This window comes from Pollachius pollachius, assembly GCF_949987615.1.
Source record: "Pollachius pollachius genome assembly, chromosome: 13".
NCBI lineage: Eukaryota > Metazoa > Chordata > Actinopteri > Gadiformes > Gadidae > Pollachius > Pollachius pollachius.
In genome coordinates this window covers 10,622,347-10,694,435 of record NC_136946.1, presented here as the reverse complement: position 1 = coordinate 10,694,435, position 72,089 = coordinate 10,622,347, and the positions used below count along the sequence as shown (strand labels likewise).

At 45.2% G+C, this 72,089-nt stretch overlaps 4 protein-coding genes across 5 annotated transcripts in view; 2 read left to right on the top strand and 2 right to left on the bottom strand.

The window, feature by feature from the left end:
* chrna11 (cholinergic receptor, nicotinic, alpha 11) overlaps nt 1-1,954 on the top strand; it is a gene marked incomplete at both ends in the record, with an annotated part of 18,818 nt that extends 16,864 nt beyond the window's left edge. Inside the window, one exon of the mRNA XM_079749037.1 lies at nt 1,127-1,954. Coding sequence (XP_079605163.1) covers nt 1,127-1,954 — 828 coding nt within the window. The remainder of the gene's footprint in view (nt 1-1,126) is intronic.
* An 11,371-nt stretch (nt 1,955-13,325) lies between these two features.
* snx27a (sorting nexin 27a) lies at nt 13,326-26,000 on the bottom strand. Its single transcript, XM_079749695.1, has 13 exons — nt 25,485-26,000; nt 22,611-22,842; nt 22,164-22,356; nt 21,286-21,350; nt 20,947-21,051; nt 20,652-20,730; nt 19,359-19,522; nt 18,400-18,489; nt 17,664-17,813; nt 17,381-17,509; nt 16,689-16,748; nt 16,473-16,521; nt 13,326-15,200 (listed from the first exon to the last, which is right to left on the bottom strand). Exons 1-13 carry the CDS (start codon nt 25,781-25,783, stop codon nt 15,130-15,132), a joined length of 1,686 nt encoding a protein of 561 aa, XP_079605821.1. The 5' UTR covers nt 25,784-26,000; the 3' UTR covers nt 13,326-15,129.
* Nucleotides 26,001-45,426: 19,426 nt separating this feature from the next.
* On the bottom strand, nt 45,427-47,171 carry s100a10a (S100 calcium binding protein A10a). Of its 2 annotated transcripts, none has more exons than XM_079749941.1 (3): nt 47,039-47,171; nt 45,932-46,085; nt 45,427-45,717 (listed from the first exon to the last, which is right to left on the bottom strand). In XM_079749941.1, exons 2-3 carry the CDS (start codon nt 46,070-46,072, stop codon nt 45,553-45,555), a joined length of 306 nt encoding a protein of 101 aa, XP_079606067.1. In that variant the 5' UTR covers nt 46,073-46,085; nt 47,039-47,171; the 3' UTR covers nt 45,427-45,552. The 2 variants fall into 2 exon arrangements, with proteins under 2 accessions (XP_079606067.1, XP_079606066.1); XM_079749940.1 differs by having other exon boundaries at nt 45,932-46,088; nt 47,039-47,169.
* Nucleotides 47,172-55,393: 8,222 nt separating this feature from the next.
* trim46b (tripartite motif containing 46b) lies at nt 55,394-65,922 on the top strand (the record flags this gene model as incomplete). Its single annotated transcript, XM_079749015.1, has 12 exons — nt 55,394-55,417; nt 57,375-57,636; nt 58,315-58,465; nt 59,380-59,578; nt 60,079-60,225; nt 60,815-60,910; nt 61,280-61,533; nt 62,822-62,943; nt 63,200-63,538; nt 64,882-65,111; nt 65,192-65,259; nt 65,362-65,922. 12 exons carry the CDS (start codon nt 55,394-55,396, stop codon nt 65,807-65,809), a joined length of 2,340 nt encoding a protein of 779 aa, XP_079605141.1. The 3' UTR covers nt 65,810-65,922.
* Nucleotides 65,923-72,089: the final 6,167 nt, after the last annotated feature.

The following is a 72,089-nucleotide window of genomic DNA, read 5'->3' as shown; positions in this document are numbered from 1 at the left end:
AACCCAGACGCTACGTGTCACGTTTGGGACCTGGGTCACGTGACTTCAGTGGGCAATGAGTACTTCCAACCGCTCGGTTTGGAAATGGTGTTTTCCTGTACTGATGCTCTCTGAATGTGCAGTTGGTGTCTCTCTGTATAACACTTTGAGCATGAATCGCTGAGGCTTTATAAGGGTGAGGTGTGACGATTGATGAACAAACCCAACATGTCAACAAGCATCCATTATAATAATAATCATTAAACAACGATAAAAGTAATGCATCACATTTGTATTGCACTTTTCGAGGCCCCCCAAAGCACTTCACAAATTGAGTGTCAAAGGAAGTGAGTGTCACTGGAAGTAAGTGTCACAGGAAGTCAGTGTCCTCCACTACCAGTGTGTAGCACCCACCTGGGCGCCACACACAGCGTGCGTCAGAACACTCGCCGCACTCCGGGCTATCACCGCGGACGGGGTGAGACCCTCAACCATCCAATTAGAGACCTTTTATAAATGTTGCCAAATGAGAGGAGACTGCGCTGCCATGCCAACCGGTTCAAATGGGAGGTTAAACGGTTGCTTCAGTTCGTCATTTAATGACCCATTATTATATTAGACACAGTATTATATTCCGTCGGTGGGTTTTGAATGCAAGTGATTATTTCTCCCGAGTGGTCCCTGTATGCGCGTGGCTCGCAAACACCTCGTAACTCTAGGACTACTGGGGAGGATCTCCAGGACATTCACCCGTTTGTGAACGCACGTTGTGCGACGGTGGAGCAGTCAGCGGCTTATAATTCTGCTAGTGAGGCCATGAGCCCCCGCCCCACCCTAACAGGGACACGACAGGAAGGCCAACCGGACGCTTTTACATTCCGGGATGTGTCTGCCACTTCACGCTTCTCTTCTTTATATTCTTGGTTATTTCGCTCCTATTTCAAACACATCTCATCTCCATCCCCTCTCCCTTCGCTTTCCTCCCTCTCCGTCTCGCTCCATCGTTGTTGTTGTCCTTTTTGCTTACTTGGTTACCCGACTCACGACTCCTCTGTCTAACCAGCCCACACCTCTCTCTCTCTCTCTCTCTCTCTCTCTCTCTCTCTCTCCCTCCCTCCCTCCCTCCCTCCCTCCCTCCTCCCCCCAGATGCAGCTGGTGCTGCTGCAGTGGGTGGCGTGGTTCCTGCGGATGAAGCGCCCGGGCGAGAGCGAGGACCCCGAGAGGCCCCCCTGCGCCCCCCACCTGCGGCGCTGCTCCTCGGGCTCCCAGACCAACAGCCTGCCCAACGCCCCGGAGCCCGCCCTCCACCCGCTGCACCCGGGCAGCCTGGCGCCGCTCCAGACGGGCTCCCTGCACGCCGGCGGCGGCCACCCCCACCACCTGCAGCACCTGCACCACGCCCAGTCCAGCGCCAACAACAACGGCGGCCTGCTGTACATGGGCTTCCAGAGCCTGGACGACGCCTCGCTGCTGGCCGACGCCGTGCAGAGGAGCAACAACATCGCCGGCGGCGGGGGCGGTGGCGTCTCAGGCCTCTCTGCCGCCTCGGTGGCGGGCAGCCTGCGGGTGGTGGCGGGCGGGGCCAGCCCGCCACCACACTCCCAGGCCCAGTTCTGCGTCTCCCCGCCGCCGCTCCCGCCCACGGCCGGCTCGACCCACGGCGACACGCTGGGCTGTCCCAGCACCGTCTCCAGCGGCGGGGGCTTCGGGGGAGCGGGGGGCTGCCCGGCGATGGGCGTGGGCGGCATGGGGGACCCCCAGCTGCAGGCCCTGCTGGAGGAGGTGCGCTACCTGGCGGACCGCTTCCGGGAGCAGGACGAGGCGGCGGGCACGGCCGACCAGTGGAAGTTTGCGGGCGCGGTGATCGACCGGCTGTGCCTGGTGGCGTTCAGCGTGTTCAACATCATCTGCACCATCTCCATCCTCATGTCGGCGCCCAACTTTGTGGAGGCCATCTCGAAGGACTTCATCTGAGGCAAGGACCCGGGAGTGTAACGAAAAAGAGGCGAAACGCAGGAAAAACCGAAACAGAAGAGCGGGGAAAGGAGAACCGGGGTTGACGAGGAAGAAGGGGGACGGTGAGCCTTGTGTTACGTACCACCCTGGGCTCGGGGTCCGGCGAGATGTAGACCGCTTTTTGAAGGACGGGAAAAAAAGCACTTTAAGGAAGTAGTCAATAGGAAGTCTTTGGGGAAAGGCGGCAGGAGAGAAGCTCTTGACGGTGTATCGGATAAACTACACACACGGAGAGGAGCGAGGAAAAGCATCAAATAACAGAAGGGATTACAACAGGAGCTCGAGGGCTGAACGCCGCTCACCAAGACCCCCCCGGCGAGACCGGCAGGATCGACGGATCGGGTTTGTGATCAGTAGAACCGCTCCAGAGGACGGGAGGCACGGAGACGGGACCCAGCGGAACGCAAAGCCGCCTCGCGATGGGATGTGAGATGAGGAGGAGGGAAGAGCCCGAGGCCAAGAGGCAGAGATGGAGAGAGCATCAGGGACAGGGGGAGATAGGTAGGCCAGACAGAAGCCAGATAAATAAGACAGACGAGCAGGAAGGGGGAGTTGTGCTTTATTTCCTGGCAGAGGAAATGACAGTCTCTTCACTCCCACATCCCTAAAACCTGAGCTGAGAGGAGAACTGCATTGTTTCAAGGGACGGGAAGGATGGGGCTGATGGGGGAGAGAGGGGGCTGGGGGCTGGAGCAGGGAAAAGAAAGCTGTATTGAGATAAAGGATCAAAGTGACTTCCCCCCCCCACTCCCCTCCCTCCTCTCTCCCTCCTGGTGACATTCGGAGTAAAACGACAGAAAACGACAGAAAACCTTTTCAAGGCGGCGAATACGACTTGGCCACAACGGGGAGAGCGATGCTGCACAGATAAAGCCAACAGACGAGACCGGAGCCACCCCCCCTACACAAGCGTCCAATCACAATGCCCTGAATAAGATTGAATTAGGCCGGTTCAGCTCTTTAAAAGATGATGTCCATTTTTATCTCCTAATGGACCGTTTTACCTATCCCAGTCCTTACCCGACGGAGTGAATGCCAATCAGGAATGGCAGAACGATGTTTATCGTCCCTGGAAAAGTGCATTAGCCTGCTTTCGGCTGTACAATGGCCCCCGGCAGCTGGGGGTGCAGGGTGGCCCCTCACCTCTCAGGGCTGGTTATTAATAGAAGCAGGAGGGCCCTCACAAACAGACAGGATCGAGGTGGTTCATTCAATCTATATTTGCTAGCGAAGAGATCGAGGGGCGATATGAATGAATGAATTGCTAGAGCAAATAATCCTATCAATAATGGATATCAACACTGGCATTGCATTAACTCTGAGTCACATCCACTCTATGCCGTCTGAGACTCACTAGAGACTGCAGAATGATCCCCTCTATGTGGCCAGAGAGACAAGTGATCAGTGGATGAATTGGTTTTTTGCTCCTTCTCATTATGGCGTCCTCATGTGTGATTCTTCTTCCCTGGGGCTTATAACCCTACCTGTACCTCCACATCGGCCTCTCCCTGTCGATCACCAACCATATTTCCCTCTGTGTGTGGGTCTCTTTGTCTGTCTGTCTGTCTGTCTGTCTGTCTGTCTGTGTATTCATCTCTATTTGTCTCTCTCTCTGTCTTTCTCTGTGTCTGTCTGTCTGTCTGTCTGTCTGTCTGTCTGTCTGTCTGTCTGTCTGTCTGTCTGTCTGTCTGTCTGTTTGTCTCGCTCACCCTGTCTGTCTGTCTCTTGCTGTTTTTCTGACTCGTTCGAGGTGAAAATGTAAAGCTCTGTGCGGGTTGTGTTCCCCAACGCACGCCATCGCAGACACACACGCACACACACACACACACACACACACACACACATACACACACACGTCTCTGTAACCTCGCATTTCAGGCGCTGAAAATAAACGAGTCTCGCTCTGTTTTTATATCACTCTTTTTCTTTTTGCCTTCACCTGTGTGCTCCACATATTTCATTTTCTTTGGACGACAACCGAAAATTGGAGACAAATGACAAGAGCAAGATGAGGAAACAGGGAGAGCAAGCGGGGACGAGAGAGGAGGAAGAAGAGAGAGACAGAGAGGAGGGGGGAAAGTGCTGACTCGCAGTGTGTGCTGGACAAGGCCTTAATTGATCACTCGTTCAGGAAGAGAGGGAAGGGTGGGGCGCAGATGAGGAGGGGGGAGGCGGATTAATGGAGGAGAGACTGGAGGGGGGCATGCTGGGTAATTCAACAGATTTATGAGGGATAGAGGCAAGGAGATGGGCTCTCACACAAGCATAATTCAGTCACAGACATCATACAAAAAAATAAGGCCTTGCACTCCATCAAGGCATATTGGAAAATGTATTGCGTGGAAATAAACTGAATTTAGAGATACATTTCTCCCACCAATACGTCTAAATGGTACACGCTGAATTCAGAGGCTGTGAACTTGTGTTTTGCTATTTATTTCCATGTGTGTATAACGGCATATGTTTGTGCACACTACAGATCAAGGCTTGTATTTGTAGAATTTGGTCTCATACAAGGGCATTGTCTTTGTTTGACTGTCTTCCTCTTTACCCTCCCTCTCTTTCTCTCTCTCTCTCTCTTTCTCGCTCTTTCTCTATGAGCTTGAGAAACGTGCAGTGCTGGCAATCTAGCCACATCCAGATTTACTGGGTTCACCCAGATGGAATAAAGTGTGTGTGTGTGTGTGTGTGTGTGTCTGTCTGTCTGTCTGTCTGTCTGTCTGTCTGTCTGTCTGTCTGTCTGTCTGTCTGTCTGTCTGTCTGTCTGTCTGTCTGTGTGTGTGTGTGTGTGTGTGTGTGTGTGTGTGTGTGTGTGTGTGTGTGTGTGTGTGTGTGTGTGTGTGTGTGTGTGTGAATGTGCATGCATGCGTGTGTGTGAGTGCGTGTGTGTGTGTGTAATTTGCGTGTGCATGCATGTGTGTGTGTGCGTGAGTGTGTGTCTTTTTATGGGGGTAAATGAGCTGCTTCTAGGCATTGTGTATGCATAGAATCAATCAGTTGCGTTTTTTTCCCCTCCTCTAAACCCAGACTTTAATAAGCGGAGGGGGATGTTTAAGGGCTCTTTCGGGGCCCTAGATCATTCACCAGAGGGGTCATTTAAAGCAGAGTGGAGGCACATTAGTCGTCATTGGGCTGAAGTATTGGTGTGAATTGGTTTCAACTCTCAGGGATGGGGATGCCAGAGCACCCGTACACTGGTAAATAATGAAGTGTATGCACAGCCAAGGCATGCACATACACACAGACACACAAATACGCACACACAAACAAACAGAATAACACAGAAGGCCTAACCACACAAAAATTATCCATAATATGTCCATCCATTTAGCACACTGCTCAGGTGAATATAGAGTTTCAAAGGAATGGAATGTTTTCGTTAAATTTCCAGGAACTTTTCAATGATAAGTTGAGCTTTGGATTTTGTGGAATGTTCAATATTCATGTTAATTTTCAAAGCAAAATTCTGAACCATCCAGGGATTGAAGGAAGATGCAAGATACACTCTTAATGTACTCCTAGATCTTGGAGCTGTCTTTTGGTTCAAACGATCAAATTCCACTTATATGAGCACTGCAGACTTTCACTATGTCTCGATAATAATTCAATCGACACAGCGCCTCTTTTTCTGTGTGTATGTCTTTCTCTCCAAGGTTCCTATTAAGGGAATGTTTCATACCAGCCCTTCCCTTTCACGTCTTTGGTGTCCTGGACTACGTTACCCGAAATTCCCTAATTGTTAAGATTCATCACACACCTTGCTATCCTTGAATGCATTATTTAAAAGCACATATTTGCTAAGATTCATAACAATTCTTGTTCTCCTGGACTACATTACCCAGAAGCCCCCGTTTGTTAAGATTCTAACACTCCTTGTTGTCGTCAAATATAAAACCCGAAAGCCCCTAATTGTCAAGATCATCGCGCTCCTTCGTGTCCTTGGCTACCTCACCCTAAAGCCCCTATTTGTTAAGATCATCATTCTCCTTACTTTCCTCGACTACATTACTCTATTTGTTACGATTAACCAGCTCCTTGGTGTCCTCCACAAAATAACCCCAAAACCCCCATCTGTTAAGATTCCTCAAGGTTCTAATTGTCCTTGACTACGTTACCCCCCCCCCCCCCCCCCCCGGTACTATTTGTTGTACTTCCAAAGACACTTCTGTGTGGTTTGATCTTTGCTACGCCTCTCTACGGATGATGTGTTCTCCATTTAATTATTAATCCCAGACAGGAGACAAGGGAATGTTCAACAGAAGTTCCTCTACAGGAACTCATGAAGATCTGAACATGTGTCAGATCCATGACGCTTGAACAACACATCAAATGAAACGAACAATTAAAGATGACATTTAACTACAACAATATCCATCTTTATCGAAATGTTACCACAGGCCAATTGCCACTGTATTGATTAGCATGTGTTATGAGGACAAGGGTACAGGATAAAGATGGAGAACTAAGAGGAGTACCTGTGAAGGAACAAGAGCTGAATAAAGTAGAGTGGCTCTACTGACCACATAACCACTGAGCTTAACTCCCCCTGTAAAGATAAACCTTAGCTCTAAGCAAGACTCATAATCTCCAGGATGAATAGTTCATATGAGCATCTATAAGGTAGTACTGACATAATATTTGTATTTACATGTTTACAACCAATTATGGTCTTATAATGGTTTTTGCATAATTGGTTATAAAGGTGTGGCCGCTCACACAAAACACACGTACACAAACACAACACACACGCACACACACGTGGACACCCACGTGCTACTGCATGGCCTCCCCTGTGCTTGATATCAGTCGACAGGGTTATCGGGGGGAAAAGACTCGGGAAGTGCCTCTGACTTTAGTGGCGGTGGATTGGTCAGACTTACAATGGAATTCATAAACTGCTTGTCACCCTTGACCGGCCTGGGGATGACTTAATAGGGGCCCGAAAGGACCATAGCCTCAGAGGCTTATGTACCTTCTCTGACCAATCACAGTCTTGATAGGCAGACAATTGGAACGCAGCCATATTGTCTCAAACGCTGCAACATTTGACAAAAGTGAGTTTCATAATGTGTTTGTGACCCTGGAAGTTTGACCCTTTCCCGTATTTACCCTCCATTTGCTTTATAGACAAAACTATGACTTTACATTAAAATTCATATTCTGTTATTTTCTGACAGAACTGTGGGATAGTGAGCCCTACATGCTGGAGGCAGTGCACCTGATTACATTCCAGACAGTGCCCATTATTGGTGAATGTCGTAAACCCTTATCCCAGCGTTACTACTGGAGGAGGCCGACTGTGATTTGGTTCATGTCATTTATGAGACCATTACTCTGGACGTAGTATTGTTTCCACTGGTATTCAGTTCCAAACAGTTTTTCAGAGCAGATTGCTGGAGGCAGCTCCAAGCCCTTTACAGACACCTGTACCGATGCTGGCTCAGTGCTAATTGCACTTATAGTTTGGGATATATAGAAAACAAATGCATCCATGTGACACATTTAACAGTCCATTTAAATGGATCGTCCCATTAGTGAATGATACGGAAGAAATGTGTATATGAGCATGGAACGAATGATTGAGTTGCAATAATAACAGTACAATTTCCCTTTACCACTTAAAATATCAAACACAGGTATAAATGCTTTTAAACAATCTTCTACACAACATGGTATAAATAAATGAGAGGTCCTCTAAAATGCTAAACAAGGAAAAAAGGAAAAACAAACAAAATGAATTATAGAACTATATTTTGTGCAGTTCTTTCTCCCAATACCAACATCTCATGCACCTCTCAGCCGTTCCCTTCTCCCTCGATACAGAGGGCCCCTGGGTCCTATAGAGGCTCCCGGAGGGAACAGGCAGCCCTCCTCCAACAACAGACAGGAGGTGTGGGGGAACAGAGGACACACCCTGAATATGACAAGGCCAGCTACTAACAACAGAATAGGATCCATCAGTGAGGCCTGAAAGAGTACAGCAGTACAGGAAATTGTTTGTGTGTATGGAGTTATCCTGTGGGACGTCAAGGGGAGGAGCATGCCTTGATGGAAGATTCTTCCATGCTGCATTTTTCCACCCTGTTTCAATATTCTCTCTCTTACCCTCCCTCTCCCTCTCCCTCACTGCCCCCCCCTTTCCCTCTGAAGCACTTCTTGATGTGCAGCAGCGGGATGGTGTGCCACTGGTCCAGGCAGGAGATGGAGTTCAACTCCTTCACCTGGACTATGGACAAGATTGTCAGCTTTGAGAGAGCATTAACAAAAAAACCTCTCAAAGCATTGATAAAGAACTTCTAACGAAACAATAAAGCAGGGATTGGTTGGGTTGGAGTAGGAAATGGCTCAAGTTAAGGAATTGACAGAAAATAAATCTAACAAACTACAATGTCAGTCAATTGTTACTGAATGATTAACCACATCTAGTGCATACGAACTACTTCCCTGTGGAAGTTTCCAACTTTGAAAAAAATCCCCAGGGTATGGCTAGATGTATGGCAGGCTTAAACGCACACACACGCATATGCAGACACTGTCATACTCTTCTGAGCTGCTGCAGCCGCAGACGATCAATGCCTTTTAATTACCAGGGGCTCTGAGCCTGGGAGCCTTGGTCGATTCAGCTGATGAGAAGCAGAGGGGGGCAGTGCGTGTGTTTCTCTGTGTGTGTGTGTGTGTGTGTGTGTGTGTGTGTGTGTGTGTGTGTGTGTGTGTGTGTGTGTGTGTGTGTGTGTGTGTGTGTGTGAAAAGAGAAAGAGATTGGGATTGAGGATGATAGATGTCCAGCCCTGTAAACGAGTCTACCTTGGCTGGCGTTGGGGGGGGGGTTAGTCTTGGTCAGGCTTGATTAAGCCCGCCAAGTCACCACGCTGGTCATACACCCCCGCCTCGCGGAGGTCGCTGGGTTAAGTGGCCGGGAGGCGTTGGGTCTGGGCGCTACACCCCAAACCTCATAAATCATGGTGGGGGTGGGGTGAGGCCGGGGGGGCGTGGCCCCACAGAGCACCCTGCTTCAGAATTTGGCTGAATCCGGCCAATGGGGTCGGTCTCTGAAGGTTCTTTTTATTTGGGCCGGCGCCCAAACTCTTGGTTTGCGGATGAAGCCGAGCCAGAGGTTTAATGGAGACTTCAGTGACTCCCCTAATTTATGCCCTCCTCTTGGTGGAACAGGAATATGCTTTTTCACCACATTAACTCATGCCTCGCCTTACAACCCCGTCTTTATACTGTGGATCTAAAAGCTGTGATTTTTTACCTCCATAACCGCATTAGGATCATTACGTGTGTTTTTGTGCTCCTAGTATTAAAGCACTGTTACAACTGGGTGGATCTGAACTCACCATATTAGAGATATTCACCACACTATAATAGAACAGCACAACATTAAAAGAAATCCCTGATTAGCATCACAGGAGGCATTGTGAAGAGTGCTTTTGTGTTAATGAGTAAATGCCCATTTGATTACGCAATAGACTGCAATGTTGGATAAAAAAACAAACACATAAGCAGGTAATTCAAACGTTAAGGATGTTGTGTTGAATCAATACACATGTCTAATACTGCCACCACCATTAGCTTCCCCATGCTTTCATCATGATAAACTTATTGAATATCAATACAGTGTAAGTAGAGAAAACAGTCCTTGGCACCAAATGTATTATGGAAATCAGGAGGCATCCCAAGTTTATTTATTACACGATATGATACCTGACTCAGTTCATTAGAGTAAATCACTACGTTAAGAAGCATGTTGATGACTGAAGAGAGAAATCCATTTGAATTTCTTTAATCTTGTTGCCTTGATGGTGAAATAATATGCTGCTTGCATGAAAAATGGATGAGGCAAAGGAATAAGTAGATGAATGTTGGTAACGAAGGAGGTAATTAGCATTTAATCTGTAAACTGTTTCTTAATATTGCTCTAATTCATAAAACAGATTCAGTACCACACAAAAATGTACAGGTGTTTGAAACAGTATCTTTGAACAACCCCTGGCAGCTAAGGTCGACTCCTGATTATAATTATAATAATTTGGGCTCCACTCTCCACTCAAACTGCTTACCAAGAAAAATAGCTTCAGTCCAATAAGAAGAGTAGATCTTCTCGTTCCAACTACGCTGGTGCCAACACACAAACAGTCCTGTGGGCGCGGCTCCAAAGGCTGCATTAAGGGGCTCTGGTTTCCAAGATGGTGTGGTTGGCTTGCGTCCCCTGACCAACCAAATCCTCATTCTATGAATGTGTTTAGTAGGAGATGACCTATAAACTCATACATGAGGGGGAGGACTATCGCACTAAATGCTTAGCAATTAGATAAACACTGGATTCATTTTCAAACATCTTCAAAGAGTAAAGGGGGGGTTGTAAGGCAGGGATGTTGTCTGCAAGTCGATAAAAGAGATCTTTCCAGCACGTGCCAATCCTGAAAGCTGGGGTCATTCACCCCATTTTTCTGCATCACATTAATACATACAGTAGTCTGTTTCCTGCTATGGGACATTTTACACACTCAGTAATTCCATAATTATGTAGGTTAGTGTGTGTGTGTGTGTGTGTATGTGTGTGACTTTTTATTAAGTCATAAAATCAATTTGTGTGAAAAGCAGGATATAGAAACTGGAGGATGTTGTTTTTTCCCCAATGCCATGCAACGATATCCTGCCCCAGTAAATATCTGATGGGAATTCATAATCATCTTTAGTTTAGTGGACTAATTGGCTTGGCTAGAGAATCCATAAATAGGCCAAGTAACGATTCACAAGACGATCTCATGCAATTAACATTTAATCTTCTGACTCAATTCTGTCCCCAAATATTTCTCAAAATTTTTAACGAGAACTACCAGCGAGACATTTTAATGGTAGGCCTATGAAGGAAAGTCTTCTCTAGAAGCACATTAGCTGCCCCTGCGGTCCCATTTGATTCATATTGGCCTTCCCTTCACTGTCCCTCACAATCAATACCAATGCCTTATACATAAACAAATCCATTAATGTGGAAGGGCATTGTTGCTCTTGCCAAGTTGTAGATATGTCCTTTTGTATGAAATAATCATTCCTCTTCTGCATGATGAATACCCTGCATGTCCACAAATGACACTAAAAATAAATAGGATAAAAGTATGTTTTAAGCCCCTTCATCAGTAGAGGGGGGCTAAGGGTTAAAGCATTCTATCGACAAACACTTGACCCAAATCTACTATCAAAGGGGCTCTCATATTACATCCTTCAAGAGTATTTTGTTCAGCTGCCTTTTCCGCTATCCTGAGATTAGCAGTAGCATCTAGAACCACCCAAACGCCAAGAGTGGGCTTTTCATACCCCCTAGAGAGCAGAAGATGGATCCATACATTGATGGGCCCCATCTGTGGGCCTCATCAATATGACAGAGGCTTAACAAGCCATTGAAAACCAACCGTAAATGGCAATGTTAAAAAAGTTCACGTGTTCAAACGGTGTGTGTTTGTGTCTGTGTGTGTGTATGAACGATTCCAAAGATTTTCTTCAATATATAACTTTATTTAAAATAATGTTACAATTTATTAGTCTACATGACATTTTTTAGACAATTTCTTCTTCTTTTTTCATAGATTGGTTAGTAAACCTTCATTCATTTTTGACCGATATAAAACTCTGTTTCTGCATCAGCTTTTAATTCACGTCTTTAGACCGTTGACTAACTATGATACTTGATTTTCCTCACATAGCTTGTCTCCATGTAACCAACCCAACAACCACCTTCCACACACACACACACACACACACACACACACAGATGATTGACCCCCACCCCCACCCAAACAACCTACACTAGGATTTCTGCCTATCCCTAAAACTCTGCTGAAATAAATTAACATTTTGAGACAGAGAACCAGGAGTGCATTTTTTTTACCCAAATAATATATTCAAATCTTTAACAATAATTTACAAGTTATGCTAAACACAAAGTCATACAGCTTTTTTTTTCTTCAGTTCTGTTAACTTTTTTTGTTAACTAATGTCGCTGCCTACTTGCCATGGACAAAGCCTTGTGTGCTGCTGAAAGCAAATTACTTAGAGCGAGGCGAACCACTGGAAAAGCCCCACCTGGCTACGTCCTCCGTGTTAGTCAGCGGCACCACGCTTCAGCTCAGAACACGGGCGAGAAGCCTGTTGCTCGAATGCCCTTGAAGCGAAAACAGTGTGCGTTTGCAAGGTCAACGCAGAAGCTAACCTAAACCCACAGTGGCTGCTGGTGGACTATATACTGTCGTGGGGGGGGGGGGGGGGGGGGGGGGGGGCAGATGGTGATGCCAAAAAGGAGAGATGAGTTAAAATTTATAAAAAAGGAATTCTCAGACGCACATTGCCGCAGTCGAGGGTTGAGTGTTGAGCGCACACAGGGGTGATGCCACGGTGACGCGTGTGCCGACGCTGTTGGCTTCTCGTTCTGGCTACCCCGTTACTAGGACAATAACACCCCCAAAAAGGAAATCCCCTAAACGATTGGCGACAGAACCGTGTGCGTCTGCATGAGCACACGCTGCGACATTGTGTGTGCAAACCAATGTTGCAGAAAAATCTAGGCTTTGATGTGGATGGCAGAGGATGATGCCAGGAGATGACAACAAGAGCCGCATGGACGTGTATTGGACCGACAACGAAAGCGGAAAAAAATGAAAAAGCAACCGAGATGCATAATCTCAACCGACAGCTTTTTTTACGCAGACTCCTTCATTCATCCTCTGGCCGTCAGCAAGAGTGCGAGCGAGCTTAATCTCAGCAAGGTGGAGGCCACTTCTGGCATGCGGCGTGACAAACATCCAACAGGAGACTTTGACATAGTTTGTATTGCTATATCATTTACCCCTCCCAGCCCCTGCTCCCCCTAAAGACCCTGGGTTCCAGAAGGGACGGAGACAGAGCGAGGGGGATGCACAGGCATTGTAGAAAATGCTGCCTCGGCATCCCCCTCAAAGCAGAGGCCAAAGACAGAAGTATGAAGGAGAGACACACACAGACAGAGATCAGGAGCGCGCACACGCACGCGCGCGCGCACACACGCACGCACGCGCGCGCACACACGCACGCGCGCGCGCGCGCGCACGCACACACACACACACACACACACACACACACACACACACACACACACACACACACACACACACACACACACACACACACACACACACACACACACACACACACACACACACACACACCTCGGCTGGCTTTTACAGACTCGTCAGGGCCACAAAGCAGGGTGCAATGCTGGTACAGAAATAAAAGGAAATAAAATAAACAAAGTACATATATATAGAACATTAAGAAAATAAAACAATTTAAATACAAAATTATACCATATTTATTTTTTATAGAATGTATATGTTTACCATAACGTGTTGATTAACTCATTCTGAAATGTGACATTCAAAACAAAAACAAAAAGACGCAAACCAAGACGAGTTGAACCTGAATTATTCATTCGTTATTTTCGGAGAGACTAAGTGCGAGTTGTTTATTTCCGTTTTTGATTATGACTGCGCGACGCTGGATAAATAAAGCACTATGGAATTAAATAGAACACTTAATATATTAAAAAGACACTACATCCATCCGTCCTCCCACAACTATTAATACTCTCAACGCAAACGCGGCATACAGTGCTCTCCGGATCTACGAGAGAGCGAGGATGTCCAAATTAATGTAAAGATAAAATGTATGCCGTCTTTCAAAATTGTCGAAATACACTTACAATGTACTAACATTCAAACAAAACGAACAAACACTAAAAAACGACATGCGTTGACTGAAGGTAAAACAAGAATCGCTCCTGGCCTCCCCCTGGAGACACGCGGAAACACACGCACACACCTAATACTGCAACATGTGAGGGGAGGACCCCCATAGCGGTCTGCTGTCGGGCCTCAATGCCGTGTTGGCCTTTTCCCTGCTCTCACGTTTAAACAGTTGGGAGAGAAGACTGGCTCCAATGGAGCGCTACTACTGTGAGGGGCCGGGGGGGCTTAGACGGTAATGGCATGTTGGAAAATGACCTCACCATAAGTCCACTGTGTGGGTTGACAGCCGGCACTACCGGGCAACCGTTTGCGTTCACACACTGCCCTCTGCTGGCGCGTTGAGGTAACCGCAGCCGAATCTACATTGATCAACAGCCTCTGAGCTCTTCTTAGGACTACAACGGTCACTTGAAAGAATAAGTACAGGAAGCTCCTGGCCCCTCCCCTGCACCACTAAATGAAAAGTAAAACACTTTACTCAACTGACGACGTTGACTCAAACTTCAACCTAAGCATATTCTTCTACATTGTGTGTACGCCAGTCGACCGCAGACAGACACCCAACGGGACAGGGGGGACAGACACGGTGGATGGGTGGGTAGGGCGGGCTGTAGGAGACAAAGCGGCCACCTTTACGGCTCAGTTTCCGCTTGCCTTTGGTTCCGTTCGATTCTGTTATTCGTTAATTTGTGGGAATTTAAATCTAAAAAATATTAAAAACAAAAAACGTTTTTCTGGCGAAGCAACCGTTGTGGACGTGTTCCTGGTGGAACCGGGCACCAGTCAGCCTGGGGCGATGGCTCCTCTGCAGCGGCCAGCGGCGCTGTGCTGGGACACTGCCTTGGGCACGTCTCTCTGAAGTGTAGAGTAGGTAAACTGTGTGCTGCTTGCATAATTCTCGTCCGTCCCATCATGTTATTGGATGCATAAATGGAAATAGTGGAGAAGATATGGGTCGGGGGTGGAGCGGGGGGGTCCTCCATTTTTTTTCAAAATGAGAAAGCCAGTATTATTCCCCTTCTGCCTCGGCTTAGGCTTCCTTCTGATGCGTTTCCTGCTTGCATGCCTGCTTCACGGCCGCGGGCTGGGGGTGGCCGCGGGCAGAAATAGATCATACAAAGGGTGTCCTCACGGTTGTCCTCCCTTCTGGTTGTTTTTCATTCAATTGCCGTCTCTGCAAAACCCATCGTGACGTCCTTTGTGTCTGACGATGCAGATGAGGAGGAGGAAGGGGGGTGGGGGGTTGTAAAAGCAGTAATAGCTTGAATGGAGAGGTTCTAGTTCCCATGGCGATTAAGTTCAGGGGTTTGTCGTTTTCTTTTCTTATGTTGTTGGGTTTGTTTCGTTTTTTTAGGAGGTGGCGATCTCGCCCCCTAGGTGGCGCCATCCCTTCTGCTGCGTCTTGAGGGGAGGCAGGTACTCTGTGGATGGGAGGAAGAGAGAACCACTGAGAGAGTTGGAAGGGAACCACGATCATCCGCTCAATAACTCATGTCATGTGCCTTATGTAACCTAGCAACAGCAGACGGTCCTAAGTACTGCAATGCTGGGGGAAATAAACATTCAAATCTAATCAAATTGTGGACTGTGACCAGAAACCTCTCCCAGTATGGACATACTTGGGTTTACTTGAAAACCATTTTGAACGTTTCCTTTAAATAATGCCCTATTCATCTTCATTTCAACAATTATGTTACCTTAATTTTCTCAAAATTTTGATGGGAATGCTAACCAATACATTATACTTCCATTTTTACCCGTGTCGGGAGTTTTAGTACATAAATACGTATTAGGATACATATACCAATATGATCAACATTTCTCTAAGATTGTCCTGATGAAACATTTTCCCAGAAGCCCTGCGTTTTCCATGGGCCACTGCTGTACTTAAACACAGACTATAGACCGTCTCTGCTGCAGTAGGTTGATATGCCCGAGTTATTACATAACTATAGTCTTATGCATTACAGTACGAAGAGCGAGGAAGTGATACCAGTAGTACGTTCTACATCACACGGCATTGTGATCCTATCAGCAGGGACTTTTGCATGTTAAGTATTTGGTGGTTTTTGAGTCCGTCCCATGCTCTAAAGCATTATTAATATTATTAACATACCATCCTCCCTGGCCAGGTCTCCTGGGTCATTTGTAAGGGGGAAGTAGCCCCACAGCCCTATGCTTGCGCTAACATTACAACGTACCAACAGGGTACCGTAGCACAGCCTGCAGTCTTCTGCATGCAGTGGCTGCAGTTGTATGCTAATATTGCCATTCCCCCAATGTCCTTCCATGCTGACCTTTGAAAACAATTAACTGTTGTGTGGTGGGCAGTAAAAAGGGATTTAATATCAAGTCGAACATTTGACTAAATATTTTCAAAAGCAGATGTTTTACTGACAATGATGTTGGTTGTCAATTTTTCCAATGAGTCTCAGTCGACACACTAAAGGGCGATTTTAGATTCACAGTGTGTGTGTGTGTTGTTCCAATGTCAGTCAAACTCCACAGGCTATTTTTTCAGACTGATCAGTTGACTTAATTACACACATTAAGAACCGTTTCAACAGGACAAACGGAAGCTAGATGGTGCGTGTTGCTGGTTGAGTATAATAAATAACCAGGACTGACGGTGTTGTGACATTCATTTTTTTAAATAAAGATTCAAGTACTCCTGCATGACGGCGTGTTCTCACCACTGTCCGTGCAGTTCTTGTTGTCTTTGTCCGACTCCTCCTCCTCCACCTGACAACAGATCATCACGCAATGAGAAATACGTCAGAACAAACAAAAGAGTCTCCTGATTAGGCCTTGCAAGAGCCGCTTATCTCGCTTCTATTCTGAGGGGGCCAAGTTTAGCCGTGCATTGTTGGAGTTCTGAGAATGCGAGAGGAAAGAGGCGTGGCCCCTACCTGCTTCCTCCTCTTCAGCTCACAGAAGACTCGCTCAAAGCACTCATGCATGTAGTTGAACTGAATTGGGGGAGAAAGGGAGAGAGAGGGAGAGAGACAGAGAGAGAAAGATCAAATAAGTAAATAAATACATGAATAAAACAATACCTTTACAACAAGCGGATACTAAGTATGAACCAGCGGAGAAATGTGAAAGGAAACAAGCGTCCATTCCACAGATTACGGCTGCTTTGTTGCTTGTGACACACACACACACACACACACACACACACACACACACACACACACACACACACACACACACACACAGTTTAGTCTCTAAATGTGGTTGGAAAGGAGTTTAGTGTCATGTGACACACAACCAGGGGAAACAATGCACGCGATCATGTGAGACGCATGCCTAACATCACAGAGCAAGCATGTACCCTGAGTGGAGAGGCATTTGTTTGGGGAAGTGATTGATGATGACATTATCATGAGCTATGGAATGGTGCACAATGGATATACAATGGTATACAATGGAATCGAAGACATTCCATTGTACACCATGGCAAATCAAGAATGAAGTAACAGAGATTATTTAAAAAGGGCCAGTAGAAATTGCCTCAGAGCCAGTATGTTTCAAAACACTGAAGAACATACTGGCGCGCAAGGCCGCTTGTGTCCACCTTTAACCCTGGCCGGTGACTCACATAGGGCGTAAAGATTTTGACCCAGCGCGGCTTCTTCTCTCCCCGGGCGTACTCGAAGCAGAAGGCCACGCCCTCCTCGTCCGTGTCCCACCGCTGCATCTCGGCCCACTCGAACGCGATCACCTGGTTCTGGAGAGGAAGACCACCGAGTGAGTCAGTCCATGTAGTCAGCCAGTCACTCAGTCCCTGCAGTCAGCCAGTCACTCAGTCCCTGCAGTCAGCCAGTCACTCAGTCCCTGCGGTCAGGTGAACCCACGTCTGTCTGTCTGTCTGTCACACACACCTCCAGCGTGCCGTCCTCGGTGCAGGCGTGCAGCTTGAAGTGCTGGATGCTGATGGCCGTGATGACATGGCCCTTCCTCCGGGAGTCACAGGAGCAGTGGGGAAAAAGCAGCTCGTTGTAGCCCTCGCAGGATCGCAGCAGGCTCAGGTACTGAAACGCAACACAGCCCAGTTCAGCTACCGCACCGCTGGGCCAACATACGCCCCCATTACAACACTACCTTTGGGGCATGCTTGGCATATTCCCGTTCGGTTCTGAAATGGAATATGCTACATTCAGGAATCTAAATGCTTTGTTTGTGTTTGGGTTGTACTGTTGTTTGTATGTATTAGTTGTTTGGGTGGTCGAGTTGAATTGCCTGTGTTTGTATGGTTAAGTTGATTGTGTTTAGGGGTGGGTCTGTTGTGTGTGTTTGTGCGGTTCTGTTGTCTGAGTTTGGGCGGTTCTGTTGTGTGTGTTTGGGCGGTTCTGTTGTCTGGGTTTGGGCGGTTCTGTTGTCTGGGTTTGGGCGGTTCTGTTGTCCATGTTTGGGCGGTTCTGTTGTGTGTGTTTGGGCGGTTCTGTTGTCTGGGTTTGGGCGGTTCTGTTGTCTGGGTTTGGGCGGTTCTGTTGTCTGGGTTTGGGCGGTTCTGTTGTCCATGTTTGGGCGGTGTATTTGTGCTGGTAGTGGGAAGGGGAAGGCCAATGCTCCCCCACACCCTCAACCACCCAACAAAGACAGGCCTGTGGGACTGACCGCAGTCATCTTGCGCTGCTCTGCCAGCTTCTGCAGCTGGTAGGAGTTGTCCTCCATCTTGATGAATCCCTTCTTCACATCGTCCAGCGCCTGCAGGCCGAGAGAGGAGGGGGACAGAGGGCATGTAGGGATCAAACACTGCCACCGTTTCTGACCATCACCAAGAGTGTATTTTAAGACATACGGTAGAAAACCCAAATGTATAGGTGACCGAATGACAGAGTTGCCATTGGGCTAACAGTAAATATATTAAAAGGAGGAGCTTGATATCCTTAACCTGCAAATGGATATATAGATTCCTAACCAATGCAGAGCTCAAAAATATATTTACAAATAGATAGCAGTCTAGCCAAGTGGCCCCTCATCCCATGAAGAGGTGTTCCGTGTGGAACACAGGCAACTAAACATAATAACCACAGTCTTGGTAAGGGTGGATAATAACCACAGTCTTGGTAAGGGTGGATAATAACCACAGTCTTGGTAAGGGTGGATAATAACCACAGTCTTGGTAAGGGTGGATAATAACCACAGTCTTGGTAAGGGTGGATAATAACCACAGTCTTGGTAAGGGTGGATAATAACCACAGTCTTGGTAAGGGTGTATAATAACCACAGTCTTGGTAAGGGTGGATAATAACAGCAGTCTTGGTAAGGGTGGATAATAACCACAGTCTCGGTAATAATAAATAACAACCAGTTTTGGTAATAATTAATAACGCCCAGTCTTGGTAATAATTAATAATAACCGGTCTTGGTAATAATAAATAATACACAGTCTCAGTAAGGATGATAATAACAAGAGTCTTACGAATGATGGATATCAACATAGTAAGATAATGAGTCAGTCAGTGGCAATGATGGACTATCAACATGGTACGGGTAATGGCAGACGGCCACTAGAGGCTTTCTAATGATGGATCCACATAGTAAGGTAGTCTGATGATGATATGGATCCTCACCTGGTAGAAGCAGTAGTGCAGGGCCAGCAGGTTGTCCCGCAGCAGCTCCTCCTCCTCCGTGCTGAACAGCCACTTGCGCAGCGCGAGGCACGTGCCCGGCACTGCCGAGGTGTAGTTCTGCACATACAGCTTGTGGGGGAACTCGTTGGGCGCCAGCTTACGCACTGCTCAACCAGAGCAGGCGAGAGACAGAGACAGACAGAGACAGAGACAGAGAGAGAGACAGACAGACAGACAGACAGACAGACAGAGACAGAGAGAGACAGAGAGACATAGAGACAGAGACAGAGAGAGAGACAGACAGACAGAGACAGAGACAGAGACAGACGGAGACAGAGAGAGACAGACAGAGAGAGAGACAGAGAGAGACAGACAGACAGAGGATAAGAAAACAGGAATTGAAAAAAGGGGAGAATGGGCAACAGAGAGGTGCCGACCCATTGGAGGAAGGTCATTTGCTATGAAAACCATCCATCTAGAAACTCAACTCTTTGTTAGCTGGTTGGCAGGCTTGCAAATGGTATGCACCAACTGACTGCAACAACACTGTAATAAGAGCCGTACCAATGTTCCTTTCTTATATGGCAGATGTCGCATCTAGCAACAGTAGGTGTCACATCACACTACAGTGGGGGACACATCACACTACTGTAGGTGCCGCATCTACCCACAATCTGTGTAGAATCAAGCTACAATAGAGTTAGCATCTGGCTACTGTAGGTGTAGCAACTAGCTACAGTAGATGTAGACTCTAGGTACTGTAGGTGTAGCATCTAGTTACTGTAGGTGTAGCATCTAGGTAAACTTACAGCAGCTAGATGCTAAACCTATGTACCATTTGTATATTTGCATTACATCTGGATACAGCCATATTTCTCTTCCAGCAGCATCCTTGATTTCCATACGATTGGACTAAATTACCTGTTTGCATCAGACCCCCATCAGCTTATTTGACTGCCTTTTGACGTATAGCTGTATATATATTGCCCTTCAATAATTGTTTGACCGTAACCGAAGTTGCTGCAGCGAAACTATGCCAGCATCTGCTGGCACAGTCACAGCCTTAATGATATGGTGCAGCACTGCACCTATAGCAGAACTATCCAGCAAGCATGAAACGGTATACACAATATGCATTGCACTCAATCTTCAATGCTGAAAATAGAAGCAATACTACTTGAAGGAAAACAAACTTTACATCTTTACTTAGTGAAAGGCGCACAGTAACCTTCTTTGAAGCTAAGGCTGCAGTATAAGCCCATGACCAGCCTCGATAAAATAGAGTTATTTTACCAAACGACTGGTTGATGACCTCAAAGAGGGCGAAGTAGCTGGCCATGATACTGTCCATCCCCACCTTCATCATCAACGCCTGAAAGGAGAGGAGAGAGGAGATGAAACCACAAACACGCAATCCCTGCATCACTTGGGATTTGCAAGCAATTATGTCTATTAGTACAAGGTGGTGTATTTCACCATTTTGTGTTTTTGTCAGAGTGAGTGAGTGAGTGAGTGAGTGAGTGAGTGAGTGAGTGAGTGAGTGAGTGCGTGCTTGCGTGAGTGCGTGAGTGAGTGAGAGAGACTCTACCTGGTAGACCTGGTCTGTGGTGCTGTTCTTGCGTATTCGGACAGAGATTGTAGTCTTGTCTGGAAGCGCTATTCGTAGCTCCACGTCTGACACGCCGTTGTAATTCTGCACCCAAACAGTGGGTCAGTCAATCAATTATAAGTAACAAGCCCAAGGGTATGAATTGGAAAAGTTGGCACATTAAGGAAAAATTATCTAAAGAAACAAACCTCAAATCAATAATTGCAAAATTGAAAATGTGAAATACTGCTCTTTGGTTAATAAGAGGGAGAAAGGGCTGTCAGATTGGTGGTACACTATTTTTTTTTACCTACATAGTAATGAAAACACCAAGCGTACCTCATCCGATTCAGAGAGGAACTCTTGCATTATGTCGCTCTCCCCGATCACCCGCACTGAACAGACTGGTGCGAGAGACACAAAGAGAGAAAGAAATGAAGAGAGAGGAAAAGGAGAGAGGAGGGGCAAACAATTACGAAAACTAAGTTCGAAAATGAACGAGGAAAGGTGGGTACACATGTCATGCAGTGTGTACCCTGTGACCATATATCCAGCGCTCACACCACCAGCATACATGAAAGCCGCGGTTAATTCGGAAGCAGTTTATTTTTGATAAGAGATGGATGACAGTGACAGACAACTGGAGGGCAGATGGGATTTTGCGTCAGCTGTAAACGAGTCATACAATGAAGGAGCTTATTTGAACTGGCTGTCCTGTGTGATAAATGTGTAAGAAACAGCCACAATAGTGGTAAGATTCCTCGGCCTCGCCCACATCACCCACTGTATTTTTTAACAACGGGAGAGTATAGAGTGGTTTATGATGGTTAGAGCAAAGTCACAAACAATGATGGTTACTTTCATCGATAACATTACTGTTTTTTTTCGCTATTCAAAGCGCATTGATTGGGAACTGTTAAAAGGCAGAGGATGTCCCGTTTTAAAAAATGTACCAATGAACATCAGCATCATAAGTTGTTTTTTTTCATTCATAAAAGAAATTCCGTATCCACAGTGGCGGCGCAAGCCAACCCTACTGGCCTCTTTCTTATGGATCGGGTTCACTCACTCACACACACACACACACACACACACACACACACACACACACACACACACACACACACACACACACACACACACACACACACACACACACACACACACACACACACACACACACACACACACACACACACACACACACACACACACACCTCTCTCCAGGTACTCCTCCAGGCCCCGGCGCCGTGCGTCCAGCTGCTGCTCCGAGAGGGAGAAGGGCCACTTCCCGGGCAGCTTGGGGAAGGTGTAGGTGGCAAACTCCCTCTTCAGGTTCTGGTGGAGGATGGAAAACTCTCGGTAGCGCTTGGAGCACAACTGCCTGCCGGACATGAACACGTTGTACACCTGCGTGGACGGACAGCGGTGATGGAAGGATGGAGAGAGGGAGTGCGAGAGGGAGAGAAAGAAAGGGAGGAACGAATAAAAAGATTATTATACCTACATATATTAAACATCTTTTTTTCCTTTTTTACTAAATAGTCCATTTATTTTTTAATATAATATCACTGTATATTCAAAGGCGCCCCGCCGGCCACATTGTTTTCGCAGTGCATGAAAAAGTATAAGCAGGCAGGTCAGCCTGGCGGGAGTTTACTCACCACAAACCTCTCGGCGTGCTGCTCCACCTGCTTGTAGCTCGGCACCGAGATGGGCACCGCCTGCTTGTCCCCGTAGTCGTAGGTGGGGTTGATGGCGCCCTCGTCGCCGGCCTCCAGCCCCTCTGCCTCCTGGGCCGGCACCGACAGTACGGCCAGCACCAGCTCCTTCTCCCCCGCCCGGATCAGGTCCACCACCTGCTTGTGCGTGGCCCCCTCAACGCTCACGCTGTTGCTGTTGAAAGACGCGGGCAGTGAACAGAAAGGACAGGGGCCATGGAAGGTCGATGGCTTCATTTGTGTATTTTTGTTTTTTATACCCTGAACCCATTTCCTTGTTTTTTTCCTTCAAGGCGATAGTATTTGTATGACAGTTTCTCGCTTTTACCTGGTGTTTTGTGAACACAACCCCTGTCATTTGGGAGATTGTTTTGGCATCTGTACGGCAGTGAACGACTTCAAATGCTAGTGCCAAACTGTATATAATGAGAGTGTTGACAATACCACATTGGTGGCTCTACATTCAGAGATCCATCCAATTCACATGAAACTAAAATGCTAATAAATACTTGTAACAGATCCCATCGTGAAAAGCTTGACTTCTGCATGGGTTTAGTGCAACAAAGCCAGCTGGGGAGCCTCTACGATAGCCTGTGTGGCTGTGAGCTACCTAAATCCTTAGGGCACTTGCTGAGGCCAGATGGAAGCAGCATCAGGTGTCCTTGCTGATGGTCGAAAGAGGACCACGAGACAGAGGGAGGGAAAGTGAGAGAGGGAGGGAAAGCCCATGCAAGGATCCGTTTGCCCTACGGAATACGTCTCACCGTTCATTCACTCAAACCAGTGAGGCCCAACAAAACGCGTTCTTCTTTTTGCATGGAGATGTAAACGGACCAAATGTGTCAGTTGATTGTAGGAAGAATGTTTCAGCATTGCTCTGTTGATTTCTTCCTATCCCCTAAAAACACTGTACTTCATGCCCACCTCACAGTTGCAACTGCATTTAACACAAAGTCATTTATTATTCGATCATGATTATTATTATTTCGTTAATTTCATTCCAATCACATTCAAGTTGTTTCCAATTGTCTCCCCATCACCAAGTACAGTAAAAATCCAAGACAAATCAATAACTGATTAAATGCAACAAACAATGACGAGTCAGCAGAATCCAGTTTCATCAATGATTATACTAGATAACAAATGCCCTTGCTGTACAAATTGACAGCAGCAAACCTGCTGACACATCTGAAAGACGACACCTGATGACTGCACTTAACCCTCTCTTGTTTCTTGTCTTAAGTCTCTGTGAGACGATCAGGTTGGTAAATGAGTCACATGGAAACTACGGAGCAGGTCCTGTGACTGGAGAAGCTCAGCAGAAAACACTTTATGCCATCTCAGCAAATCAGTGTTCCTTGTTCCTTTTTCACTTCTTCTTTAAAAAGGTTATGCTTTGGCGTCCTATATAGAAACATAATAAACATGAATGGGATGCCACTCCCAATTAAATTATTTAAATGAGAAAACCTTGGTCTGCTACTCTACGCTGGACAGCGGGTGTGATGTCAATAGTGTCACCATCACAGGAATTAAATATCTCTGATATTCATTGTGCAAGTACAGTATATTGTGAGAATCTAGAAGGTCCTATGGCCTTCCATTGATGATGATGTGAACTTCAACTTCATTCATGAGCAACTCAAGATTGCAGGGCCCAAGCAGCCATTACCTGGCAGTGAGAATCAGCTTCCCACTTAAATGTAATCATAATTGGGTTGAAATTTGCTTCACAAAGAGCTTGATGCCAAACAAGCCTCTCGCAGCCACATGACATATTGCAGAGGGACAGGATTGAGAGGATTCTCATACGAATGATACTGATATTTGGGCATGGAGTAGAGGGATACAAACCAAAAGCTTGGGAGTGGGGCATCCACCACAAACGACAAATAAAACCAAAGATCTGACCATTTGATGTACTGACGTTAATTCTCCTGATTTGGACATAATTGCTACATACATTGCTGTTTATCAAACAGGAAAATGTTAAGCGCTTGAAAAGCACATAACATGTATTGGGTGCTTATAACATAGTAACAAACACCGTTACGTGGAAACTGAACATAAACAATAATGGCTTAAAGTAGGACATGACACAGGCTATTGTTGTCTGGTCCATTAAAATTAGATCCCAAAACAGAGCCAAATATGAATTTAATCGGGATTTAAAAGTTATAACAAGCGACTGCGCCAGTCAGGCTAAACAAAACATTAGCTGCCAGGCTAGCTGCAAGAAGCTAAAGCTAATCAACATGCACAGTCCGCCCTCAACTTATGCAAGCACATTCGCTTGCTTCTCACAATGACACTACAACGAACTGACACAGTAATAGGGTTGGGAACACAAACACCATGTCATTACCCTGTATTTCAACTATACATTTTGTGGTTAAACGTTGAGATAGCTTTGTATTATCCTGATACCCAGGCATCTCCCGTCTTTCGATGGAATGCCTGGGAACGGGATGCTCCAAATGAGCGATACTGGCACCAGTGGCAAGAGAGGGCGGGACTTCGATACATAGGTATAGCGACAAAAGGCAAATATCCGTTTCTGTCCAATCTTTCAGGTAATGCTTTGTCATAATTTATTTATTCTGTGAGTCATCGTTATAACAGTAATATTATTGCTCAGGGGACTTAACGGTCCTACATTGATCATAGGAAGTCAGAGACCGGAAAATGCGTTGAGGTCGACCGGGAAAACGCTCAAATTCAGGCTCCTCTCTCAGTCTAGATTTGTGTGGCCATCAAGCGTTAGCCAATTAGCTACCTGCCTGCGAACATAGTCGGAATTGATTAATGCACACTTACACTTCAAGAATCCTGTCACCCTTCGATATCCCAGCCCGGTCTGCCGCACCCCCGGGTAAAACAGCGCTGACATGCTGAAGGGGGGCATACAATTCCCCATTGATGCTTCGCAGTTGTCCTCCTTCGCTCACTTGACCACGAACATTGAAACCATAGCCAGATTCCGACTTGACAATCCTCACTACCCTTGGACCTGACGTCAGCGTGGTTACATTCTGACCCGCGGTACCGACATCGGGTCCGTTACGGGTTGCTGGAGGGAGAGCCGACTGGATTTCATCGCCTTCTACATCCGCCATCTTTTAAACAGGGCCTAACCACCCCTCCACTCCGTGTCTTCTAGCAATTTCAAAACAACACACGCTCTCTCTGTGTCTCAGGCTCAGCTTCCCCAGACCGACGCCGTTGTTAACCCCCCCGCTCTCAGTCGCATCACGAGACACAACCCAGCCGCACAGTCAATTCACCGAAATAACGTTGCAATCTGAGGCATCGCGGGAACTTTCCCCGCGAGTACATTTTTTAGGGTTCTAGCAATTTAATCGAAAGTTTTAAAGTCCTCTCTCTCTCTCTCTTGACTCAAACCACACCAGCCACACACACACACACACACACACTCACTCACTCACTCACTCACTCACTCACTCACTCACTCACTCGCTCACTCTCTCTCAAGACTCAAACCCTTCACACCAGGTGTACACACACACACACACGCACACACACGCACACACACACACACACACACACACACACACACACACACACACTCTCTCTCTCTCATGACTCAAACCCTACACACCAGGTGTACACACACACACGCACACGCACGCACACACACACACACACACACACTCATGACTCAAACCCTACACACCAGGTGTACACACACACACACAAACACACACACACGCACACACGCACACACACACACACCACACACACACACACACAAACACACACAGACACACACACAGTTTCTCGCTCTCAAGACTCAAACCCTACACACCAGGTGTACACACACACACACACACACTCTCTCTTGACTCAAACCCTAAACACCATGGTACACACACACACACACACACACAGACACACACACACACAGACACAAACACACTCACACGCACACACACAGACACACACACACACACACACACACAGACAGAGTTTCTCGCGCTCAAGACTCAAACCCTACACACCAGGTGTACACACACACACACACACACACACACACACACACACACTTAAGTGGGACTGAAGTGCCAAATACTTTTATTTGTTTTTATTTTGCTCTTATGAATGAAAGTTTTCAGTGTGTCATATATAGGCCTACAACAAAAAAGTCAGTGTCAAGTGTACACAGTCAATACAGCAATGACACATTAGTCGAGTAAATCAGCTTATTAGAGGCATCATCCACTCAATTTAAAATACAATGAGATCCTTAGTTGCCTGTTCCGCTCAAATGGTTTAACCCTTTACTGGAAATTATGCATGAATTGCATTAATCCTATTATTTTGGGCCACATGAGGTTTGACTCCTGTGGTGTCATATCTGAATGCATGTGGTTGCCAAATTGTGGATGCTACAAAATGTATGTGCTGGTATCTATCCAAAATAGTTTCAAGCGTTTTATGTTGAAATGTACAGTAGCAACATTCGTTTAGGTAAAAAAAAGTAACCAAAGATGTTTTTTGAATATTTTTTATTATTTTAGCAGTAGAGTACAGTTTACTCTGACTAGTTGGATCAATACCTGCATTCAAATAACACATTATGACCACAGGATGGCGGTAGTGCCCTACTGCGCTTTAAAGAACTCATGGCAAACCATTGTTACGGCCGCCATGAAGGTCATGTACTCCTGGAAATCCACCAATTTGTCCTTGTTATGGTCCAGGTCATCCATTAGTTTGTCTACCTCACCTGGGTTGGATGTCTGGATGAGAAAGGGACAACGATCCAATGGGTTAAAGAGTTCAGTTGGTTAAGCAATTTGAATGCAAATGTGGAAATGCACGTACAGAAAGTGTTTCACAATAACATGCCTACACTCTTTCACATGGGTTAGGGTTAGGGGGGCTATGACAGAACGTTGAATTTGTATAAAGAGTTCTTACAGTTATTGATAATATTGCAAACTGGCGTCAAATCATAAGAGCAAAACAGCACAACAGGATGTATCACATTTCATCTCAAGAAGATGAACCAATTCGCCATGACCTACCGCTATTAAACCTTTCAGCTCAGTTTGAATCAGGTTCTTAAGCTCCAGCTTGGACAGGGTGTGTTTGTCCCCATCTTCCCCAGCATACTTTTCGAAGATAGCGATGAGAAAAGCAATGCTGTCTACAACAGACATGATGGTGGCTGGTTGAGAGAAAAGAGAGAAGGGAGAGAGAAAGAGGTTAAGGTCATCTGTGAACCTGTGAAACCTTGTGGTTTCCTTCACATTTAATCTAGAATTTTTTCTGCAGAATGTATAATGTTGTGTCTACTGAGAAACATATCTCATCTAAACTAAAACCAAATTGCTACTGTGAACAAATCAGCTTCTCGCATTCCAAGGGACATTACTCATCTTGTTTTTGCCCGTGTTATCATTTGATTTTCCCCAATGATGGATATAAATAAACCACCAACCACCCCACGGGAGAAGCAGGTGTTAGTATCCTAGTTAGTTAGGTCACTGGCCTCACTATAGTCTAAAATACAGATGTAACACTGCCTCCTGACATAGGCTGGTGTTGCTACGGCAACAGCACCGCCCCAGGTAGGGCCAAGGAATACTTATGGGTGAAATCCCAAAGGTAATTTCAAGATGGTGTACAGCAGGAGAACCTTTGAACAACCGTGTTCCATGGGAGAACAAATATACAGTACATTCAGGAGAACGTGTTTCAAGAGTCACTCTTCCATAATACTTCCGTGTTATAATAATTATAATTATATTATGAAAATATAAAAACGTTTCAGAAGGATGCAATTTACTCAAAGTATCATAAGTGAAAGGGAAGTTCCCTGAAATAGTGTTACACAAGTCAAAAAACATCATCATGCTCACACATACTGGTTGAAGTTTTTTGTGAGATTTATTTCCGCATTCTTTTGCTTTTTTATTCAATGAAGATACAGTGAGTTAGACGGGAAGGTATGGGAGAGAGAGGGGAGGACATGCAGCAAATGACAGCGGACGGGAATCTCAAATCATAGCATCACTTATTTTCATTGCACTCACCAGAGATGACCCGGAGCACGTTCAGAGCAAGTGGATGAGGAGGTGAAAGACAAGAGCAGTCGAAAGTGATGGAAAAAAGGCAGTTGGGAAGGCTTATATATTGCCACACCCTTTATCCTCCTTTTATCACAGCCCCTCCTCTGGGAATGCTTGTGGCCCGTTTCAACATTATTGACGATAGTCACAAGTTCGCATTCTGTGGGATGTGTCCTTCCTTCACAATCTGGGCGGCCTGTGTTGCTTTGCTTGCACGGAAAAGAGTTGGAAGCAATAGTTGAGTTAAACACAATAAAACCCTCAGACCAATAACTTGGTCTTGGAAGCTTTATACTCATGTCGTCTTCAGTATAACTTTTTGGAAATCATTGCTTGGTGGCTATACTTCCTTGAAGACAGAAAAGGTTTAAAAAAATTGCCCTAAAAAGCAAATCCAGGAGGGAAAAACTTTTTATTTGTTTTATTGTTGATAGCGGTTGTGGTAAGCCGGAAAATGCCCATTTCCTTTAGTAGACCATGCCCTCTCTCAAAGTAACAAACTAAACAATATCCCATGCTAAAATCAGACAACCTCAACCAGTTTCCCACTTCTGAAACCCTGGAGCTTCAAAAAAGCGGTGAGGATAAAAGAGGGTTGTGTATAGCCTGCGCTATGAAACCCATACACATCCACCCACATTCGGATGTGCTTTTACTCACTTTGCTCACAGATTGCTGCCCTTTTGCATAAAATATTTTCTCCTTCACCCAAGTTTTTGCAAGACCTTCTAACAGAAAGGGTTTGTGAGGTGAAATGGAAATGGAAAATTTGGTACAGATGACTCAGCCTGCTGTGGTGGGATATTTGGGTTCCCCCTCCCTTGTGCTGTTTTTCTGGCCGTTTATGTAGTGACTCACTGCACTGTGCTCTAAAAACCAAACCAGTCCCAAATGGAGACTTGGCCGGAGGCAGAGAAAATGGCCACCGTTATGCCAACTATTCATTTATGATCATGCGCAAATTCATCCTTCACTCTTTGCTTTACATTTCATTGAAAAAAGGTATCTTCATACTATCCTTCTGCATGGTTTTCCTACACCTATTCTCATGGAGCCTCATTTGGAAGTTTTGCCAAAATTGGAGGTCACGTTTCACTTACTAATGGTGTACATGAATGGCTTGCATTTCAAACAATCTATATGCATGTCTTTTCCCTACTGTTTCTGCACGTTAATTCCAGGCAATCTGGTTTTCTCACTCTTCCAAAGACATGTAGGTTGGCACTGAAGAGACCCCTGCCAGGTATGGCTGACATTATGTTCTCTGTGTGTGTTTGTGTGTGCACTTGAGTGTGCACAGTGTGTACGTGTCTGTCTGTCTGTGCGCACATGAGTGTGTGTGTGTGTGTGTGAGTGCGCACATGAGTGTGCACGGTGTATTCGTGTGTCTGTCTGTGTGTGTGTGTGTGTGTGTGTGTGTGTGTGGGGCCAAGCAACTGATTGCTAAGCAAGTCCTCTCTAAATATCTATCAAGACACAGAATTCCCAACAATAAACCCTTTACACGCGCCACACCTTTAGCCTATTACCACATGGCTATTTAGAAAATAAAAACAGAATGCATACAGACCTGTTTCTCAATATAGAAACAGGTCTGTAACCTCCGCCGCGATGCATGGCTGACCCTTAATATCTAGTTTCCCCACATAGCTGAGCCATAAAGGTGGTGAGCTCGCCGTCGACTTCACCAGCACTACCCCGATAACCCATCCGCACAAAGGGAAGGGAGTGGAACCACTTTTCTGAGCGGAAAAGTAAAAATATTTTGCACGAGTAGAATCACGCAAAATCTGCGTGAACCAGGTTGTTTGTGCCGCACCATTCATCAAACCACCCCAGGTTTTTCTTACATTGACTTTCTACGGATTTGCGCCGCCTAGCTTTATCTTATCTCACGGCTATTTAGAAAATACAAACAGAAGGCGTACAGATCTGTTTCTCAACATTGGCAGCCTTTAACCGCCTGTAAAGAGACCCCTGCTGCAAGGCATGGCTGACTTGTGTTTGTGTTGTGTGTGTGTGTGTGTGTGTGTGTGTGTGTGTGTGTGTGTGTGTGTGTGTGTGTGTGTGTGTGTGTGTGTGTGTGTGTGTGTGTGTGTGTGCACATGAGTGTGCATGATGTATGTGTTTGTGTGTGTGTGTGTTTTTGTGTGGCCACGCAACAGATTGACTGGAATGGGAGTCCTCTCTAAAGATCTTTTCACCACAACCAAAATTAACTCAATTTTTATGATCACAATTCAGCTCTGATGGAAATTTAGGTTCAGTGTCACAAAAGAGCGAGGGAAATAATTGGGTTCAAACTTCATTTTGAATGCAGCTCCATGGTCAGGCTACAAGTTAATACACAAGAAATTAAAATAAGAAAATAAATTAAGCTAAGTAAGAATAAAGATATATTTATTATAAAAATTATATATATATATATTATATAATGCAAATGTCCCTGATAGAAGTCAAGGGGACGACCAATGAACACTGACACCTGTGTGTGCGTGGATCCATTTTGATGGACTTTTTCTGAATAAATATTTAAATAGTTGTGCAAAGTGATATGCTGATCATCGGTGTTGCACTTCCTGCCTGGATTTTGCGGCGCCAATGCTACAGTGGGAGTCAATCCTTTATTAGCAAGGCAAGTCTTGACAGATTTGGTGAATAGAATTCAAGGCATGGGACATAATACACTAACAAAATGGTCTCCAATGAGAGCTGCTCAACCTGAAACACGTTATTAACAGTTGGTATTCCTTTCACAGAAAGGAAAACAGAAAATAAGCCATTGTTATATAGGCCTACTCAACTCTTCAACGGTTGACTCTGTTGATCTTGTGGTTAGATAATAATTGCATAAATGATATGAAGGAAACTCCTTATGCCCTCAAGGCATTTTACACATGTTGCCCTTATATTACTTGATGAGTGCACTACAATTAAAGTTTGCAGAAAGCTTTTTCTGAAAATGCTCCTCCAATGGAAAGGTTTTTACCATCCAGCCTTAATTTATGTTTCGTCGTAACAGAGATGTTTTTGTCATAATCAAGATGACGCGGTCACCATGAATGTGTTATTATTTTGATATTTAGATAGTTATTTTGGATTTTTAATCGTGAACCTTTCCTACAGAGCGGTATGCCATAATACATTCACACAAAATGGAGCACAATGGTACCAAATTAAGACTGTAGCCTAAGTACATCCTTATGAACCGAAAAAGGGTGGATTATGGGTGCCCAAAACGGCCCTATCAGGACTGGGCATGAACACTGGGACTCACCACAACAAACTCACTGTCGTAATTATACTGGGGAGCATAATTGTCATTAACAGAAGGGGGAAAAAGGCAAACATGGAAGACTGGTTTGGGAACAACAGCCCAGAGATAGACTGAACTTAAAACCAGAGTGTACTTTGTCATAGCAATGAATGCAAGATCTCATACAAGTGTGGGTAACCCCGCTGGTTTAACAGTACATGAGTTGTTGTTTTTTCTACATATAATTGTCATTTTAGCCATGGGTGCAGAACCACTCTTTGTTTATTTGGCTTACGTTAGAGGAATGTTATTAGTAGCCTATTTTCCACAAAAGGAATTGAGTGGCATCTGAGTATAAGGCCTAGACATGCGTACGAATGTATGAATGCAAATCATTTGACCAAAACAACAAGGGAAGGGCTAGGGAAATTCGTTATGCACAGGCATCGTTTGCAAAGTGGCAGTTTGAATATTATTTCAATGTAGCTGCATGTAAGTTTTACTTTCCTTGAACTTCTTAAATGTTGAATTGGATATTGAACCAATCCAATCCGCATATAAGGTATTAGGCCTACATGTGCCCTAGTTTGTATACATCCATACACTTCGTCCTGCACAAGAAACAGCATGTTTATGGATTATTATCAGGATATTAGAATATAGATTGACATATTTGAGGAAGTTTGTTTAAGTCATGTAAAAGTGAAATTATATATATAATATTTTAAATATATATTTTAAAACCTAGTTTGTGAAAAATCTCAGAATGAGGAAGCTTTTAGATTTGCGCTAGGCATGTAATGTTTTGTCTTCAATCCCATGGCAACATGAAAAAAAGATGTGTTTTGCCCTCTGGTGGTTCAACAGTAACATTCAGACCAAACAAGGAATAGTGATAGTTTGGGAGGCCAACTTGTATTGTGGCAACCCGTCTCCCCAAGTGTCAGATACCCGGTAGGAATAACGCGGGAAGCAAGGGTTAAGCCGCAGTCGGCGTTTATTTCAACAGAATAAATAGTCTGCGTCCTCGTGCTAGGGTCTCCGTGAGCCTCTAGATCGCCGGCGTGGTGCGGAATCCCTCCGTGTCGCTTCGCCCTTCTCCCGGTCTAGCGAGTACTCCCTCCGTGTCACTTGCCCGGCGCGGTGCGGAATCCCTCCGTGTCGCTTCGCCCTGGTGCGTACTCCCTCCGCGTCACTCGCCGTTCGCCCGGTCTGGTGCTTACTCCCTCCGTGTCACTCTCCCTGTGGTGCGGACTCTCTCCGTGGCACTCTCTCGTTCGCCCGGTCTGGTGCGCCTTTTAAGCCCGGCTCCTGGTCCTTTCCCTTCCTCCAGCCAGGTGTCCCCGATTGCGCTGATTGGGGGGAGAGACGTGGTGCTCTCTGTCGCAGGCTGGAGGGTGGCGACGGTAAACCCCCGTCTACTGCGTGTCCTCGGACCCGCCCGGTCCGAGGTCCGGCGGCGGGATGCCACAGTATGTACACTAAATCTAAAATGCATTTTTTAGTTTGATAACTAATTGGGCATATGTAGAGTTATCAAGAGCGAAACAGAAGGAAAGAGAGATGAAATAGTGCAAGTCTGTAACCGACAAAGCGATCATGGCCCCTGAACAAACATCGTAGCTCATTGAGATACAGAAAACAGGAATAACCTGAGATCAAATTCCTCAGGTGCACATCATGCACTAACAAGAACAACAACACCAACAGGAAACACAAAAAGTGTAAAACAAAAACCATGGAGTAAATCAAGACTATATTTTATTACAGATAAAGCTTTGTTTTAGAGTCTCTCAAGAGAGTTCCCTGTTCAAAGCTCTCAAAGTGTGCATGACATGGGTGTGGCCGCAGTGTGAGCCTCATGAGCTGTACTTCCCCTGGCCACACCCACTCAGCCGTAACTTAGCAACCCTCCGGTCTGCCCCCGTAACTGGTAAAACTGGAAGGCCACAATAGTCGCGCCCTGAATAAACAGTTTTGAAGAGCTGCTCACAAGATGTGGAGACAAAGGGGAAGATAAATTATCTTGGATCTTCTGCTCAGAAAGAAAAAAATTATGAAAGACAAGCACAAACAATTGAAAGGGAGAAGGAATGAATGTAAGACGAAAACAAACCCACAAACCCTGAAGTGAGAAAGAGAGACGAAAGAGAAGCAGAGAAGGAAATAGAAGGTTCATGAACCCTGTTTCCACTCCTCTTATCGCCCTCCACGGAGCCAATGTGAAGCACAATGAAGACGGCTCTTGGGGCAGGGAAAACATCGGAACATACTCATGAGCCCGCTATGTCCTGTGACTCAGAAACTCTGAAAACACTTACCCAGAGCTCTAGTTCCTCTATCACTTGTAACGACATAAGGCAACAATATCAACCATTGGTTGTTTGCAGAGCACAATATGTAAAACCATGCTCGTAAGCACCCTTTCCACACCAGAAGGACATCAGTGTGGTGTGTGTCAGTTGGTTGAGTTTTTGGGAGATTGCAATGTGCTGGGTGTGTTCCTTCAGTACTGAGGATTCCTTCAGAGATAGGGCAGGGTGGGGAAGTGCCCTCTGATGTTACATAATCATTCCTGAGTGAGTGTGGTGCTATAGATTCCAGTAGTATGAGTCAAGAACAAACCCTGTGTTCTTGACTCATACTACTGTTTGCACAAGAAACAGAAAAAGATAAACCCTTCACACGCCTCACCTTTTTCCTATTATTACATGGCTATTTAGAAAATTAAAACTGAATGCTGATCGACCTCTTTCTCCACAAAGGCAGCTTTTAACTTCCTGCAAGGAGACCCCTGCCCGAGGCATGGCTGACCCTATGTGTGTGTTTGTGTGTGTGTGTGTGTGTGTGTGTGTGTGTGTGTGTGTGTGTGTGTGTGTGTCAGGGATGGAAATTAACACCCACCACACGCCATTTGCGGGTGGATTTGTATGGTGGCGGGTGAATTGTGTCACTTCACCTGCCACTGTGTCGGGTAATACTTTCCAGTCAGGTCCGTTCAAATTTGCATATTTAATACATTCGTCATACGGCGCTGCACAGTTCCACAACCATTACTGTCAACATCTGGCCCCCTTCTTCTTCTACGCCTCTTTTGCTGAACTGCAATTGTCAACATCCGGTATAATATACCGGTAACCATAGAGATAATATGCTGTTGTCAACATTCGGTATAGTATGCTAGGCTAATTATTGACATATAAAGAAAGAACTACTAGAGAAAGCTGATGATAGTACTACTGTCATCCCCAAAAAGAAGCGTTGTTTTAATAAGAGATGGCGAACATTGGACAGTGGGCAACACCGTGACTGGCTGGTGTTTGACGGGACGAGCCAGACAATGTTCTGTGCTCTCTGTGTAAATGTAGCGGTTGGGTACTCTCTCTCGTTGCGTTGTGTGAATGACACGATGAAACCTTTGGCAGCCAGCCGTTTATTCTGGTTCTTGGTTATATCTGGTTATATTTTCAACAGGGGAAAATCACAGATGAGAAACTTTAAAAATGGCAGCCTCTCCCAGCCGGGGTACACGTAGACTGACCATTTGCATGAAAATAAATGCATCACACAAAACACTAAACGTTACACTAACATAACGACCCACTAAATATGTATCTGAATGAACATAGTGGCATACCTGGTTATATTTTCAACAGGGGAAAATCACGGATGAGAAACTTTAAAATGGCAGCCTCTCCCAGCCGGGGTACACGTCGACTGAGGAGAGTCACGCGTGCCCAGTTAATAACCCCCGCATTCCACTAGAGGGAGCTCTAGCACTCCCACGACCACAGCCGCGCAAGGGTCCTACTGGCAATGGCAAGTGGGAAGCACCAACCCCGCTACATAAACATGCTTCGGATGGCCACAGGTCCAATAGTTTTGTGAGTGGGACACAAAACCTAAAATTGGAAGCCGTGAAGGACCACGAGTCCTCAGAAAGTCACCTTCACGTTTTGAAAATTGCCAAGGTAAAATCAGTGCCCGAAACCACGACAGCGATGAGGACGCTCGTTAGGGTCCGTGTACGGTCCGTGTATCTTTTGGTCATTGGAATTTTCCTTCATGAATGGGAATTAAAAAACGAAAAACGACTGGTTTATTTGATTTTCGTTTTGAAACACAAAAACAAAAATTTAATTACGCTGAATTTTTCTTTTATTTTCATTTTCTATTTCATACATCAAAAATAAATTCACTAGTCAGCAGGAACGAAAAAACCAACCAAAAACAACCATTTATTCATATTCTCGCATCGTAAGCTGTCATTTAGGCTACAACAAAGCGCGAATGAGCAAAATGTCTTTGGAGCCGTACTCAGAAATGATTTTGGACATGGCAAAACAAGGCCTCTCGTCATCCGAAATCTCTGCGCGCATTTCAGCAGAAAGCGGGGGCGGGAGAGGATTTTCAGCTCGAAATGTGAGAAGATTATGTGCTGAAAACGGCGTAAATTTGATGGGATTGCCCGAGGGACATCTGGAGTTGGAGGTGGCAAAAGCCATATCCGAGGTATGAAAGACTATCTGATCTTTTCTTATTTGATGTGTGTGTGCGTGGGAAAAGAAGTGAATTCTTGTCCCCACATTGACATCCTTTATCGTCACTATATAGCCTGATCTACACAACAGTAAACAGATTCCGTATGCCACCCCCATTTTACGTAGCCTATTCTCCCAATGACCAAACATATCGGCATGATTTTGGAATGTTAAAATCATGTTTGTTTTTTTCTAGACGGGACCAACATTTGGCAGAAAAATGATGAAGGGGTATCTCGCCATTAAAGGGGTTCATGCTGCTGAGACACGAATAGGATCAGTGCTCAGAACTATGCACCAACCTTACCATGAAGCAAGACGCCAGGTAGGTTATTACACTTGGCAAATTCAAGATGATTCAGGTAGCGCCGTGGTCACTTCCATGACAACCACACACATTTGTTTTCAACTTGAGAAATCAATTCATGGATCAGCGGATTATTATAGCCTAGGTGTTATGATGTGTGTATTTGTGTAAACAGAGACGTTGGTGTAAACCAGGGATCAGCTGCAGGGGCGCGTCTCTGTGGCGTAGTAGGTTACAATAACAAATGCTTTTATTTTGAAAATAGAAATATGTTGTCTTCCGTTAGTGTAGCTTTAGAGTTAAGTTGCTACAAAAGAATATTATGGTTGCTACAGTAGGTAATAAATGTAGCCTATTATTTTCCTCCTCGTCCTTTTATGTCGCCGATGTTGTTTTTCTTCCTTGTAACAGTGTTAAGGCTACTGTTTTATGACCAGTAGCCTTTTTTTAAGAAAGTGAGAAGTGGGAGGGGTGAGGCTTTTTTTTGCTGGTTGCCATGGGGAATCATCTTTGTTCCATTGATGAGGGCTTTTCATCTCCCAGCAGCACTACACTAACCCATGCACAAGCATCCAAACAACAGCAATAGGAAGGCAATCTACTGTAAGGGGTAGGCCAAAAGAAAGTAATAAGATTCAATTATAATGGGAATAATATTGTACTCCTGAAGTGTCAACGGTGCCATAGTTATCAGCCCATTTAGAGTATAGGACTATGTTGTTGAGGATGGCGTTGTAGGAAATGTTTCTATGGAATTGTTACATTATTTTCGTGTCTTCTTTTAGGGTGCCCGCAATCTCAACCCCATACCATACCAAGCAGACTACATGGGACAGAAGATTCATATGGACCAGAATGAAAAGTTAGCGATGTATGGGGTCACACATGTTGTAGCCATTGATGGCTGCAGCAAAAAGGTTGTTGGTCATTCCACAATGCCCATAAAAAACAACCTAGTCATCTATGAAGATGTTTTCAGGTAATAGCCTGTAATTTGTGGACACTTAAAGCAGTGTTCTGTCATTTATGCAAGACAGTGGTTGCTGGCCAATATATCAATATGGTATCAAGATTGTGATATGACACGATGTGTGATTTTGGACGTCCTACTTGAAAGGAAAGGCTGCATATACTAATCCCATATAAATGACAAACTCTTCATTTAAACTGGCATTGAAATAGTATCCTACATGTACACAAGTGTGACAAAATGCTGACTGCTTAACATTTACTTTGTTATGACTGAATCATATTTTACAGAGAATAACTGATTTGGAATGGCTACATTTGAAAAGCTTTGCACAAATTAAAATCAAGTTTTTCATCCAATAGGCCTGCAGTAGTTGCTAATGGGATGTGGGACCAGGTGCGCGTGGATCATGGAAAGGAATTCTATTTGACACTCTTCATGCAGGAGCTGCTGTCATCTCATCGCTATGATCAGGAGAGAAGACCTTACCTACAAACTCCATCCACAAGGGTACAGTTCAGTAGTTTCTATGGTTGCTTCACCAACACACACTGCATGCCCATTGAAGCTATTCATTGTTAATATTTTGTGTTGTTTAGTATTTAGATACTATTATGTTTGTTTCAGCATCATGCTGTCTTTTTAATTTTCTTCAGAATTGCTATGCTTTCCAACTTTTACGATAAGCAGAACATTTTTCTGGAAAGTCTACATATTTAACCATTGGAATAAATTAATAACAAGTTTTGCCTCACATTCAGAATCACACAGTTGAACGAATCTGGCCTGAGGTCAATAATCGTGTCAACTACCCCCTGAAGACAGCCCTTCTGCAGTTGGTAGATCAGGAAGAACTGGACATGGATGACAGCCTTGTCAGATACTGTGTGTCCTGCCTGACTGGTCAGCTGTGCCAGATTGGTCTTACAAGAGTGGTAGAGTCTTGGAATGCTCATCGAATTCCAGGTGAAATAACAGTATTGCAAACATTAATAATAATAATTACAACATGCACACATAAGTCTCAAGGTCAACAGTATGTTCTTTATTTTACAGGTAAAGGTACACCAAATAACTTGGCTGGCAGTCGGTGTCCCAAAAAGATCCCACAGGAGCTGTTGCCTCATTCAGTTGAAGCAGCAGACCTCTACAGACAACAGCTGGGGTCCTCACTGACACCACAATCTACCTTTGGAGTAGATCCATTTGCCACAGAACAAGACAAAGTACTGGCTGAGAATCAGTTTGCAGACACATATTCTGACATTTCTGAATTGTTCTCTCGAGCAGTCAACAATGATTTTACACCATACAAAGAGGCACTTCTCTTTCTTATAAACACAACTCGGCGCAATGTGTAAAAACAACATTTGCTGTATTAGAACTCAAAGAATGTAAACAAGTAGAACAACTGGTAGCAGTGAACTCTGACTCAATCTTTCATAATTAAAACAACTCAAATATCTGCCTGTTTGAGTAAATTACTCATCTTCTTCAAAAAGTGACCTGAGAACAGAAAATACCTCAGACAGGCCATTAACTTCAAACATGCTGTTTCCTTCAGCATTTCCCCTGCATTTTGCGCAACTGTCTGAGGTCTCCTGCCACTGTTCCAGGCAAGTCTTGCAGCCAATGATGCTTTGGCAACACTGTGTGAACACCGGCTCCTCGATGAACTCTAAAAAACAAAATGAGAAAAACTAGTCATTTTCTGCAAGTGTTTCCCCAGTAAAATATTCTTGGTGTATTGGATGAGCGTTATATTTTTACACAACTTTGATGATTATAAAAAATGTCTGAAATATTACAAAAAATGAAGTGGCTGGCATACAGCTGACGTTGGTTAGATAATGTAAAAAATGAATGTTTACTTGTAAATCTTACATTGTGGCACACACCATATAAAATATATCCATTGGATACTTACTCAAATAACACAGGAGAACCCCTGCTTAATGGTTTGCAGCTGGGAACGAGTCAGGGTCACTCTTTGAACTGCAGCCAGACTGGTGAGCTCCCTGATTGCTGACGTGACATCCGGGAGACTCTGAGATGCAAGTACGAGGTCTTCAATTTTCTCTGTGACCTCTGTAATGCCTCCAACATCTTCATCTTTTCGGCTGCTACACAGGGATAAAACAAAACACACAGGCTAGATTATGTACTGGATGTGGTGAACAGGATTGGTGGTGGTGGGGTGGAAGCTTAACCTTTGGTTTGAAAGTTTAGAAAAGAGCCTAAAAAATAATAATCATAAGTATTGGACTTATGAATGTAGCTTTGCCAGGTCAGGGCTGCAATTTAGGAAATGTATTTATTAGGAAAAAGACACAAATCAGTAAAATTGGTAAGGGGTGAAAAATTCCATTCCTGAATTTGGAAATATGAGGTCGACAGGCTTTCATTCTTTAAGGGGGGAGTTGGTTCCTTAGCGGCAGACAGAGTATTAGTATGTGGGAATGCCAAATAATCCTTTGTATGTTGTATACAGAAGCAGCAATGGCAAAATTGTCTGAAAAGTCATGTAATGATAAGTCTAACAGAAAAAACAAAACAACAAAAAAAGGAACACATACATTTCAGTGTAAATGAGATGACCTTACCTCATTCTCCTTCTTTTGGTGCCCTGCAGCTCTCTGAAGTCCTTTTCTGGAACAGCAAGAATCTTTCTTGCGTTTTGTTTCCAGTAAGGCGACCCTTGGAGCAGGAGTGGAAACCAGGAAAAACTATTACAACTGAAGTGGTTCACTCATTTGTAATAAAAAAAGCATAGACTCAATACAGAGCAACACAACAATAATTTATGTTACCCACCTGTTGTTCCCTCTGACTCCACAATGGCGTTGCCCTGCGCATCAATCAATATTAAGGGCTCCTGACTTCCAACGGCATCCTGTACTTTTGTGGCAATCCCCTGAAGAGAAGCCTCGCACTCTAAAAACCTCACCACCACCATTCTGCTAGGATTCAGCTTCCCACTAACCACCTCAGCAAGGAACACTGACCTGGAAGAATATCAGATTTTTTTCTCACTGGAGGAACAGCACAGGAGGGCCAAGCAGAGACAAATGACAAGTCAACAGACGATACAATGAAGACAAAGGGAAAACACAGGGTTTAAACACACAGGGGAAAACGAGGGGTAATCAAAACAGGTGAGACACATTAAAAAATCACAAGAGGCTGGGAAACTTCCACACAGAGGGAAGAGACAGACTTCAAAATAAAACATGAAACTCCCACAAAAGGAACACACCAGACATGACAAGACAGGGAATAACATCACACAAGACAAACAGGAGACGCACGGACACAAACCATGACACCTAGCAATGCTTAATGGTCTTATGTAGGAACTGATAGTAATAGTAACAAGTTCAATATTTCCTTTGAAATGTAGTGGTAGAAGTATAGAAGCCAATTAAAATACTCAGTACTTAAATACAATTATTTAGTTACTCTCCACCACTTTGTATATCAACAAGAACTAGATAATAGAGTCTACAAATGAGACAAAGAATGGCTAATGGAGTGGATATAAGAATGAGAATAATTGTTGAGAACAATTTGTCAGGCAGCTCATATATTAGAAGAAGTATTAAAAGCATTTAAAAGCTTGATGGCTGTTGGTATAAGGATCTTCTGTATTTATTTATCTGGCATTGAAGAGAGAGGAGCCATCCACCATTAGCTACAGGTGTTATGGAGTGGATGTTCTGAGTTGTTAAGAATGGCCTTTGATATCTTCAGTGTGCATCTCCCCCACATTGAGGATGTTAAAGGCCATTCATAACAACTCAGAACATCCACACCATAGGCTATATGACCCCATAATCAGATCTCAACTAGCTTGTGTGCAATAAAATCGATTGTATATCTTTTTCTGGTTTCATAATCATTGAATATGTGACTTTAAAGTTACCTCTGAAATGCTTTGGCTCTGGGGAGGGCTGAGGCAACCCGCTGTGAACCAACTGTACTGGTAGGTGTTCGTGTGAAGGTAAAGCGTTGCCCCGTCGTTGTTGTTGCCCCGACATCGTCTTCGCCGTGGACTTCGTAGTGACCTCTTGGACTGAGGTCTATGGAGTTGAAGACGCCGGATGATTCTCCGGGAAATATAGCCACATTTGTGTCGTCTGTTATGTTCAGACTGTGACTTGAGACCTAAAAAATACACAAGTTAAATAACAGCTAATGTTAGTGTTATTAACGTTAGCGTTTTCAAAACATAATTATTCAATCTAATGTTAGGCTACTGTGAGGATACTTCTCCAAACGCTGTCCAAATCACATTAATTCAAAATTTGAAGAAAAAATGAAAGCTAGAATGGCGCACAGTAGCTAGGCTAGGCTACAGTAGCATGCAGATCTATAGGTAACCCGATTTTATTTTTTATTTTATTTTTTTACCTGAAAGATCCGACTAAGTTTATCAGCAGTCATGTCTTCATCGCGAAGACAAACTCTCTTGCTCTTTCTGAACACAACATACTGGTCCATCCTCTTCGAAGTTTCCGTCGTCATTAGCCTACTCTCCTTGTCTCAGACAGTCCTGACCATGCGCTCTTGCCTGAGAATATGAATAAATGGTTGTTTTTGGTTGGTTTTTTCGTTCCTGCTGACTAGTGAATTTATTTTTGATATATGAAATAGAAAATGAAAATAAAAGAAAAAATCAGCGCAATTAAATTTTTGTTTTTGTGTTTCAAAACGAAAATCAAATAAACCAGTCGTTTTTCGTTTTTTAATTCCCATTCATGAAGGAAAATTCCAATGACCAAAAGATACACGGACCTATTTCGAAATGCACACGCAATTCCCAAAAAGGGAAGGCCATTTGTTCTTACGTGCAGTGCAATGGCACTGCACGTAACATTTGCTGTGATGTTGTATGTTGTTCACTGTACGTTTGGATGCATTTTATTGTGTGCTGCTGTCCTTTTGCTGCTGACGTGGCCAGATGTCTCCAGCAAAATATGATGAATCAATAATGCATGCATGTTGTTGTGCTTGTGCCTCATGCAGACGGACGTTCTTTATGACCTAGACACAGACGAGGACGGCACCCTGAACTTCATGGAGTACTGCAGCATGATCACAAGTCTGTCCATGTCCCTCCACTTCGCCAGGAACCGGAAGCTTTAATAAGACATCAGTCTACTCAATAAAATGACATTCAGTGTCGTTTTACTTACACGCTCGTGCCTGTGTTCATTGTCTGTCGTCATTATTGGGTCATTTTCGTTCAAGCACAATCACCAACTCATCAGTCTCAAACACGAGGCTGGTGTTCCCTCAGTCTCCTCAAGGTGTAGAGTCTGGCCATGGATAAATGAGGATGACTCATGTCAAACCAAAGAAACGGCAGGTTTATATATATATATATCAGGATAGGCAATATAGATTTTGACATATTGTAGTAATACCTACCATGATGGGGTCGAGCGTGCAATAACCGTATTTATTAGAACACATAATGTTCTTTGCTCTGCTATGTTCAGCCTACCATTCCCCGCTGACCAACACCATGCCCTAATCTTAGTCCTATCATCTAAAACCCACAGCTCTACAAATATCGAATGCACAACATTTCATAATTATCAGTCACTATTTAAACTGTTTCACTGAGCGGCCAAGAGTCGGTATAGGCAGAGAGCGGGATTTTCGTTTAGGGTCATGGAGGCAGGAGCCGTGAGCTGTACAGATATATAATTATATGATAGGTCCATGGTACAGGTCTGTACAGGACCAGCCCCCGCATTCCCATCAGCTCCCCCCCACTTCACGGAGCGTCGTGCATGTTCAGGCTTATGCTTATCCTCGCTGTCTCTCCGCCCTCACTTATCAAGCGCTCATCCCAAGGTGTGGCGCGTGAGTCTTTCAACTCGTCCGACCCGGTAGTGCGCTCCGGTCATCACAATGTTTAAATATGTTTGAGTTTGTAAAAACGTATTTAAATGAATATATAGGAATATACATTTGAATATATTTTAAAACTTAGTTGATTGTTACAGAATGATGACGTTTTTTTTATTTTGCGCTAGGAATAATAAGCCTCATATTTTGTCTTCAGTCCCATGGCAACATAAAATAAATGTTTTATGCCCTCTGGTGGTTAAGTAAGGTAACAGTAACATACAGATCAAACGAGGAATAGTGACAGTTTGGGAGGCCTACTTGTAATTACACTTAATCTAAAATGTATCTCTAAGATCGAATAACTTATTTGGCATATGTAGAGTTATTAAGAGTGAAAGAGAAGGAAAGAGATGAAAAAGTGAGAGTCTGTTGGGAACAAAAATTCACTAATAGATAAAAGGATCAAATTAATCAGATCTCTAGCTAATTGAGATACAGAAAACATGAAAACCCTGAGAATAAATTCCTCAAGTGAACACAATACAATAACCAGAACATCAACAGGAAATACAAAACAAATTGGGTAAATTGGGTTGGGTAAAGATTGGGTAAATCAATGACTGTATTTTATTACAGATAAAGCTTTGATTTAGAGTCTCTGAAGAGAATTCCCTGTTCGGAGCCCTGAAAGTGTGCATGACATGGGTGTGGCCGCAGTGTGAGCCTCATGAGCTGTACTTCCCCTGGCCACACCCACTCAGCCGTAACTTAGCAACCCTCCGGTTGGCCCCCTGCCAGTAACACTGGCAGGCCACACAGTCCTGAACAAATAGTTTTGAAGAGCTCACAAGATGTGGAGAGAAAAGGGAGCAGTTGGGCGGGTGGGGTTGTCGGCGGGGAAAAAAGTAAGACACTCTTTAATCATCTTGGATCTTCTGCTCAGAAAGAAAACATTCATGAAAGAAAGATGCAAAGAAGGGAACAAACAAATGAAAGAAAGGGATGAATGTAAGACACAAACAAACACACAAACTCAGAAGGGAGAAAGACAGACGAACAGACGAACATAAAGGGAAGTAGAGAAGGGAATAGAAGGTTCATGAACTTGGTTTCCACACCTCTCCACAAGGTCAATGTGAAGCACAATGAAAATGAAAAAGACTCATGAGCCTGCTATGTCCTGTGACTCAGAAACTGCCCAGAGCTCTACTTCCTCTTCTACTTTTTCTGGCAAAAATATCAACCATTGGTTGTTTCCAAAGCCTGTGATGCTTGCTCCTAAGCACCCTTTCCTCACCAGAAGGACATCAGTGTGGTGTGTGTCAGTGGGTTGAGTGTGTTCCTTCAACACTGAGGATTCCTTTAGAGATAGGGCAGGTTGGGGAAGTGCCCTATGGCATTACGTCATCATATCTGAGTGAGTGTGGTGCTATAGATTCTAGTAGTATGAACCAACAACACACCCTGTGGACGTTTTACTCTACTAAACTAAACTAGAGCCAATTGCACAAGAAACAGAAAAAGATAAACCCTTCACACGCCACACCTTTAGCCTATTATCACATGGCTATATAGAAAATTAAAACTGAATGTGGACAAACCTGTTTCTTTCACATAGAGAGATAACTAAAACTAACTCAAGTTGGATTAAATTGCCATAATAAGCATAAAAAGTGGATTCCACAAGTACAGATCAAGTCCATACAATAACCCATAACCACAAGATATCACTTTTTGGGGGTTCAGGAATATTTATTGAGTTTAATGGACCATAATACAAAAAAGAAAACAAGGGACATTTGAAATGTTCTATTCCTCCATCTCCTCCAGCTCTCTGCTGGCGCCGCTGGTGGGGTTTTAATGCTTCTTGCCTCCCGTACTCAATTGCAGCTTATAACACTGCTCGCAGGCGATAGAGAGTCCCACCACTAGAGACACAAACTCCTCAAAGTCCACCTGGCCATCGCCGTTGGTGTCCAAGTCCTTCATGATCTTGTCCACCGCGGCGGGGTCCTTCTGAGACTGAAGGGGGGGTGGGGGGTTGGGGAGAAGAGAGTGTTAGAATACATTATGTCAGACTCATGGTTCTCATGGCACCGGGTGAAAGGGAGACACAGGGGTAAAGCTTTTTGTAAACAGCCAGTTCTAGTTTTGGGGTAGACTATACTCTGGCGGCAGAGCACCAGGTACGGGCGTGAACAGGTGAAGGACTACGGAGCCCCGCGTTCTCTCTTACCTTGAGGAAGCCAGACAACTCGTTCTCCATCAGCTCTCTCAGCTCCCGCCGGCTCAGCGTGCCGTTCTTGCCATCCTTGGATGCGTAGCGATGGAACACCATGATGAGGGACTCCATGGCTTTCTCCAGTTCTGAAGGCATGGTGACAGCTGATCTGCTGAAGAAGAAGACGATGGAGTAACAAAGGGAGGGAGCAACTGCTACGGGGTGTCGATTAGTGCATAGGCCCTTGAGAGAGAGTTGCTACATGGCTACATACAATAAGCATGGATATAACATTAGATTAAAAACACCATGTTACTATCAGGCTCCTTGGGTGACGTTTGGACTCACTTTATGCAGAAAATCGTGGTTGTATTAATGACCAACTAGGGCGACATGACAGGCATGAACTTCAGTTGGCATAGCCTGGCATGGTGGTACAATTACTATTACTTACTTGCTATTCCCTTTTTAATACAGAATCTAAAGTTAAAACTACAAACAATTCAAACGTGTTCAAACGGGACATTGTGAAAAAATACGTTAAGGAAAAAAACTAGGCGTCTCTAGTCAACTTTTCCAGTGTGTTCATGTCCACAGTCCAGTCCTAATTCCATAGCCAGCCACACCCTCTACCTTCGTCTTTGTGTAGCAAACGTGTGGTTATAACACCTATAATCACACCGAATAGCGCATTTCAGATAAGAGAGAATAATTGAATACAGCCGCCTATAGCCAGTACTTTAATAGCTGATTGTAGGCTCAGACTTCTATTTTCATCATTATAGGATTAATCTTAAACTGTGAATTGCACTAACTTAGATGGAAAAACACAAAGAGGTATGTACATATGGGCCTCCGTAATAAACAATCGGGTCGAGTAGTAAAATAAATAAATATAGCCTATATATAAATAAATAAATAAATAAAGTAAAGAAAAAGTACAGTTGAATAGGGCTCCACTGATTAAACCGTTTCCCCTTTCAACTAAGTACAAATCCTACATCCTACTAAGTGCTTCACCCTAAACTCCCCTATTGAAATAGACGTTCATACTGAGAACCGCAATAGCCGCAGGCAAAGGCGGACCAGGCTGTTGTTGCGACCAATTGAATCACTTCTTACCTTGTTGGACTGAGAGGAGAAGAGAAGAATGTGGACTGTTCGCTTATGGTTCAGTAGTTGAGAATTTCGGGGGGTGAGATTTTATAGCCAGGCCCCGCCCTTAGTGCGGTGTGAAGAGTTCAGTTGAAAATATGTGGCAATGATATCAGACTTTGACGCAGGCTTCTGTTAAAGTAAGCTAGACAGTAACTCACTTCCTTAACAGATCGCAAATTACCCTTGCAATGCTTTGATTTAAGTAATTCCACACAATTAAGTAGATTATTTATACAACTACTAGACATAAAGGCTATCTTGATTTAACAGTCGTCTTTGACATGTTTGCAGTGCCTTTTGAAATTAGAAGTTAAAATTAGGTCAACTGACCTGAACAAACGTGTAAAATATATTAGTTGGAAGAGACCAAGACAAAGAGAAAGAGGATTTGAAGCAGTAAGATAAAAAATAAAATAACCTATGGAAAGGAATTAAACGTAATTAAACTGATTGATTTTCATATCACAGTAGGCCTACAAGTGAAGTTACTGGAAAAGAGAAAAAATACTATGATAAAATGTAAGTATACTTTATATATGATATATCTTATTTGGTTTAATACACACGCCTTAGCTTGTTTTCGTTCAATGTGAAATTCAAAGTTGACCATATCTTATAAAATAATCGGGCTCAACTGTATTGACCGGCATCTAGCCCAATAAGTGGATGTTTGGTTTTATTGACAATTGTCTAGCCCATTCTTTACCGTACATTGTTTTTCTTACCTGCCATGAGCATCTAAGTGGTTAACGGGAAATTCACCCGAAATGAAACTGCGGCTGTAAAGACAACATTCATTTGAAACCTACTGTTTCCGCCTCTTTTATTAAGTATCTCTTCACCAAAGCATGACAAATTTGTTAACTGATCTATCTAATCACCTCAACCTAATCTCCCACACCTACAAGCGTTTGTAATGGCTTCACCATGAGTGGTCGGGTTAACATTACAAGCAACAGTAACATAGTTGGGGTCTAATCTTTAAAGGTAGGAAGTAAGCAGTATAGGTCACTAATCTGAAAGATCTAGCACTTAATTGTGTAGCATGTACATTAGCTAGCTATCACTGCTGTATAAGGGGAATGGGTTAACCAGCGATTGTTAGTACTTGCACTTGGTTCTATAGACATCTTTACGGTACCGATCGGTACCGTAAAGTATCACGTAATGTATCACTGTCGACAGTGATACATTGTTTCACTTCTTCATATCAAATGTACTTATTGTAACTCGCTTTGGATAAAAGCGTCTGCTAAATGCCCTAAATTGAAATGCAAATGTAGATCGATAATACACCAACAGATAACATACAGTATATCTCTGTTGCCATTTGATGATCACGGCAGCATGCTTCGTAATTTTTTGCATGCATTGGAGCTGGTCTCTGATTGGCCAGAATTGGTTCCAAATAATGTGCATTTACTAAACAGGTTTAATAGCATACTGTATCTGGATAGCTGTAATTTCACTAAATGATGAGGCAAACGTTTAGCCGATGACGACCATCGGCTTTACCATTCTATTGTGGCAGGAGACATCATGGCCCCTGCACTTGTATTCCCAGGTCAGACCCAATGTCTCCCGCCTGACTCGTCATCATGACCTATGGTGCCTTCCCAGTCAATCTATCTATACTCATCTCCCTCCCTTGCTTCCTGTCATGACCATTCGACTAGTTTGAATCCTTGATGTTATGGAAAGTCAGGAGGTCTACACCACTTGTCCCTTCCCCTCCTGTGCCCCCACCTTCCCCTTGTGATCTACAATGAGGGGCACCATGGTACTCTGCATTAGCCTTCTGGGTGAGGAGCCCCAGTAGTGGAGTGAACCATCAAGCTCAGTGTTCCCAGTCCTTTTTCACCCACAAGCAATAGAAGGAACTTTTCATTAGCTGTCTTACTATTTGTATAAGGAAATTGTCCTTGTTATAGCACAGGTTTTATTATGAACAAATCAGTATATATGACCTTGCTGAAGACTATACTTCTTATAGAACTGCACCAGTTGCCATTCGTTTATGTTGTGATAATTAAGTGTTGATACAGTGATATATATAGTGCTTTTCAATGCAATACTTTTGCATTGTGTAAGTGTGTGTATGTGTGTGTGTGTGTGTGTGTGTGTGCGCGCGCACGCGCATTTGTGTGTGTGTCATATACTCATCACAAAGGATACTCGTGTGTTGCAGTAACCTGGGTGCAGCACAACTGGTAGATTACACTAGTACGCTCACCACACCCTGGTTATCGCAGTCAGACAGTTGAGGATTCAATGGCCACTGTGGGAGTGTGTGTGGATGATGACTGGTCTAAGCAGCCTCGCCTCGCTGAGTCATTTTGACTCTAGAGCTGGGTGAGGCTGCACACCTGTTACACATTGAGTAATCAGTGTGCACAGGTTAATACAGGGGCCTCTACGAATTCTCTTTTTTGCATAGGAAATTTCCTTTCCTATGGAGATGACCGGGATTACTTGGAGGAAAGGTGGTTCGAATTCTAAAAATGCTTAGGAAAGGAGCCTCGATGCATCATTTAACCCTCCTTTGGCATAGGTTACTCCTGAGCAACTTTTACGAAAGGAAAGGAGATATGGTATCCCATAATCCTTTACGGCGGCAATATTTAAAGCAACATGCCACCGACGAAGTTTACCGACTCTAAGCGAAGACGCATGAGAGACGCGGTAAAGCAGAAGAAGAGAAGAGAAGAAAATGCAATTGATAATAATGGATACCAATTCCAGAAACATATTATTTGAATCGAAATGAATTCATTTATTGCTGGTTATTAAGCACACAATATAAACTCTTTTGTTTTCCCTATGTGAATTGGGATTCAAGTGGCCTCAAATATTCCCATTAGTCCGAACTAAGTGATTCTCACTGTTGGCGACAATCTGATTGAAATCAATACGACAAGAACGCATGAGAAAGAGAGCTTGTTGTAGTCAAACCTCGGAAAACTGTAGTTCCACGCTAGAGACGCTAGAGGTCAGCAATACTCGCCGTCGCGCAATGACGTTGGTTAGGAAAAGTGGAGTCGAACTCATTTTAAACAGTGCTGTCTTTTCCTATGTTCGAAAGGAAGCACCTTTTCATCTCTCCTTAACCCGATGACGTTTTCCACAAAGGTTAAGGAAAGGAGGCATAAAGGTTAGGAGATTTGACTATTCAAAGAGACCCCAGTCATCTCCACACGCACTCTGGCCAGAAGGATGAGCGGTCCCTCCTTGCTCATCCAACACTTCTACAAGTAAACTGTTCTCCCCGCCCCGACACGTTTGCGAAGAGCTACGTCGCGACGTACTATGCAGATCTTTGCAGAGTACCTTCATTTACACCTCACGCACACAAAACAGTAGGGCTCATTCACACCAATAACCGACCAAATACGGAACCGACGAGCAAATCCAGAAACAGAATCTCAAGAACGACCGAGTCGGCTCCGTTGAGAAAATGTAGAAAAAGCAATATATCTATGGGGAAAAAGCTGTTGAATTAATTAAAAAGAAAATGTTCTGAAACTTTTCTGTTGTTTGTCCATGCATCACACATTGTTTAATTGCAACATAGTATAGTAGAGCTATAAGTGGGTTAAAAAACTGCTAAGCAAAGTAAAGGTAAATCAGTTAATATGTGTCTTCAATGATGTTTAGTATAGTAATTTAAAGAAAGGGCAACGCTCCTGCTCCGCTCGCAATGGGAACGGGGGGCGCAAAACTCAATCTCGCCTAGGGCTACCAAAGGGCTAGAACCGGCCCTGGGGGAAAGAGCGGGAGAGAGGCGATGTCGGACAAAGTTAGCAAGCTTTGTTTAGCTTTGTTATGTACCGTATTGTCGTCATCGCGGTTGCCTGTTTGGGATCAGTCAACCCAGCGCCTGCGCTGAATCAAACATCATGCTCCTTGCTTGTTGCCCTCTCAGCGACACTGAGCATTACATTAACAACATGTGTAGGGTTGTCCAGGTCAGACAGAATCAGGTCAATTTAGGTTATCATGATCAGACCTCTATACAATGACCTCTGTCTATGGGACAGACAGACAGAAAATTCTTAATTCCACCATTGTTTTCTTATACCAATATGAGCTGTATGTTTATAATGTTTCCTTTCTTGTTAAGTAAATTGCTTTGTGTATAAAAAAAGAAAAAAAAAAGAATTATATACATAAAAAAAAGAATACAGCGCTCTTGAGGGCCCCCTGGCGGTCGGGGGCCCTAAGAGGCCGCTTAGGTTGCGTATAGGGAGGGCCGGCTCTGTTTGCATTAGTTATCCTTATTTATCCATGGCCAGACTATACACCTTAAGGAGACTGTGGGAACATTGGCCTCGTGTATGAGTCTGGTGATTTTGTGCTTGAACGAAAACGACCCAATAATGACGATGGGCAATAAGCACAGGCACGAGCGTCTACGTACAACGACACTGAATGTCATTTTATTGACTAGATTGATGTATTACTAAGAAAGATCCCCAGAGACTATAATGTGGAGGATCATGGACAGAGAAGTTATCAAGCTACAGTACTCCAGGAAGTTCAGGGTGCCGTCCAGGTCTGAGTCCAGCTCCGTCATCACTTGCTCAGCCATGTCGTTCTGCATGAGGCACATCAACCACAACATGCATGCTTTATAGATTAAACACCTTTTACTGGATCTGGCCAAGTCTGCAGCAGCACAAAATAAAATGCATCCAAACATACAGTGAACAACATACAACAAGTAACATTATTTTACAGTTTGCATGGCAGAAAGAAGCTTACCAAGACCCGAGGCCAGACCCTTGCATTGACAGCTCTCACTCATACTGCATGTGTGTGCACCTTTATTAACCAAATAGTCAGCAAGTACAACACAGACCAAAATCAAATAAATATATGCATGTAAGCATAGCAATTGAACTTGTGTGACTCACCCCTGCAAGGTGAGGCAGTTGTTCTGCAATCATCTGACAAAGTTCCTTCTTGCTAATTGTTGTGGGATCATCGCCTTCTTCACTAGATGCATATTTCAAAAATGTGCCATATATAAGGGCAAGACCTGATTCCAGGGCAGTTAACTTGTCGCTCATATTTCTCGGGTTAAGAATGATCGGGAGAGCTAGAAAGGAATTGACAGTCAATATAAATCAACCATTTACACTGAAAACCGACAAATTGGTTGAGATTACAGCACATGTTCAATCCCCATAAACATCAGTATGGCATTTCTCCAAATTGTTCCACTCTCTTACCTGTGTGCGGATGGGTTATCTGGAAAAGCACAAACGTGAAGCGTAAACACAGCTGAAGTAAACAGTGAGCTCAACGCCTATACATCTCACCTTTCAGCCATCTATTGTCTGCCCTGAAGACCCTGTCAGATACCTTACACCCATGGAACAACACCTAAAAAGGGGACTTGCAATTGGTTGCCTGATAAAGATATGCACATGAATTAATGCAGACAAGATCATAGCAACCGTGTCCTAGGTCGCAGTCTTTACATGAGGTGCATTGGAGTTCTAATGATGTTTAGTCAATAAGTTGATGATAAATTGGGGTATAGTTGGAGGTCATCCTAGTTGCCTCTATTTTTACTTTTCTTTGTTGAAAATGATGAATAATTTATTTTTTTGTGTCGACCATAGAGGATATCATATTACAACAACAAGGTCCGGTTCCAGTGGGGTACGAAGCGTGCTGAACATCTTTGGATAACCTGGATCAACAAATACGATACTCCCAATCAGAGTTAAATGGTACCACAAAGCTCACTATAAATGAATGGGATTCAAATAAATCAAATAAAATTGTAGGTGCCACTAATTATATCATCCTTGGGTGTGTCTAATTAGAACCACCTGGTAGAACATTTCTGCATTGGTTTGAGGTGTTTGGGTACCATACCATGGAAGCTATTGGGCAAAAAGTAGCTTCCAATATGAAAAAAACTATTTTCCATATGAAATGAATGGGAATCTTTAAAAAAAAAAAAAAATTGTAGGTGCACCAAATTATATTATCCATGGGTTTGTGTAATTAGTACCACCTAGTAGAACAGTTCTGCATTGGTTTGAGGTGTTTGGGTCCCATACCATGGAAGCTATTTAGCAAAAAGCTATTTTCCATAGGAAATGAATTGAGTAATTTTTTGACGGTCCCTATGTGAAAAGCAGGCAGTCAGGAGGAGCAAGTGGGGGTCCCTTGGTTGGTTGTCCGCCAAGACTGACCGAAAGCACGGCCGGAACAGCCGAGGGTTGTCCCCCGCCAAGACCCGAAATGAATATGCGAATATCTGTCGAATATCCAACGACAAACTAACTTTACCACGGTCAGCCTAACAGCCTCCCGCCACGCGTGTTTCCAATCCACCACGACAGACCCCAGATCAGCCTCTGTGTATGGAGCTCTACCCCCCGGATGTTTCCATCAGCATCCGATCCCTGGCCATCGTGACCAGGCCTGTCTGGCAGTCGTCCCCTTGCCCCCTGATCCAACTCGCCACCAGAAAGTTGTCTGTCCTGTCCCCTATCATCACTAGCCCGATGTGGATTCACTCAATTCAGCACTGAAGGAACGACTGCTGCCGACTGCAGCCAATTACAGCGAGGCTGGGGGATATACGATGACATTGAGCCTAATTGTGTGCTATTGTCACGTTTTTAACAAACTGGTTTCACAAGACGGAATGCTATCAGGTATAGCGGGAAAGAGTTTGTTCTGGGTGCAGAGTTTACCACCGGCCACTAGGGGATAGTATTGGATTACAGACCGCTGACCGGCTCAGTTAGGAGTCGACCTTATTGTGTTTGCCAGCATTACAGACGTTCCTGTTACAGAGGATATTAAGCTGTTAACATTATTCGTGTGAGTCCATTATCATTCTTGATTACTATAGTTGTTGTTGTCAAGGTTGGTTAAGTTCCTGAAGATATTTAGGTTAGACATGTGCATGTAGGAATTACTGGTTGTAGCTTATGTTGTTATTTTGTGTATTGCTGCAGGGCTTCTTCATCGTTGTCATTAAATAAGAAGTTTGACATCGAAGAGTGTATTTCTTCACTGGGCAGGTTTTGAAAATAAATAAAGAAATAAAGGAGGCCATAACATATATTGCTATTCGATAATAAAGTGCCTCACACGAACACAGACAGCTCTTTTCTTTTTCAAAAGCATCTCGCAAACCCTAAAGATACCGTGTGACTGCTAGAAGGTGTATATAAAGGGGGGGGGGGGGGGGGGGGGGGGGGGGCAGGCAGGTTGGGGGCGGGGTTTACACCGAGACGCCTCGTTCGTCGGCGTGTATTGAGCTTGGATTCTTTTCTGGTGTAAAGCAACGTGCCTTTACAATTTTTTTGTTCCTCTGGTCGCATAGACAGCTTTATCGAGGGCATACACGGAGGCCTCCCATTCTAAACAAAATAAGCACACGCCTGCAAAAAATGACGGCGTCCTACAACATTTGGAAAATCCAGCGGATGTAACACATGGGATAGAGGAGGAGAGCCCACTGAGGCACGTTCAGATGCTGACGGCTCGACGCGACACCGGCGGTGGCTTCTCTCGTTTTCTAAGATGGCAGAGACGGATATTAAAGCGGTCACACAGATGGATGCTTGGGTTCGCATGAGTGTGAGTAGACCTAATGTATAAGTATAAGGTTTTAAGTGCATTGTGTAGGGTATTGTGTGGGTTGTCATGTATAGTAGTCTTTTTGCCAGACGCCTCTTTGACCTGAGCACTCGAACGGTTTGAAGGCTCGTCTCCATTTTCAAGGGACCTGTTCCTCGCAGACCCCTTTCAATATGGTCTTATTGAAAAAGCTATAATTGATGGTGATAATATAACTTTAAACAAGAACTGGGTAAAATCCATAAGCTTACGTTTAGTGTCAATATTGAAGCGAATATCATAGTAAATCCCCATGCCTTTGAAAAGAAACCAAAGAACCTGAAAGGTGAAATTTGGAGAATGTAACAATGATGGGTCTGTGAAAAATAAAATTAAAGAGGTGACGGTTATTGTTTCCATGGAGACAAGAAGCGGCCACACCGCTTGGGATGCTGCGGTCTTTCGACCGTTTGGAAACACGACTATAATTTACTGCAACCCAATTCACAGCGCACATTCCCACCACTTTTTGAAATGACTTTTAGTTCAGTTAAATGATGCATGCATTAACCATGCAGTGGCCCTATCGCGTGCCTATAGGCCTACTACTCTATCCCCGCGTTCACTTGCAAAGGCTGGGATGCGGAGCATCTTTTTTAGACCCTCCCATCTTTTAAAGGAGCGTATAGCCTTCTCGGTGCGCCGATGCATCCGTGTGCTCCCACCATCATGGCGCCCAAGTTCCAGGTGAAGGTAGGATGTGCTGTCGCAACGCGTGTTTAGCTTGCAGCTACAACACCCACAGCACAGCACCGCGGGTTACCTTTGGGCTTTTAAGGAACATCTGTGGGTATGTGTTGCCCTATATGGGACCGCTTGCGATAGAAAATTTCCAAAGAGAGTGCCAATGAGGTTCCAATGAGGAAACGGGCCTTAGCCTAGTTGACATTGGGAACTGACAGACGTCGGTGGAGGATAGGGGGGAATATGATTCTTATTTGCCGTAATTCTAACTGCTTTATGTTGAGATGTTGTTTTTGTCAGACGTGCTATCAACATTATTGAAGTGTTAACGATCTGTGACTGTGACAATATGGCTATAGTTAATGTCTGCAGTATAGACCCAGTATGTATCTCTATTACAAATGTATTTTATCTTGATGCTCCAACATGCATTTTTCACAAATGTCAATGTTAAGATAGGCAAGCACCACTCTTGCAAAAGCAATAAAATACATTTAATCACAGGTCTGTTTAAAAAGACACGTGGAAGATGACATGTCTGTCCAATTTTTCTCACACTACCGATCACCTCATCGAGAAATGCCGTCTGCAGCATACCCCAGGCAGCGAACCCAAGTCACGTGGTCAGCAGTCCGTTTTTTTTTTTCTCCATCATAGGCGTTCTGTCGAGGGATATCCCATCAGGCCAATACAGGCTGTGTTTAAAGTGACACACCTCTTTCAGATGAAGGGTGTGTCGGATGGTAGAATGCAGATGTAAGGCTATTGGAGAACGCTGGAAGCCTAGATAAGATCTTTTATTTTTCACATCCAGGCCGGCCGTCATCTTGTCCCACTCCTCCTCCTCCTCACTAGTTAATTTCTGTCCTGCCATCGTAGCAGAATCTAGAGCACTGTGTGCGGCAGGGCTCGTGGTGTCTAGCAACGGTGGCCTTACCGTGTTGCTTCTATGGTACAACATCCTCAGAGCCGGATCTTTGATCACATCCATTGTAATCTTAAGAAGGGCATCTAAAAACGACGCTCAGACCTCATGTCAACCGGCACTGCGTCTCCTCTCCTTTTTAAACTTGTCTTGTAGTGCGCACTCATTTTGTTGGGTAAAGTTGCCCAGCAAAAACACAGATGGTTGCTATTAACTCAGGGGATGTGTTGGTGTTTACCAACTCTTTATATCCACCAATCAAGTGGGGTTTTATGGTTTGTTACCTATTTTATTTAGATAAATCAGATGGTCTGTCTTTAACACGGTTTCTAGGACAACATCGTGGCTAGAGTGAGATTGAAGAGGGACGAATGGAGAATGTCACTTTGTATCTGCAGCCACACAGTGGTGCTCGTCTCTCATTGGTTCATTCTGCAGTCCTTCACGTCACCCTCTAGTGAACCTCTGCAATGCACTGCAAGACCCCGCCCAGACACATCTACTCAAGCGTACAAAATAAAACCCTTTATTAGAGTTCAATCTTCCTTGATTGCTCAGTGAACGTGGGGCGATTGAGAAACTACACATGACTGACCAATCCATCAGGTTGAGCAATTAGGGTTAATGATCTCGTAGTGTACAGGAGGCATATCATTGGACACAAAAAAACGCAGATCATGCAATCCTGTAGAGTGGCATTAAGTGGCTTGACGCTTTAAAACATCACTTGTTTTTAAGGCTGAATGGCAGCGCTTGTGCAGTGCTACTGCAAGCACTTGTGTCCACTAAACTATCACCTGTGTGCTGGTAGAGGAGTCACCTGTATGCTGCATGTAAAAGAAGATTCGTCCATGTTATAGTAAATACTTACACTATCAGAGAGACCGTCTTTCCCCAGTTCAGACACTCCAGAATGAGTCATTTAATTATTATTTTTTTCTTCTTTCTTTAAATTCCCAGCACACTTCCACACCCCCACCCTCCCCGCAGACTGTGTATACCACCACCCTAACCCTGTCGCGTGTGTCTCTGTCCCCCAAGTCCAACATGAAGAGCATGGAGCAGGAGCTGCACTGCCCCGTGTGCAAGGAGATCGTCAAGCAGCCCGTGGTGCTCCCCTGCCAGCACAGCGTCTGCCTGATGTGTGCCTCCGAGGTGCTGGTGGCCAGCGGCTACCCTCCCCCGGAGCTCCCCCCGGAGCCCAACTCCCCCGCCACCACACCCAACACCCGCTCGCCCCGGCAGGCCCGCAGACCCCTGCCCAAGGCTGAGCTGCGGCCCATCGACAGGCTGCTCCGGGCAGGTGCGGATGGAGGCGCTCCGTGGGGGTTGGGTGGGGGGGGGGGGGGGTGGCAGTGTTATAACGAGGAAACGCTACTCTAGCTTGATTTGTCTAAGTACAGGATATTGTTCGCTGAAGGGAACCCGGTAAACGCAGGGAATGCAATTTCGGTTGCAGATTTGTTTGCCGTGGTTTTTGTGGTTCCTAAAGGCTGCTCGTGGTTCCTGTTGGTTACTGATGACCAGCGATGTCACTCACTAAGTTTGAGCCAATCCTAACCTAGCAATCACAGTTACGTTTGTTGTTGCTGTACCTGCTGGGTAATGTTTTTTCTTTTTGTAATAATATAAGATAGGTGTACTTTAGTAATCCCAGATGGGAAATGAGGGTCTCACAGCAGAAATTAAAGGATCGTACTATGAATTAAAATATAAAATACAGAGAAAATATATCCGTCTACGCAATAACAGTATTAAAGATGTGAATGCAAAAAGTAATTAACAGGAGAGTCAATTGAGGGAGGCACGATTGACAGAATCGGCAATGCTATTATAGACCTAGAATATGTAGAAGTCGATAATGTGGCATTTCGGTCACGCAAGCATTGAATAATCACTCAATGTGGCTACAGAAGAATGGCCTTTTCATCTGTGTACCCGGTGAAACCCACCTGTGGTTTCCGCACGGGTTCTCTTCAAGGAGTGGGAACGTATCCCGGGCGCAGGCGTAAAGAGGGCCCTCCCCTGGTCATGATGTTCCCCTGCATCCCCTGTGGGAAAGATGTGGAGCTGGGGGAAAAGGGACTGGCGGACTGCCTCCGCAACCTGACTCTGGAACGCATCGTGGAGAGGTACGCACAGCCTAGAATACACACACACACACACACACACACACACACACACACACACACACACACACAGACACACACACACACACAGATTTCACAGTTAATAATCATGATGTACCATCCATTTCTATTTCATGGGATTCAAATTTTCATATTCTTTATATGTGTCAGGCTATTACAATACCCCTATGATTAATGACGTTCACACAAACACCACAGACGTATATACACACCCTTTTTGTTGTTCCACGAAATGAGATCATACTAGCACACATACACACACACACACACACACTAGCACAAAGAACACATACTGCAGATGTCCTATATACTGCATGTATGCATGCTGAGATATGGCCAGTCAGTGAAACTTTATTGAGCACAATAAAAGAAGCAGGACGCGTGTTGCTTCCAACCACGGTCCGTGATTAATCAGCCGGGGCTGCGCTGTCGAGGAATGCAGCACAGCCCTCACTGCAACATGACTAGAGTAGCTGATGTTGCACTTTCACTGGATTGCAGTCCAGCGGCTTACGGTTAACACACGGTTAACGCGCTTACTGTTAACACGCTGTGAAAACGCTTTTTTTGGTACTGGCGCTATTCTTGGTCCTTATGTCTAGAACCCCAAATCACACACACTTTTGCTCGCTCTCTCTCTCGCTCTCTGGATATACCTCTCTCTTTCTCGGTCTCTCTCTCTGTCTCTGTCCGTTTGTCTCTCTCCCTTTGGATGGATATTCGTCTGTCTGTCTGTCTGTCTGTCTGTCTCTCTCTCTCTCTGTCTGTGTCTCTTTGTCTCTGTCCCTTTGTGTCTCTCTCCCTTTGGATATTCGTCTGTCTGTCTGTCTCTCTCTGTGTCTCTGTGTGTCTGTCTCTTCTCCCCTCCACCTGTTGTCTCTGTCTTGCCCTCTCAGGTACAGACACACAGTGAACCTGGGCAGCGTGGCGGTGATGTGCCAGTTCTGCAAACCGCCCCAGTCCCTGGAGGCGACCAAGGGCTGTGCGGACTGCAGAGCCAGCTTCTGCAATGAATGTTTTAAGCTGTACCACCCGTGGGGGACGCCCCGCGCCCAGCACGAACACGTCCAGCCCACACTTAACTTCAGACCCAAGGTTCCCGCACCCTTCCCTCTAAATATATTATACACTCATTCATTTCTTAGTGAGTAAATCAGTTCATATTCATATAGATATACACATAGATATAGAGAGAGAGTGAGAGTGAGAGAGAGAGCAGCAATTCACGTAGGAAAGTAAGGTAATACAATTAATTGAGCCTGCAACACTGGCACAGTTATGCCATTAATATGACAAAGAAGCATGTGTACAACATCTATTTAAAGCTACAAAGAAACCCTTGCCCCGACTGCTCCGACTACTACCATGTCGGTCCAATTATGAGTGAGCATGGGAGGGAGCAAGGTGCTGTACGAACCATTCCTCCAATCAGGGAAAAAGGCCAAGGCACCTTTTGGAAGGTCCATCACCGACCCACTAACAACATGGCTTGGACCAGTGCCACCACACGCTCCCTTTCCCCTGCGGTGGATACACTTTCTACGCAGTGTTGTTGCTATGTAATCACGCCATTGCCCATGTGTTCATGCCCCTAGGTACTGACCTGCCCGGAGCATGACCAGGAGAAGCTCCAGTTCTACTGTCGCTCCTGCCAGCGTCTGCTCTGCTCGCTGTGCAAGCTGCGGCGTGTCCACGCGGGCCACAAAGTTCTGCCCGTGGCCCATGCATACCAGGCACTCAAGGTACTAATACCCCCATTTGTTTGAGGTTATTAATGGGAACGTGTGAGGAAAAAGTAAACTCAATGTCAATGATTCAAAATGGGTGGGGGATGATCATGTTGCAGTCGATTGATTTTCTTGTATTCCTTCACTCTGATTTAATGGGTGGAGTCTATTGCTCCTACTGGATATATAGCTAGGCGGGTAGCCAATAAGCATATACTCAAATAGCAAAGCCCCTCGCATGACTACTTTCGAACTTCGAGGATGTACAAACAGTGTCGAAACGACACCCCCAATCTTTCCAAGACTTGGAAGCTATATTAGCTGACTTTGACGTTTTTAGATACTGTAGTTCATTATTTATCAAATGAACGAGTTAAAAAGAAAAGGTCCTCAATATCCGAGAAATCGTTAGATTACGCCATCTTTATCCAACCGCCTCGGCCCAAGTCGTACGTTTTCGGACCAGTGTAGACTTTCCCACTGGTCTGACTCAGGAATAGTACTCTGGCTTTGAAGTTTCCTACATTGTTACCGTTTAACTGTTACTCTGCCAGGTCCCTCACCCCATGGTGTGTCTGTTGTGTGTCTGTGTTTATTTTTACAGGAGAAGATCACCAAGGAGATGAACTATATTCTGTCCAATCAGGAGACAGTACTCACTCAGATAACCCAGCTAGAGAGTGCCATCACTCAGACAGAGGTTTGCACACATTTATATAACATTTCTGTAAACTATATGTTGTACCATTCTTATATATGGTTGATTGATGGCCGCTGATGCTAATGCTGCATGAGGTAAGTTTTGGTTAGTTTCTTATTCTAACCTGCACTATTAAGCTTTTCTACTGAAGCCATTTACTCCATTCAGAAATATCTTGACGAGAACGAGAAAGTTTGTGAAGAATGTAACGTGGCCATCAACCAGTCAATCCATACATTATAATCAGGTTTTTTTTGCCAACAATATTGAGACACAAGGGTTTCCCGCAGCACTTTACAGCTTAGGACTCTGCCTAAGAAACACACGCCTGCCGTCTTAACTAACCCCTCCCCCCCCCCCCCCCCCCAGGTGAACAGCGTGTCCGCCAGGGAGCAGTTGGCCCAGAGCATCCGGGACCTGACGGCGTCGCTGGCCGAGCGCCACTCCTCCCTGACGGCGTCGCTGGAGGGGGCGCGGCAGCGGCGGGGGGAGGCGCTGGCGGGCCAGGTGACGGAGAGGCGGAGCCTGATGGAGCACGCCGGCCTTATGGCCTTCACCCAAGAGATGCTGAAGGAGACGGACCCGCCCAGCTTCGTGCAGGCTGCTCGGCAAACTCACAACAGGTCAGGCCCCGCCCCTCTTGTTCCCCGTGCCTCTCTACAGCCCCCCCCCCCACACACACACACACAGACACACACACACACACACACAAAGTTGGAGAATTTAGTTGGTTCTTTAATTTAGGGGCGGCGCTGTATTGCCGTTCGATCTCTTTTTTCGATCACAAGCCACTCCCACTCGCAATAATCAGATTAAGGGGAGTGTAGGCAGTTGTAGTTGTATGATTGGTGTAACCTGGGGACCACAAATGGCCAATAACATAGAACCTGTGCAATAGCATCAAGTTATTCCATAGAGGGCAGTTTGAGTCCATATTTACATGTTTTTAAAACTGTTACCCACTACTCAATACATTTTTATCTAAAATAAATTGTTTTAGGGTTTGGTTTCCCTTTAATCAGCAGATGATTCAGTGAACAGCCGATAAGTTTATGCTTCCAGTAGCAGCGTTTAACCTATAGAGGGTGGTGTCTACTGCAAACCAATGTACAAGCGGTGTTCTAGTTTAATACAGGGTTTAAAAACCTGCATTGCTTTCAGTTTTTCTTGCAGCTATCACTTTTGTGTGGAATTTGATCTTCCTCCCCCTTTTTGCTTTCACAGATCAAATTCACTTTTGATGGCGACTGTCTAGCAGGTTGTAGAAACATGGACTGTAACTTATCAGTTTGTTTTGGAGCATAAGTGATGGCTGCATGGGGTAAATGATATAGTACAGGGAAGAAAATAGGCAGCATATAAATATAAGTTTTATTATTCTTATTCTCTTCCAGGCTGTTTCTGTACATGAAAGGACAGATCGTCTTTCAAACCACTGGTTACCCAAACCACTGTTATGTATTTCATAACTCCACAAAAGCATTATTTGGTGTACGATAAGGGACTGGAAGGATGAGTCGTGCTCATGTGAAAAGCACACTTAATTATACTGTATTATATTGTCACCTGTTGCTTTCGCTGCTTGTCTGTACCTTTCTATGGAGCAGTGTCATTAGTTGAATGTATAATACCAAAATACCTGCTTTTGAAGAACGATTAGCACAAAAGCTACTGCATTGTCTTTATAGCAAGGTAACCATAAGAAAAGCCTATCTTAGAAGCACACAGAATTAAAAAAACTCAGAATGGGTCCATCTTCCTCAACTGACTTTAATCTTCGCTCCCCAACACGTCTCACACCCTTTTATCCGCCTCGGTCGACGTAAGCACGCTCTACCTCCACCAAGCTCACGTCTCTTCTCCTGGTTTCTAAGAGCTCTCTCCCCTGTCTCCCTCTGCCCTCTGCGCCAGACTGAGCAAAGCCATCGAGAACCTCCAGTGCTTCCAGCTGGCCGCCGACCCGTCCTTCAGACACTTCCAGTTGGACGTCTCCAAAGAACTGAAACTCCTCACCGAGCTGCACTTCATACAAGGTGAGGAAGAGGAAGAGGCTCAAAGTAGACTGCATGATGCACCGGTTTGATCCTTTTCCCCCGCCACCAAATAAGGGCGTGGCTGTAATGACCTCAATATTTGACTTTGATGATTTAGTAGATCTATTCACATGCTGTTATAGGATTTAGAATTGATTTCACAACTTCAAGTCTGCCTAAAAATTCTCCACCAAATTCCACCAAAGCCACCTGCAGTAACGCCTTAACAAGACCCACCCCCCCCCCACACACACAGCTCCTCTGGCCCCTGTCATCGACACCCAGCGCACCCTGGCCTACGACCAGCTCTTCCTGTGCTGGCGGCTGCCCCAGGAGTCCACCCCCGCCTGGCACTACTCGGTGGAGTACCGCCGCCGGGGGGTGGTGCCAGGGGGCGGCTCCCGGGGCGGCTTCCGCGGCGGGCTGGCGGCGGCGCGCTGGGGCTGGCAGCGGCAGGACGAGGTGGGCAGCGCCAGCGCGGTGGTGGACCGGCTGGAGATGGACAGCGTGTACGTGCTGCGCGTGCGCGGCTGCAACAAGGCGGGCTACGGCGAGTACAGCGAGGAGGTGTACCTGCACACCCCGCCCGCGCCAGGTGGGGGGCCAGCGCCGTGGCGTGGTGGTGGGCGTTGTTGTTGTTGTTGTTGTTGTTGTTGTTGGTGTGGTTGTTAGTGAAGGAGGGCGGGAGAGCACGTGGTCACGCTGTACAATGACAGTGGGACGCCGAGCCAGGATGCTAACGTGTACGTTAGATGGAGGTGAGATGTTAGGGGGGGGAAATGGTCGCCGAGTTCACGGCTCGGTTCGTATCACGGCCTTGGGGTCACGGTTTAGGGTTAGGCACTTTGTTGGTTAAGCAGGGGATAACACAAGTGCCCACAAAGAGAAATATATAAATATAGATTAGATTAGATTTAATTTCATCATGTTACTTTGAATTCGATTTACCAGTTCAACTCAACAATCATTAACAATCACTTGCCAATATTTAGTGAAATCATTTCTGCTAATTCAATTTTTGAACAGTTTACCAGGAAGCATTAGATCAGTGCTGCTTAATAATTCATTCCTTTTTTTTTTCCATCTGCCCATTCTCATCTTTTTCTTCTCTCCATCAATCCATCCCTCCCTATCCCTCTCCCTCTCCCTCTCTCTCTCTGACCCACCACCATCCCTCATCCTCAACATTCATCGATCTCCGTCCCTCTCTCTTCCTCACACCATCTGGTTTCATCTGGTCCTTCTCCATCACAGCCGTCACCCCACACTCTCCTACACCTTCTCGCTGCCAACCAACATGCCTTCTTCTGAACGTAAGCAGTGCGGTGCATCCATCCCTCCTTGATTTCCTTTGTTATCCTTTTAAACCATTCGAACCACTCCCGCTGGCAAGGTTTTTGACAGACTTGTTAAGACCTCCACCTTGGACAACAACATGGATCCCCATTCCAGATCCAGGGTTGTTTTTGCTGTCCGGCCCTGAGCTGTAGTCCTGCCGGTGTACCTTGTGTCTCCCCTGTACCCGCTCCCTGTATGACGGCGTGGTCCACCTCCTGCTTCTTTAAAGACGGATGTCCGTGTTTCCTCTTCTTAACGGGGCACATAGAGGCCGATTACGCCCAGGTTCCTTATCTCCCCCTCCTCTCCGCTGTCAGGGGAGAAGATGCATGTCGGCGTTCTGTCTCTCCCCCCCTCCTTCCCTCTCCTCCCCCCCCCTTCCCTTCGCCCTAATCTTTTCCTGTTGAGCGCCCTCCCCCCGCTCCCGTTGGTCGGCCTTTATCCTTCTGTTGCTCCGATCGCTCCCAGCCTCTATTAATAAGTATCCTTTTTATGAAGGCTCTCCCCCCCGAACCGTCCTTCTGCTATCCTCCTCTCCTTGATCGCCCTTCTCGTTTTTTCCCCCTTCCTCCCTTCCCTTACCCCTCCTCCTCTCTTCAGTGCTGAACTTCTACCTGGACTCCCGCTGGGGTCTCCATGCCGACCGGCTTGTCGTCAGCAAGGAGCAGCGCTGTGCCCGCAGCGTTCCCGGGCTCTCCCTCCTGCAGGCTGCCGACCTGGCCCTCACGTCCTGTCACCTGACCTCTGACCTGCTGGTGGGGGACGTGGCCATCACACAGGGCCGACACTACTGGGCGTGTTCCGTGGAGCCAGGGTCTTACCTGGTCAAGGCAAGGCCGAAAACCATAGTGTCCATTTGATCGACTATTTGAAGCGCTGTTGTTTAACCACTGATGTGACTGTTGAACAGGTGGGAGTCGGACTGGAGTCGAAGCTACAGGAGTGGTTCCACCTCCCCCAGGACATGGCCAGTCCTCGGTAAGCCCCCCTATTTGACGCGGTCGCCATCAGACGCGATTGGAAAAGCGACGCGCAGTAGATGATTGTAGAGGTGTCCCTTTTTGTCTCCGGCCTATGCAGCTACGACCCCGACAGCGGCCATGACAGCGGAGCAGAGGACGCGCTGGACTCGGCCCCTCCCTTCTGCTTCCTCACCATGGGCATGGGCAAGATCTACCTCCCCCAGAACAGCGGCCACCACCACAGTCACCATAGCAACAGCGCCCGGGAGCCCATTGCCAACGGCCCCAGCCCCTCTGCGCCGGCGGGCGTCACCTACCCCCTTCCCCCCCGGCTAGGCGTGTGCCTTGACTTTGAGAAAGGTCGGGTCACCTTCTACGACGCCCACTCCCTGCGGCCTCTGTGGGAGGGGCACGTGGACTGCTCCGGCCCCGTGTGTCCCGCCTTCTGCTTCATTGGTGGAGGAGCGCTGCAACTGCAGGAGCTGGTGGCCAATCGCAACGCGGACCCGACGCCCGTCCGACGGGTCACCATACAACCGCGAGGCACCAATCTGAATAGTAACTGACAACGATTATGACGCGGCCGTATTGGCCCCTTTAAAAAAATAAATATTTGTGAAGTATTTACTCAGCTAGAGCGAAGAAACAAACAAACAAAAAAAGGTAGACATCTCAGCGATTTTGTTTTTGTATTTCATTTGTATATGAGAACCTTTCTATAGTGACAAATATGCAAATGTAATTACGTTTCTTACATTCTTACATTTTTTGCAGGACCTTATTGCTTGGGTAGTGGCTGGCACATTATAAACTCGCCTCTATATCAGTTACAAATTTGACGCTTGCACTTATAGTTATGCGATATTGTATACATTTATACTATAGTAAATAATGCATATATGTAGATAGAGCAAAAAAAAACAATCTTATTTTCTTCACCTCTCGTCCCACTAACTGTAATTTTGCCCAGATTACACTTTAAGACACCGTTGTTTCTCTTAAGCATCATCATTTCAGCCTAAAGCTGTCCCCTGGAATGTTATTTTGATGTTCTACAATCCTAACCAAAGTCAAAAGGTCTGATTGTTCTTTGTTATTTCCATGTATTTATTGATTTATTTATTTAACTTATTTTTTCTGGGCTGTGAAATGCTTTCGTGATTGACTAGCGTAGTAGATTAGAGGTAGAAAGGAACAATGAGGCAATACTGTAATTAGACGGTTATATATGTAATTAGACCATTCTAATTATACCTCTGCTACATCGCTAATCACTGGTTGCTAGCTAATGGCTCTGTTTACGCATTTCTATGTTGCATTTCCAAATACATAAATTGTCGCGTGTGTGTGAGTATGAGTTGTTGTGTGCAAGTTTGTGTGTTTTGAGTTGATGTGTGCACTTAAAGTCTATACGCACTTATGTGTGTTTTTTCCAGTGGTAACACATACTTTGATTCTCTGGTGGATGTTTTCACTCAAAAGTTTTTCTGAATTATCGGAGGACACTTTTGATTAGTTTTAACATGGCTTGATTGTAAAATGAGCAGTGCTTCTAAGAAATGATTAGCAAATTTGATTATATCACCTGCTGGCAGAATGTTTGCAAAACAAAATAAATTAAATAAAAGAACACAGAATGATGTTTAATTTCAGAAAAATATTTGTTGTTTTTATTTGGACTTTTTAAATTGTTGATTATGTTTAATCTAACAAGGGGGTTGCATTTATATTTCTATGCAAGGAGAAGTACCCACCCAAGCCACTAGAGTGCGGTAAGGATTTGCTAAAGCCCGACTCATACTTTCGACACTAAGCAATGGCATACAGCTTGCATATGTGGAGCTCACTGGGTTGTGAACTGCACAACAGTTGTGTTTTGGATTAGATTCCTAAACAAAAAATAGTTGTGGCATTGGAGCATGTAAAAGATACCAACAGATTTTCTATTGAAATGTCATTCTCTATATAATAGCCTATACGTGACGATGATAACAATCGTCCAACACAACCCATAACCTGACAAGCCCATGCAAAGCCGGCTTGTGGTCCAATCGCTTGAACAGCATTCCTGTTATTTACAATAGTTCCTAAAACGGTCCCACCACATCCACATTCGTTTAATGGCCCAGCCATGAATAAAAAAAAACTTTATTTGGTAATATAGTCGAGGGACCTCAACACAGAATACACCTACAAGTGGGAATAAACTCCAAGTGTGATAAGACCATCTGCTTCTGATACAGATATTAACACCTTACACGTGTGGAGGCTTAGCATTCCTTATGTAGATGTAATGTCAAATGCTCAGGGTTACTTTTTACGAGCTTCGATATGAAAATCCACACGTGTGTTTAATTGGACCCACGTTCAACCGAACCTCTGGGTGCTGCTTGGCAACTCTTCCAAGGAGGGGAAAGAGAAAGAATCCAATCGAAATAATTCATTCAGAAACCGTCTCAACGTGGGCCAAGGTACTTTAAGAGAAATACACAGGGCCCTCCATCTCGGATGCTGCCTGATTTAGAGCCCCATAGTTGAGAATGACTACAGTATGTAGGCTACAACCCCCCCCCCCCCCCCCCCCACACACACACACACACACACACACACACACACACACACACACAGTCATCCCGAACCCCTTTGGACCCCTCTTGGTCCAAATCTGGAACAGATTGGTGTGGTCCGACTGTATGTACGCAGCCACAACACCACATGCAGGGGTCCTCATAATCCTCCCCTCAGCGCATTAAGAGCACAGCGTGGGCATTCTTCTAAAGAGCTGCTGGGATTTATACAGATCCATAATCTCTGCCATCATCATTCAGTAGTGTCGCCCAAGAGGAGAGACAGAGTATAGGGGAAACAGGGTCAGTGTGTGTGTGTGTGTGTGTGTGTGTGTGTGTGTGTGTGTGTGTGTGTGTGTGTTATTTTAATATATTAACTCACGAAGAAACGGCAGAATCTGCTCTGTGTGCTTGTCGCATATATGTGCATGTGTGTGTGAGTGTGTGTTGCATATTGTGTGTGTGTGTGTGTGTGTGTGTGTGTGTGTGTGTGTGTGTGTGTGTGTGTGTGTGTGTGTGTGTGTGTGTGTGTGTGTGTGTGTGTGTGTGTGTGTGTAGGTGTGTGTGTGTAGGTGTTCGTGTGTGTGCCATCTGGAGCACTCATGGATGGTGGTCGTTGCACCATAGTCTGCTGGAATCCTGCAACCCCAAAAGTCTTTAAATACCATCAGCTTCACCACACGTTTAAAACAGGCAGCATTTGTTTGCTGTGTCCCTCCAGAGGTCTGTCTATAGCCTGAACTTCAACGCATTGTTTATGGGAGACCGGCTTAATACAGATCCATGGAGTCCAAACATTTAAACCCCATCTTTGTGATGGAGCACTACAGCTGGAATGATTTGCAGTTGGTTGGGGGTGGGTGTGGGTGGAAATGAACAGACGATTAATGGGTACGGGGTTGCTGAAATGTGTTGTGTTGGACAAGGGCTTGAGTTGAGGGTTTGATCAAGCACCACCCACGGACTGGAGACACATTAAGCGCTCCCCGTCGAACACATGCACGACAACACAATCATTTTCCAACGGAACAGGATTAATCCCTTCACGGATACCCTTCCCGTGGCACACCATATTAATTCTTTATTTATGCATGCACGCGCGCGCGCACACACACACACACACACACAGACACACACACACACACACACACATACACACACAACTCCTTTCAATGCATTTTCTCCAATTTATAATCTAGAATGGCCGGGCCCAATGTTATATTTCCAGTGATTGCCATGGTCCCCTTCACCCCGGCTACGTCACACTCCTGCTTTAATAATAAATATTCCCACCACCGTTATCACATTTAAACATGGATGGATCAAAAGCTGAGAAGAGAGAGGGTGGGGGGGAAATCAACTAAATGTGAGCTAAAAGGATTTGAAGGCAGTGGTGCAGCCATCTCCCTTAGCTTTGGTAAATGAGGGGTGACAGTCAATGCTAGCCGAAGCACATATGGTGAAACACTGTAACCCAGTGCACCGCGGGGGCCAGCCCAGCAGCTCAGGGGTAATTCACTTTAGCATTTACACTCGCATGGCGGCCAGTTCTGTTTTTGTATTAGATTTGTGTATTGCTTTGTGCAGGCCTAATCATGCATGAGCCTTTTTTTCTCGGGGGGGGGGGCATGAAGCAGATCTTATCACAAAATAAAGTGAAGATGCCTGAAGACCAGTGTCGTTTGATTAATGGGGGTCGGGGGAGGGGTGGTGTAGAAGATGAGGATGATGATGATTACAATGAAAAATGCATTTCATCCACCCAGACAAAATGGAAGTAAGGGCATTGCGGACGGGGCAAGGCTTTTAATATGGCGTGAAGATTACCTGTCTATTAAACAGGAAATGTGGAAAAGCGTTGTACCGTGGTGAACCTCCACAACCTTTGTGATGTAACCTGAACTGAAAAACCAGCCCAGTGGTTTTAACAGGTTTATTAAAAAGCGACCAGGGAGAGAGTGTGTGAGAGCGTAGCTTAGCCGGCCCATCTCCTCAAACCATCTTTTATCAAACTTTCCGAACGAAACTCTGACCTCAGGGTGTAACTTCGACGTGGCTGTAGCTTCAGACACACCCCTCTGTCCTGACACGGCGGCTTGTACCTCCTCACACCGAGGCTGTTATGGTTCTATATAAATCCCAGCGAGTGTGGAGCGGCGTCGCGCTAAACGCAGCCCGCCGCACACGGGAACAGGTGTGTAACCGTCCTCTCACAAGCTGGGGCCCAAAAAACAGCGTCCTCTCCAGCGCCGGGCGCCGTGTTTAACGACTGATAGTTGTTGATATCTGGGCTGTAAGTCTGTCAGGGAATGAGACCGGCCCTGAGAATCCGGCACACATTCAGAGTGGATTTCCACCTTGGTTAAATGTGCTGCGTCGAACAGCCCACATCACCCCCCCCCCCCCCCCCCCCCCTCACAACCTGCGCTGTAAAACTTATTGATCCTTGAAAGGTAAAAGCCAGGGTAGGGGGGTTTTGGACGTCATTCGGGGGGATCGGTAAACTACACATGCTTGCTGGTCGGTCGGCCGTCCGTGTGGGGGGCCCCAGCTGTGCACACATCGCCGCCACACATCAGGGCCCCGCGCGTACGCAGGGGCCCGGGATGAACGCTCACGCATGGGGGAGGAAGACGGGAAGAAAAACAGGCAAAGGCCCAGAGAGAGAGAGAGAGAGAGAGAGAGAGAGAGAGAGAGAGAGAGAGAGAGAGAGAGAGAGAGAGAGAGAGAGAGAGAGAGAGAGAGAGAGAGAGAGAGAGAGAGAGAGAGGAAGGAGAAGAAAAAACACTGATGAAGGGGTAGATGGGGTGTGCATGGGGAGATGGTGAAAACGGGACCCCCAGGCTGATTCTGTCGGTGGTATGGGAAAAGGAGAAGTGAGAACTATTCCCACCAGCTCTCCCTCCCCTCTCTGAAGTCCCGGGATGCCTGCTAGAGACTCCTCTGTGACTTTGTCGCTACTTGACCCCTCCCCTCCGACCAACCCCCCCATCACCTCTTACCTTTCAAATGTTGACCGAGTGAGGGGGTTAAATGTCGGCAGGTGCCGGGGGGAGGGGCAGGGGTGAAGTGGTTGAGGTCAGGAGGTTGAAGAGAAGGGAGGGTGCGGTGGGGAGAGGAGGCGTGGGCGTGGCCGCTAGGACAATATGGCCAGTGTCCAGAGCCTGAGTGCTAGACAAAACCAGACGGACTGGTGACGTCAAACCCCACGTCAATAGGAAAGGACCCCTGGCTGTGTCTCTCTCTGCCTGTCTGCCGGTCACTCTGCTTGTATGTCTGTATGACTCTGCCTGTCTGTATGTCTCTATGCCTTTCTGTATTACTGTCTGTATGTCTAGAAGCCTTTCCGTATTTCTGTCTGTTTACCTCTGTGCATGTCTGTCTCTCTGTCTGTCTGTGTCTGACGTTCTGACTGTCGGTCAGTATATAATTACCTATTGGTCGCTACACAGCCTTAATCTCTGAATCGTCAACCTTACACATTTCCAATAAAAGGTTTTCACAGAATTACCCTTTTGGTCCACGACTGAAGTAATTCAATCTGTAAATGTCATATTTTATTGCACTAAGCTGGGCATTGTAATGTACGGCCAGAACAAATGTATCAGATAACGAAAGGCATCGGATTCAATGTTTTATGTATTTGTAACCAGTATAATGTCTGATGCAGTGTGTGCCTTCAAATTATTTTTTACGCTTCCAAACCTGACAGATTAGGATCGGATAAAAACAAAGAAAATATTTGTGGTTCAGATATGTAAACCAGTTGTTTACTAATGTAAACCATGTTCAGACAGACATGATGGAACTGTAAACAGCCTTGACTTTGTAGAGCCTTCATACATCAGTCCTAGATGCAAGACCTAATTAGCCTGACCCAGATCGGATATTGTCCACATAATGAACGACATCGCAGACATCCGGCATGCGGTCAATATCGGTCGGCCCAACTCATGCCTCTTCATGAGATCATTTCCACCATGTAGCCATGTTTCAGCCATCAATGTCTCTCTAATGAGGGCCTTAGTCGCTCCAAAAGCGCAGCCCCCTACCCGTCAATAAAATCAGATCAATAGGCCGTGTGATCATCACGTTCGACATATCGACGCGGAAGGCGGACAGACCAGAGACCTCTTCTGCTACAGTGGCTACAACCCGCGTTACACGCTTGATCCTCCATAGTGGCTAATCGGGTTACGTTTGAAAGCAGCAGCTGACGCTGATACACCACAACATGCTATCGGTAGCGAGCTCCCCAGAGGGAATTAACTGAAAACAG

Coding starts and splice junctions, on each gene's coding strand:
- snx27a (XM_079749695.1), bottom strand. CDS start 25,783: ATGGCGGATGTAGAAGGCGATGAAATCCAGTCGGCTCTCCCTCCAGCA. Junction 19,523..20,651: donor GGTCATCAACCAGTCGTTTG/GTAAAATAACTC, acceptor CTGGTTGAGCAG/TGCGTAAGCTGGCGCCCAAC. Junction 17,510..17,663: donor CCGAGGACGGCACGCTGGAG/GTGTGTGTGACA, acceptor CTTCCTCTCCAG/AACCAGGTGATCGCGTTCGA.
- s100a10a (XM_079749941.1), bottom strand. CDS start 46,072: ATGCCTTCAGAACTGGAGAAAGCCATGGAGTCCCTCATCATGGTGTTC. Junction 45,718..45,931: donor AGTTGTCTGGCTTCCTCAAG/GTAAGAGAGAAC, acceptor CCCCCCCTTCAG/TCTCAGAAGGACCCCGCCGC.